Below are 72,089 nucleotides of genomic sequence, written 5' to 3'. Positions count from 1 at the left end.
GCGTAGTATGCTAATTTGGTTGGTGTGGAAAGACATCCAGGCGTACAATGGAGGACCCCAAACGCCCATTTATGCAGGGTGGTTTCAGATGAATACATGGGCACAGTATATTTTCTTTGGTACACATTTTTGTGAAGACACCGCTCGTGTTGAATTCAGAAAAAAAGTGTTTGGTATTGAATTAAAAAGATATATAGTAATTAATCAGACCATATGACAAAATCAGGTATACTATTGTTTTTGTTTTTCAAAGGGAGATAAAGATCAATCTTACAAATATAAAATGAAATATAAACTTTTATTCACTGAAGTTTTTACAGTGTTGTGCTATTACTATCGTATTCACTGAGGGAGAAATTAAGAGTTTATTTTTTGTTAGAGTCCATTTGCGAGTATCTATTGTACCAGTTAGAGTTTTATTTGTAGTTGAAATATGGGTGTTTTCCATATGTCCCACCGCTCTAAGTAGCGGCCAGACACTTTCACCCTAGGGCTTTTTCAAGACTTTTGATGACCATTGGAATCTACTTTGAAAAAAGACATCCTAGATGTAAGGAACGGTCAGGGAAATTCGTGAAATAACCACGCAGTATTGGGCACTGTCATTGCATTCAAAGAAGAATGGTTAAAGGAAGATAGCGTGTCAGTTATTTGTGTTGAAAGAAACCTCTTTTTTATATTTAATATTTTTATATTATGTGCTAAATGAGTTATTTTCAAGAAGAAAAACGGAAAGAGTAAGCAATTATTATTTTGAAAATGTTTTGTATATATCTTTCAATAGACCTACGATTGAAGATACTTTTTAGCTCTGTAAAGTAAACTGCTTTACTTTTGTTATTCATATTCTGCATTACCCACTATAGCATAATACAATAAAAATGTGTGAAAAAGGTCTGTGTCTCCATCTACATTTACCAATTGTTTTAAATCAAAAAACCCCACCTACTTAATTTTATTACATGGTGCCAACTATTAGCATAAACGTTTTTAAATCAGCGCCCAATACCTAACCCGCTTTTTAGGTTCACCTGCACAGTTTTGTGCTGTGCTTGTGAAATCTATTGTTAATATAATCTTAATAGGGGCTTAGATCCCTTCCCCTTGCTTTTCATTGGTTCCTGTGCGTGCCACTTACTTTTCTGTTGGCTGTAGCACACTATTTCTTGTTGTTCCTTGTGTGTTTCTCTAATTAGTCTCCCGGGGTCCAAGTACTTTTTTCATCCTCTTTCGCTTTGCTGGAACTTTTTGTCAGCACCTAAGTGCGCTTTGAGCATCGCACTCACCAGTCCCCCGGGGCCAAAGCAGGAGCCCACTCTCGTGATCTCTTCTGAGCAACTCCTGAAGCCCAATGGTGCCAGCGGGAGTGCCGCTTCAGAGGCCGATGCTTGCATTAAGAGCACTACTAGGTACTCAATAAATAGTTTTTCTTTGCTTGCAATTCTTTCATTTAGCTTGGAGTGGCGCTGCTCTTGCTCACTGCATCCTTTTTAGGTCTCGGCATCGAGACCTATTGCCGCCGAGTTGCTCCTCAAGGGAGATAGAGCGGTGCACGAGCGGACCAGACTCTGTGGACGCGCTTAAGCAGGCAGGCCGAAGGCACGCGCAGACACACACACACGCGCAGACACACACACACGCGCAGACACACACACACACACGCAGACACACACACAAACACACTCACACACACGCGCACACACACACGTACCAAGCCCCACTTACCGCATCAGCGGCCTCAGCCGCCACTCCCGACTTCTGCTGCCACCTGCCGCGACTTCTGCTGCCACCTGCCGCCACTCCTGCTGCCACTGCTCCCGCCTCACGAGAAGCCGTGAGCGTGCACATCCCGAAACCGGAAGTACGGAGGCGTGCACGCTCACGGCTTGTTTAGGTCTCCGCCTGCTAGAAGCGTCCCTCTGAGGGCGGCGGGGAGCGCACCAGTTACTCAGTCTGCCTCCCTCCCTCCCCCTTGGACCCTCACGCCAGGCACGTTAATGCACATCTGCTTAATGTTTTCTGCAGGCTGAGGAGGCCGCCGCGCAGTGCCTTCGCTTCTCTGGGAAGGTAGGTGGCTTACATGGTGGACTGAGAGGGGGGGATCTGAACACGCCGGGGTAATGTGGAGGCAATGCAGCCGGGGGGGGCTGGGGGGGGGAGAAATGTCACAGACTCGCAGAGGAAGGAATGCAGCCCGGGGCTTGTCCGGAGCTGCCCGAGAGGAGCGTTTATTTGTAAAATAGGAAGGTAATCCGCCGCCTGAGATAGAGCCATGGTGCCCACGGTAGGTGTTTTGGCTTGATTTGAACGTAACTTTTTTTTCGCCTGGTAGTTGTGCAGACCGGCCTTGGTTCCCTGGCTTGTTTACCTAGCTGGTTTTGGTTTGCCTCAGTTTTTTCACGAGTGGTGAATGGTCTGGAAAAGAGATAGCTGTGGGACGAGGAGTGCGGCTAAAAGAAAGAAATGCATTTTTTTCCCCTCTTGGACTCTGTACTCAGGTATTTGAATTTCAAGGCAGAAAATGCTGTGGGGGTTGGGGGATTGGAATGCGCACATTCTGCAGCGACATCTCTTTGGGGTAGATTATCCTTTGCCTGGTTTTGTTATTTGCATGTAAATTAACCCAGGTCCCCTCACCTCTGTAGTGAGGTAGCTGAAGGGCGTTTTTGACATGAACCTGTCCCGTTGCTTCTAGACTCTCTCTCCTTTAATAGCTCTTTTAATTATGGTTTGCTGTACTTATACCGAGTTGCGTATACATGAATCTGCTCTTCTCAGCAGCATCCTTCTGCAGGAGTCCCATGCTTTATACTTTATTTTCAGCATTTAATGCAGCGTTCAATCCCCATTAACGCTCCTGAGGTGTATTATTTGTTTGTTAATGATGTCTGTATGATCTTAAAGAAGTTCAAATAACATGTTGAGGAAAAGCCATAAGTATGAACAGATATAACACAAGTCTCGCTCACTGGGGCCAGTTTCATACCTTACAATAGTTGTATCGCTTTTATGCCGCCGCCATGGCCCTGAGGACTTTGAAGGAGTTTTGCAGTGTTCTGTTAAAATTTGACGTTTGGACTAACAGCCTGTAACCTCCCTCCTGTGTATCTCTGAGCCTTGAGATCACATTACAGTTCTTGGAGCATGCTGCTTTCAAAAGTCAGCCGGTGGAAGTGAGGATGATGACATTGAAATGTTGTTCCAACTTGAAATGTCCTCTGAAGTACATTCTACCTTATGATTATTATTTAGATTCATAGCTGTATTCAATCAATTTTAAGTCCTTTTTCTATTAAAAACGAGGACGGGATCCTTTATAATGTCTCACTGTAGTAATACACCTATTCTCAGGATCTAGGTTCCAATTTGTGGTCACAGATTCAGTTCTTAGTTGGTCTGCTCATCCTGTCATCTTTCCAATGTTGATAATCTGACCATGAAAGTGGGGGAGGGGCTTAGAGAGGCAAAGCCTCGAGGAGGTCATGATGTCCCTCCCTTCCCTGAACTGTGGTAGTGAATAACGCTCTACACCTAGGGCCACTGCAAATATAGTTTTTGCCATGACAGTTTTAGGTCTCAGCTAGCGTAGGCTGGCTCTGTGTGTGTGTGTGTGTGTGTGTGTGTGTGTGTGTGGCTGTGTGTGTGTGTGTGTGTGTGGCTGTGTGTGTGTGTGCGTGGCTCTGTGTGTGTGTGTCTGTGTATGTGTGTGTGTGTGTGTCTCTCTGTGTGTGTATGTGGCTCTGAGTGTGTGGCTCTGAGTGTGTGTGGCTCTGAGTGTGTGTGTGGCTCTGTGTGTGTGGCTGTGTGTGTTGGGCTCTGTGTGTGTGTGTGTTGGGCTCTGTGTGTGTGTCTGTCTGTCTCTCTGTGTGTGTGGCTGTCTGTGTGTGTGTGGCTCTGTCTGTGTGTGTGTGGCTCTGTGTGTGTGGGTGGGTGCGTGTGGCTCTGTGTGGGTGTGGGTGCAAATGCAATAGGTCTCGCATTTGCGAGAGATTAATCTATTGGCATTGTAAATGACAATGCCATTTATTTATATGGTTTAAAAATAAAAATAATGTCATGAGCAATGCCAATAGCTCTAACTTTAACAAAGACAAGACCATTGCATTGTAAATGCTTGTTCCCTTAGGAATCAGTGATTGCATAGGCATGCTCGTTTAGTTCCAAGGGTGCAGATTGGCTGCTGTGTGTCCTGTTCAACTTCATGTGGCCCATTAGATGCTCAGTTTGTCCATGTTTCCTCAGGTACCAGCTGTTGCACAAACACTGTTTGATCAGTTTGAAGGGTGTGGTGCGGCTGCATATGGCATCATGTTTGTAGGAATGCTGTTTTGTATTTTAAGGATGCGTTGGATTTTAGGGCGCTCCAGGTGCCAAGTGTGTTTAGGCTTAGGGCTCATGCTTTTAATGTTGGACCCTACCTGTACACTGTTATTCCTTCTTGAGTCAAGGTTCCTTCAGCTGCTTGGGCACTGGTAACTGCTCACCAAGCTGTGAACAGGAAGCTGACTTAAAGCTACTTAACGTACTCACTTAAATAACAGCTTTTTCTTTGCTTGCAAATCTTTGAGCTGTAACTTTGAGACATGCAATTATTTCAACGTAGTTTACATTTAATCAGATACTTGTGTTTACATTTTAACTTTTTTCTTGAAATATTGGGTTATGAAAAACATGTTATTGATCAAAATAATAGACAAGCTTCATTACTACCAAAGCCTCCCTCCCCCACCAGGCAGTTTTGTACCCGCCACCCTGTAAACTGCCACCGTCCACAATTTCTCTCCTCCGTTCAAAAACACATGACAGCAGCGGGCCTACACCCAGTGCCCTGAGACATAGGCAGCACCTTAGTTAACACAAGTTTAAAAACAAGTTTATGAGTCAAATTGAATACCCTTAATTTCTACTCAAACCCGTGCAGAATAAATAAAATACTCCCCTATTTAAATGAAAGGCGCGGACATGCAGAGCCATAGTTATGACGCACAGGCAGGTATTTTCTTTTTTGATAATTTATTGCTTCAGTGAGTTTTTCTCTGGATGTAATTTTCACAGGAAATTAGTGATTTGCCAATCCCTCGCACTATCCCATTCTTCCTGTGCCATTCAGTACAGAGCTTACAGTTGCTTTCGAATCATACATTGGCGCATTCACATGAATATCTGCGAATAACGCACTGTGCTACAACGTGTTCTGTTAGAGAAACTGTGCCAGTTACCTGTATTGGTCAAACTTTGCACACTGCCTCCGGTCCAGCGAGTTGCTCTTGTGAGATTCCGTTATCGTGTGCACCGCTTCAATGTTGATTTTGTTACTGGTAAAAATCTTGTGCAGGATCTGAATCAGATCTTGTTGGGTTTGCAGCTTTAGCACTTCTCTATGGTCCATCGTGCACTCTTTTTGAGCAGTGGCAGGTTGCTTTGCTCTAGAACCATGGCTTACACCCATTGAGCAGCAATTCCACACACTCCTCAGTAGCATGCATCGCACAACCAATGATATCATTGGGTGTGGAGTTATTGCTTTTAGAGAATGCAGCACCATGACAGCACTAGGCTATTCATACCGTGGAGCGTTCAAGTAAGTGTGATTCTGTTTATAATCTTGCTGTACAAAATTTGCTTTCTAATGTTCTTCATGCAGTCATTTTAGCTTCCTAAATGTGAAGGATGTGGGCACAAAATAATATAATTATTAACAATCACATAGGCGAAACCTAATGCATTTACCTGTGCTTTTTCTATCAGTCTATACTAGGATTTAAGTCATGCCCAGTTTAGGATTAGTAGCTACACCCACAAATGTTATTCCTATAAGTTAGGGCAACAGCGAGGGATGTATCTGGACGCACTTTCCTTACCATTCTTTTTGTTGAAGTTGACAGAGGTACAATATTGCTCAGAGCTGTCTGTGCTAAAGGTGTTAATGTAACCGGGTATTACCCCATAATTTGTAATCCCACTCTTCATGAATGTAAAAGTCTGTGTTTTAGAATGCAAAACGACATCCAACAGTAATAAGTGAGAACTTTTACTGCAGGATTTAAGCCATAGGCAAGAAAGAATAACTTGAAGTAACAAGATTCTATGGCAGGACCCGGTGGCGAGGATTAGGCTGTAATTCGCAGCAGCCTTTTTTTCAAACAGTAAAGCATTGAAACAAACTAAATTTCATTTAGGGAAATGGGAAACCAAAGAGAAAACAGTCTATCCAATCAGGACGCCCCTGCGTGCATAACGGTCCCCACAGACACCCCTTCCTCCTCTTTCTTTGCTGCTCCAGCAGTACTCCGATAAGTTCCTCTCTATCTCTTTGATTATGCAAGGTTTTGTTAATTGTGTATGGCTTTAGTATTAAATATTTTTATTGAGCATGTCAACACAATGTGAATACAATACATTTGTAAGAGGTTGCCAAGCAGACTGACGATTGCCATGAATCCAGTGTAACGAAAGGGCGTTCAGTATGGTGCAGTGCATACAAGTTCATGGTTATACACAGCAAGCCGCCTACAACCCAACGTGGGCCGGCCGCGTTTAAAACAGAGCGACGCCAGGTCATGACCAACCTTCGCTACTGGCTCCGGCGTGGAAGTGGGCCTAAAATTCGAAACCATGTCCTGCGACCTGCCGGTTTCCCATCTGCTAACCCGCACAGTCATCGCCAGTGTGATTCATAGTCTGCTAAAGTTGCAACTAACCTCTGTCTTATGACAAGCTCCGTAAACAGAAAACCCATCCCCCTTCCAACAGTCCCACCCCTCCCAATGCCCAACACCCCCTCCCCAACCCCTCCTTCCCAACCCCCCCTTCTTCCCCCTTCCCTCCCCGTATGGTCCATGGTCTCACACTCCTATGTATCCCAGCGGCTCCCACCAACCTAACGGGCGGGCCTGTCGTCTTTCCCCTCCAGATCAGTTTCCGTCAGCCTCAGCAATCTAAGCTACCTAGGGCAGGTCACCTCCACAAACTCAGAGGACAGGAGGGCTAGAAATGGCCTCCATAGCTCAGCATACCTGGCCCCTTCTGCTTTGTACAGGGAGAGCCTTTCCATGCCCAGGACCATCCACAGGCGGTGGAGCTAACCCTGATGCGTAGGGATTTGCGCAGAACGCCAATGTGCCAGAATGTTCTGAATCACCGACCCCAGTGCGATGGCTATCAAGCGTCCCCTCCGCGATCTTAATGGATAGGTCAATGCGTTGGGGAGCCCTAAAATGACATATGCGGGGAAGCGTGGTATTTCCGTATCAAAATGGGCATCTATGTCGTCTAAAACCTGGCGCCTATAGTCCTGCAAAAATCTGCACTCCCAAAGTATGTGTGTTAGTGTGCCCATTTGTCCACAACCCCGCCAGCATAAGGCCTCCTTGCTACTGTCCATTTCATACAGGCGCTCCGGGGTATAGTACCAATAGGTCGCCACCTTCGTAAGAGTGTCCGTACGCCCCATATGGTAAGCTGAGTGCCGCGCTCTATAGTATATTCCCTCCCGTTAAGAGCCCAGTGTCTTACCTGGAAGTATCGGAGTCTCTCGGCTTCCGAGAGGCCGAACTCCTGACGGAACAGTGGGAAGGGGACCACTCCCTCTGGTCCATACATATGGCAAAGGGAACGGCAGCCAGCTGGCTTCCAGCGTTCGAAAGCTTTCCCCGTCCATCCCCGGTTGGAAATCCGGGTTATCAAGGATGGGGGTGAGCGGCGACTGCATGGTGGTAAGGCCAAGCGGAACACCCACCTGATCCCAAGTCTCTAGCGGGACTCGCGTAATAAAAGACGCATAGAAGTTGGGGGGCCTATGTGCCCGGCGCATAAAGGGAATCTCCTGTAGAGTCCTCCCAGCGACTGCCTGGTCTTGGAACAACCAATGTTTCCCCGACTCCCATCGGACCCACTCCGCCAGAAAGCGCAACTGCGTCGCCTGGAAATACGTAGCTAGGTTCGGGATCCCGATTCCTCCGTGTTCCGGGGCAAGCATCGCTATCTGCGACTTCAGGCTGGGCTTCCTCCCGTTCCATATGAATTGTGAGAGCTCTGACTACATCAGTTTAATCCAGCCTTTGGGTGGAGTAAGAGGTATAGTGCGAAAGATATAAAGTATCTGGGGAGAATCGTCATCTTGACCGCTGCCACTCTGCCGAGCCACGACAGCGGGTAATATTTCCACTGTCCCAGCTCGTGTCTGATTTTCTGTCTCAGTTGGGAGTAGTTAACATCCACTGTGGCCTGTAGCGAGGGGGCAAGTCGTATGCCCAGGTATGGGACCGCGTCCGTCGCCCACTGCAGAGGGAACGTGTCCTGCAATTCAGTGCGCGTGCCCTGTTCCAGGGACAAGTCCAAGGCCACCGACTTCGTCATGTTAACTTTAAAGCCCGATACACGGCCAAACCTGGTCAGATCGTCCAGGCAAGCAGGAAGAGAGCTCCGGGGGTCTGCAAGGGATAATAGGACATCATCGGCGTATAGGCTTATGGTGTGAACATCCCCTCCAAACTTGATCCCCTTTACCTCCGGGTCCATTCGGATTAACTGCGCCAAAGGCTCCATATAGAGGGCAAATAGTAGGGGAGATAGCAGGCATCCCTGCCTGGTGCCCCTTTCGATCTTGAACCGCGGTGATGAAAAACCATTAACCCGGACCGTGGCAGAAGGAAATTTATAGCTGTTCATTACTCTAGTTCGGAACGTGGGTCCCATGCCCGCCTTCACTAACACCTTCTCCAGGTAGGGCCAGTGCACTCTATCAAATGCCTTCCCAGCGTCGATGGCCAGCATCATATATTCACCTTGTGTGCTGGAGGCTTTCTCTAAGAGATGGAGGGCCCTTTTAGTGTTATCGGAGGTTTGTCGCTCCGGAATGAATCCAGACTGGTCTGGGTCGATCAATCCACCCATACACAGGCCCAGTCTAGATGCTAGGATCCCAGGAGTTTGAGGTCCACGTTTAAAAGGGAGATGGGCCTATATGCACCACAGTCTGTGTGATCTTTGCCCGGCTTGGGTATGACCGCGATGGAGGCCTCGAGTAGGTCCTCAGTGATCGCCCCCTCCTCCACGAACGGGGTAAAGAGTCTGGCAAGCAACGGAGCCAGCTGAGCACAGAAGGTTTTATAGAAGCACGCTGGAAATCCATCTGGGCCAGGTGCTTTACCCAGTTTGAGTCGGGAAATGGCAGAGATGACCTCTTCTGGGGGAATGTCCTTCTCTAGGCAGTCAGTTTGCTCTTGAGTCAGGACCGGCAGCGGGATCGACGCCAAAAAGTCTGTTTCCGCCTCCGGGTCGGGTGGGGCAGCCTCATATAGTTCGGCGCAAAAATCACTGAAGGCCCCAGCTATTGCCCAATCCCCGGAAACATGTATCCCATCCTTCCCCTTCAGTTCCTTAACCTCCCGTTTCTGAGTGATTGCGCGCAGCTTATGTGCCAGAAGGCGCCCGCATCTGTCCCCCCTGGTGTAATATGCGTGTTTGAGTCTTAACGCTGCATATTCTGCTCTGTCCAGATCTAGTGCCGCCAACTGCTGACAAGCCGTTTTCAGTTGACGCCATATTCTTGGGGCTCCCGTCCTCCTGTGAATGTGCTCTAATTCCATGGTCTTCTGGGTGAGCTCATCCCTCTTAACTTGCCGCTCTGCATTCTCCGCTGCCGAGACCGAAATAAATTCACCCCTTAAGACCGCTTTTAGCGCCGCCCACTGCGTAGCAAGCGTGGTATCGTCGTTACTGTTGTGGGACAGGTAGTCCTTTATCGCCCCCTGAATTCTGGTGACTGCCTCTCTCTTATATAGCAATGACTCCCGAAGCCGCCATACCCTACCAGAGCGCGGCGCCACTGGCCCGGCTAGAGTGACAGTGACGGGTGCGTGGTCAGAGAGGGACGCCGTACCGATTTCGGCACTGGCGACAAGTGACTGCGCAGCCGTAGAGACAAGCAGGTAATCTAGGCGCGCATATGATTTATGTGCAGCTGAAAAGTGTGTGTAGTCTTTCTCCCCTGGGGGTAGCTTGTGCCATGAATCTACTAACCCCTGTTCCCGCAGTCGGGCCAGGCCCGCTACCGACAGGGCTCCCACCTGGCTAGTGTGCTGACAGGACCGATCTAGTGAGTTGTCAAGGACTAAGTTCAGGTCCCCCCCCCCCCCAACAAGAGGTGGCGGTCTATTGTGTCTGTAGCGTCAGTGAGCGCTTTATGCAAACACTTTTCTTGACCCTCGTTAGGCCCATAGATCGAGCCGATCGTGTAGTTCAAGTCCCCTATTGTAAACCTGTAGACAAGCAATCGACCCTTGATTTCAGCAATTTTACCTAGTACTTTGCCCCTAAACTTGCGCGCCACTAGAATTGCCACTCCCGCTCTTTTATCCGGGCTTGAAGAAAAGAATTGAAGGGGGAACTTACTAGACTGGAGACGGTGGCAGTCCCTAGCTAACAGGTGTGTTTCCTGTAAGAGGCAGATGTCTGCCCGGGACTGCTCTAGGAGTAGTAGGACCGCTTTGCGCTTCACAGGGTTGTTCAGTCCTCTCACGTTCAAAGTGAGAATAACCACGTCACTCTGAACCATCTAAGGGAGGGAAACCGCTAAGTTGCCATGGAATCGTGCCTGAGCTGTCCCACCCGGGGGTCCCCGAGCCTCCTCTCTCCTCCACTGGCCCGTCTTTCAGGTAGACGACCACCCCCAACCTCTCCTGACCATGGACCTCATTCCCACCCCAGCATCCTTCACCCACCCATCCCCAACCCCTGGAACTGGAATCACCCCCCCCCCCCCCCCCATCTCAACTACCCAACCCCACATTCCCCCCCTTCCCCGCCTTTGAACAGGTGAACATCCCCCCCAAACAGTAAGGATATAGTCAACAGTATCGTCCATCATCCTGGGATGTATGGTAGAAAAGACAGTCTTGTCCATCATGCACTAGTGTCGATGCACCGGAACGATCGGGATCTAGGGGAATGGGTGGAGTCTGTCCTCACTCCTCCCGCCGCCGACCATCTCAACCCTTCCTAGCCCCCTCCCAGGGACTCCACAGAGCTACCGGGTTGGTGTTCAGCTGCTGTCAGGGTTCGCCAATTCCATCGCCGCGGTCTCTACCGCCGACCGTTGACCCTCCTTGATCTCCGTCTCCGGAGGACGTTTCGGCCTGCGCCTTCGTCGTTGCTGTCGCCACTGCCCAGCATTATCTGTCCCAGTCGCTCCTCGGACAGCGGTCTCCTCCTCCTCCTTCGGCTCTTCAATGCCCAGGAGACGGCATGCATCCCGGAAGGACCGCAGCTGGCAGACCTTATTGTCCAACTTGAACACCAGGCGAAAGGGATGGCCCCAGCTATATGAAATGTTGCGTTGTCGCAGCTCCGCAGTGACCGGTCTGAAGGACCTGCGTTTTTCAATGGTAATGGCCGCCAGGTCTTGGTACAAAGACGGCGAGTGGGTTCCATAGGAGATAGTTCCCATCTGCCGGGCCTTAGTAAGGATCTCCTCTTTAGTACGGAAGTCCTGTACGCAAACTAAAATGTCGGCCGGCAGGGCCGATGCTGCCCTGGGAGGGCCCGCCCGGTGCGCCCTATCGAGGCGGAGGGCCGAGTCTGCCGGCCTTCCCAGGACGTGATTGAAGAGTCCTTGCGTGAAGTGGAAGAGATTCTCTGTGTCTGGCGTCTGTTTCACCCCTCGGATCCTAATGTTGTGCCGCCGAGAGCGGTTCTCTAGGTCCTCCACATGGGACTGAAGGTCCACTTGTTGGTCATGTATACGGATGATTTCCTGCTGTAGAGCTTCTATTTCACTATCGCGCCCATCGCCTTTAGTCTCCAGGTCCGCCACCCTATCTCCTATGGCGTCTGTGTGGCGACGGACCTCTCTAATCTCCTCCTGCAATTCCCTCTTCAGAGCATGGATGTCCTCTCTCAGGCCGCTGAAGAGGAATTCCAGAAATGCCTTGGTAATGGGCTCCTCGGCGTTACCCACTCCAGAGGTAGGCGTGCCGGCGACTGTCTTGTCCGCGCCAGCCCGTTGACCCGACACCGTAGGGTCCGTCCGCTTCCCCATCGTGGTATGAGTGAAAAGGTCTTTGATGGTCCTGTCCTTCCGGACCATTGCTGTGGACATGACCCGGGGGGACCCCCACTAGGCCGCCGCTGGCGCTATGTGGCGGGACGGATCCGGACACAGACACGTGGGAAGGCCCAGCGCTCCCTCCACTCGCGCCGGGTCCACCGATTGCTCCGAGGGCCTCCTCGTATGACCCACGGGCCCACTCGTGAGGCAGGAATGCGTCTACTCTGCCCCACTTAGTCCGCTGTGTTCCCGCCTCTTTAATCTGCCACACGCCGCATCCACTGGACCAGAGCTCCGGCCACCAGTCCTGATGCAGGCAGTATCGTCTCGGGGGGCGCACACCAGGCAGTCTCCGCACTCTGTGTTGGTGTCCACACACTGACCCCCAGGGAGCCCCACCGAGGAAGACCTGTTGGCTGACCGTGAGTTCGGCCTACTGTCTAAGATGGCGGCCACCCACACGCAGTCACTCCGGGCGTCTCCGATTCACCTTCCTGGCGTCTGCACACTTGGGGTGGTCTCCCTTCTGCCTCCGGCGGCCCCTCCGCCCGAATTACTGCTTCAGGGATCACGCGGGGGAGGCCGGCGTCTCACAGCAGGGTCCCGCCGGCCCGCAGCCCCGCGGACTCTCGCCTGGTGCTCCCCGTGCCCTTGCTCCGCTCCTCACCTCAGGGCCTGCCTCCTCCTCAGCTGGCCAGCTCCAATAACGGCTGTGATCTCCCCGGCTGGTCTCAGATGCCGGTGGTCGGTCCGCAGTAGCCTCCGGGCAAAGCCGCCCCGGGGGCCTCACGCGCAGATCGCTTGGGCCGGACCAACCACCTGTGCCCCGGCTCTTACGTAGCGCAGCCCCCGCCGAGGCGCTCACAAGCCAGACGCTCTCCGCTGGCAGCGTCGGTCACGCCCCTCCGCTGGCAGCGTCGGTCACGCCCCTCCGCTCTCACACTCCGCCAGGCCCCACCGGGCCGCTTCTCTCTTCGGCCACCGGAGCCCAGAGCGGCCCACAAATCGCCTCGCCGGCACCAGGGCCCCTCCGGGGGGGACCCAGATACAGGGGAGAAAGTGCTAAATAATGTGCTGTAGTAGCGGTCGGCGGCGGGAGCTCCGCGAGGCACGTCTGCTCACACCGCCATCTTAGCCACGCCCCCTGTGTATGGCTTTAACAGATAAATTCACTCACGCTGCTTAATCGTGCCTTTCTACCATGTAGTAGGCTGTATTGTTTGTGTGAAAATTGCTAGCGTTTTTCTTTCAGGGACTGCGGGAGCCTTTGTTGATCCTACGAGGTCGTTCTTTGACTGAGCGCTCTCGTGCAGTGCTGTCATCTGACCGCTAGGGGGCCTGCGCATTCCTGACAATTCCCCCAGCGTGTACCTACCACCCACTCCCCGGCGGGCATCTATTTCACTGTGATCAGTGAAGCACGACCGCCGGAGGTAACAAACACCGGGGTAGCTTGAAAGAGGTCATTGGCCATTGGGTAAAACACTAATTAGCGTTGTTCCCTACTGCTCATAAAGCGAGCACCTGCTGGGCTAAAAATAGCATTCCTGCTGCTTGACAGCGAGCACCTGCCTGAGGACAGACACCCGTAACTGGGTAAGGTATCTGACACACACTAGTGGGACAGTCCCAGGCAGAGTATTGCTTCCCTAAAAATAAAGGGAGGAAGTCCCACATCTGCACCCTTTACGCCATCAAAGGGGAGTAAACCCTAACACAGGGACACAATTTGGGTTACTCCAAGTCAGTTGCCCCACTACCTCATACTATGCTAATGGAGAGCTTTGAGGGGGATGAGTATATAGAAGAAGAGGAGGTTACTTACCTCCCAATCAACGACCACTTCTGCAAGGTAATGGATACCTCCATTATCAAGGCAGTTTCACAGTTGGTGGCTCCCCTGTAGAAGAAAATATGGCATTGATGCCTGTTACCACTCAACCAGAGGGAAGAATTGGCGGGGTCTTGAGCCCCAGTGCCTCCAGGGAACCCTACCAAACCCAACCCTGACAAGCATAAGCGCACAGAGTGCTCAGGGATAGATCTTGACGTGTTTGAGCGTCTGACAAAGGCGTTTATGGACGCCCATCCTGTCAAAGAACCTTCAGACCAGGGCACTTCGGAGGAACCCCCTCTAACACCCCGCTCAAAGGTAATTCAAAGGACGGTGATGATTCCCTGAATACATCTGATGGGTTGGGGAGCAGTACAGACCCTGGCGCCTCAGGCCCGCCCTTGATGGCGCGGAACCTACCGACCCAAATCTGGTTGCGGCAGCGGATCTATTAGATCCGAATGAGCTACTGCATCCGCGCTCTGCAAAATGGCTCCCTGCCCCCAAAGTCTTGTCTTACATGGCTAGCAGAATTAAGAAGCCCCTAGATAAGGAGGTGTGTAACTGCCTCAAGGCGGAATGCCAGCACCTGTATTGGGAGGGGAAGGTGGCCCTTAACCCGGAGATAGATGCAAAGATGGGAAGGTGGCCCTTAACCCGGAGATAGATGCAAAGATGGACACCTTCCCCTCCAAATTCTTCTGTGAGCCCAAAAAAGTCATTGACAGGTCCTGGCGGTCCTGTCAGGATAAGCTATTGGACATAGCAGGACCCTTGGCCAAAATAATGGACATGACGGAGGACGCAAAGGCATCTGGTACGCTTATCTGCCCTAACGTCTTGTCTAGTTGGGTCAAGCGAGCAATAATCTTTTTGAGGAACGCCAACTGTGAGATTTCTACCAAGCAGCGCAAATCCCTACTCATCAAGATCAACCCCAAACTGGGAGATCTTTCCACCTCAGAGGCAGGCACACTCGCACAGGGCAACCATTAAGGGAGGGCGTTTATTTGGGAACTGGGAACATTTGTTAATACATTCAATTCCCTTGATAAGGCTATTTAAATAATATTTAACCCCTGTGTTTTTACCAGTGCCGGCCAAGGAAAGGGGCGCTTGTCCAGCCACTACCCACAGCAGCCTGCAGAGGTGTAGAATCCTGCCGGGGCCAATATCAAGACTCCAGTAAATTCAGAACCTTCTACCAAACCAAAACCTACACCCGTCGCAGAGATGGCAGAGGCGGCCACAGGGGCCACTACAACTACAACAATTCACAAGGTGAGAACTCAAGAGTTGGAGGGCCTCAGGCTTCGGGGTCGATTGGCATTATTCTTGCAGAATTGGGAATCCCTGTCCTCGGACTCCTGGGTCCTTCAAACGGTACAATGGTTTCACATAGAGGTGTACAGGACACCCACCCAAACCCACGACCCCAGACATTTGGCCTTCCCAAAGGATCAACAAGCCCTGATCGACTTATAGACAGTAGATCGCTTGAAGAAGGGAGCTATCGTCCTCACGTCCAGACATCCCAATGTGTGCCTCAGTAATATCTTCCTCTTAGAGAAGAGGGACGGAGGCCATCGTCCAGTGATCAATCTAAGGGAATTCAACGGCTCCTTTACGGTGACTTCAAAATGGAGGGCATTCACCTTCTCAGGGTTCTTCTGCAGGGGTCAGACTGGGTGGTCCAGTTAGACTTGAAGGATGCCTACCTGGCTGTACCGATATTTCCACCTCTTCGGTCTATCAGCCGCCCCTTGGTGTTTCTCCAAACTAATGAGACCTGTGGCAGAATTTCTGCGGGCACGAGGCGTGCATCTGGTCGTCTATCTCGACGATATTCTCCTCATGAATCTGCCCTCGAGTTTTGTCCCTCAATTTGCAGGTGGCCAAAGACCTATTGGAATCTCTGGGCTTCCTGATCAACACACACAAGTCCACTCTGACCCCAACACAATCTATCCAATTTCTGGGATTCCTAGTCAACTCGATAGAGGCGACCCTCAGTCTCCCTCCTCAAAAGTTGTCCAGGATCAGACACGAACTAAGGAGAACTCTGACCAGACCTCAGATCTCTCTACGGCAACTGGCCCGCATAGTGGGACTGCTCTCGTCTTCCATCCAAGCGATATTTCCGGGACCGTCCATTACCAGGCTCTACAGCGATTTAAGAAAATGCTTCTCCGGAAAGGCCTCTCCTATTCCCAACTGGTTCCGCTCTCAACTGAGGCGATAGAAGAGATCAGGTGGTGGATCTACCATATGGAGGCACAGAATGGCAGGGCAATTCTCAGTTCCCAACCAGACTTGGTGATCAAATCCGACGCCAGCGGCTCGGGGTGGGGTTGGGCGCTCGCTGCGACGAGTTCTCTACCGGAGGAAAATGGTCTTCCGACAAACAATCCCTTCATATCAACTGCCTGGAATCAATGGCAGGCTTGTTCGCATTCAAGTGCTGGACGAAGGACAAAGTCCGATGCACAGTCCTATTGAAGATGGACAGTGTAGCGGCGGTCCGTTATGTCAATCACCTCAGGAGGACTCGCTCAAAGGCCCTGTCGGACCTAGCCCGGACTCTGTGGGAATGTTGCCTATCCAATCACATATCTCTGACGGCGGAACACCTCCCAGGCCAAGACAACCATATAGCGGATTGGCACTCCCGTCACTGGAGAGATGTCAGCCTGTAGAAAATGAATCTGGTGGTCTTCAATAGGTATTCAAAAAACAAATGAGGAAGTACAGAGGCAGTAGTGATAGAATCACCCTCCTGAACGCTGCATATAAACAATGAGATTCTATCAATGTAATGGAAGTGATTATTTTATTGGTATTTTCTATTTTGGTGAAGACGGTGAGAAAGGCCCTCTCTGCCCTTGGCAAAAAGAGAACACTATGTGCTTTTAAAATACCCCTCACACACTATGAATCCCATAGTGTCATGCTTCATCATAGGGGTCTTCCCGTCCCTCTACGGGGCGGGGCGTGCTACGACCTACAAACTACGCGGGAGCACTTTACGTTCTTGACGATAGGCTATGTGTGGTGCAAGGACAGTGATAGTGATAGGGGTGTAGGGACCTAAAAAAGTGATGTAGAAAAAATTAAAATTTCCCTGGCTAGTCGAAAAAATTGATTTAATGACTTAGCTAGCTGGAAAAGTTAAAAGGGGGTGGATAAGCAGATCAAAGCGTATTGTCTACTTGGTCGACATGACATGTTTCATAGGCAGACCCCTCCTGCCTAATCCTCAGGACCTCTGTTAGTCCCTACTAAAAATACTCAATTTGTAAGTATATGTTGTATGGCTATAGTCCTAAAACCTGGTAGCAAAAATCGGCTGCCTGTTTTTTTCCTCGGGGCTTGAGTGGGCCCAGTGGAGGAGTTAAAAAGCAACAATGTGACCTCTTGTGGTCAAGTTTATTCAATGGTTGCGTGCCCCATGAGCTTGCGTCTTAGGGATTAAGTCTGCAGGGTAGTGACCACTAGATCTGTTTTGAGTTAATCCATTCCCTGCAGCAGCTCCGTGGGTTCCCGGTAGTATGCCGAGCCCTTAGTGAAAAAACCAGGCAGCCGATTTTTGCTACCAGGTTTTAGGACTATAGGCATACAACATATACCTACAAATTTAGTATTATTAGTAGGGACTAACAGAGGTTCTGAGGAATAGGCAGGAGGGGTCTGCCTATGAAACATGTCATGTCGACCAAGTAGACAATACGCTTTGATCTGCTTATCCACCCCCTTTTAACTTTTCCAGCCAGAGAAGTCATTAAAAAAAATTTTTTTTTTACTAGCCAGGGAAATTTAAATTTTTTCTACATCACTTTTTTAGGTCCCTACACCCCTATCACTATCACTGTCCTTGCACCACACATTGCCTATCGTCAAGGACGTAAAGTGCTCCAGCGTAGGTCGTAGCACGCCCTGCCCCGTAGAGGGACGGGAAGACCCCTATGATGAAGTATGACACTATGGGATTCATGGTGTGTGAGGGGTATTTTAAAAGCACATAGTGCTCTCTTTTTGCCAACTGCAGAGAGGGCCTTTCTCACCTATACGACAGTAGGTCCAGGTCTTCAATAGGTTTCAGGAACTTTGGGGCCCGTTCTCAATGGATCTTTTTGCCTCCTGCCTAGACTTTCAGGTGGAGAGGTTCTGCAGCTGGAGACCAGACCCCTTGGCAGTGGCGACCGACCCCTTCCTCCGAGACTGGAGCCTGGAGCAAGCCTATGCATTCCCTCCATTTGCGATGATAATGCAACTGTCGGCCCAAGTGCGCAGACAAGTGGCGGATCCGGTCGTGATCACTCCAGTCTGGAGGTCGCAAGCCTGGTATCCATTGATGATGGACCTTTCCTGGGATTTTCCAATCCCTCTACCCCTAGATTAGGATCCTGTGACAGATCCCCAAGGGCAATCCTCACCCCTTGATACTGGCAGGTTCCCTCTGTCTAATGGCATGGAGGATTATCGGGAACAATGGAAAATCCTGAGGATTTCAACGAAGGCTGCTGCACTCCTCGCCAAGGCTTGGGCGGATAGTGCCACCAGAAGATACAAATCAGTGTGGTCTAGATGGGTATGCTGGTGTCTCCAACGCCAAATGAATCCCTTGGGGACGTAGGTTGTACACATCCTGAATTTTTTGGCAAGCATGGTGTAGTATCCCTTTTAGATGATCTCACTTAGAATTGTTATGTTTCCTATGTGTGTTCCACATTCTCTGTGTGGGAGTTGCTCAGATCTCCTGGGCATTTCTAACTTAGTGGTTGTATAAGCTGTTCCCTCTACAGAATAAACTACTTCAACTTCAACTGGTGTTTCCAATTACTTCACAAACTGGCGACGATCGGGATACCATGAAGAAGGACCCACTCTTTTGTTGAAGGAAGTATTTTTTTTTTTTTAACAGCTGAGGAACAGCGTTCACGCATCTTTTAAGGTATTTCTTTTAACCATTTTTTTTATGTGTAAAACGATCGCACCAGCGGCAGTAATTAATTCTGTGCTTTGATCGCACCTGCGGCAGTGTACAGTCATGTGTTTCCATGAACTTTGATTAACATTTTCATCGTTGACAAAATTTTCTATGTCACTGCGTATTTTATCTTGGCATATTTTGTTTTATCAGACTAGTCTCAGTCTTGTGCGCTATTTTCTTCTTAGCTTACGGAGCTATTCCAGTGGAAGTATCAAAGAAACTTGAAAGCGCTGTACAATCTGTATATTTGTAAACCTAACCTGGAGTTCTGCCGCGTGTGGGTGTGCGAGCCTCAGTGTTCGCGTTGACGGCTGTGCTTCAGTGTTCTGCTGCGTGTTGATGTGCGAGCCTCAGTCTTCGCGTTGACGATTTCAGTGTTCTTCTTCACTGCTGAGAGTGTTCCCTACGTCAACGTTCTACTCGACGCTGGGGAATACGTCTAAACGTCACACAGAGGTCAAAGTACCACGTAGCTGCCATTTTGCCGATTCTTTTTCCTTTGGCTCCGTTTTCAACTAAGACTGTATTACGCCATGAATGATTTTTGTTTACTTTTTCATTTTGTATAACAGCACACAACGAACGTCTGCTTTTAACGTACTGCTGCATCATTATTTATGTACTTCAGACTGTCTACATGAAATCTCTGCATGAAACCTCATTCAAGAAACGAAGTTGACCACGGTGACTACGTTCTTTTTGTTAATTTATTATTTTTAATACTGTTTGCTGTACTTTTGGTATTTAACTGGTGACTGTTGTTATTTCATCATTTTTTATTTTTCAGCAGTTTTATTCTACCTTTGTGTTCAAGTTTCCTGTTATTTATTAGACATGTCGAATAATACTGCTTCTCCACCCCATTTTTTGCCTACTGCTGGGAATCACAAGGTAGAATGGGACTTGTGGTATCCCACATTCCTAGCTTATGTGGATGTAGTGGAGGAAGATGGATGCTCTCCTAAAAGAAAATTAGCTTTATTAAAAAATTGTTTGGGTGGTGCAGGTTTGAAAGAGTTGGAAAATTTACCTCCCATTGATGGCGCAGGCGATTAATATTTTTGAGATTGTGGTAAAACAATTAGCCACTAGGTTTGGTAGGAAAATAAATATAGTAATGGAGAGGTTTAAATTTTATTCTAGAGCGCAGAAAGACGACGAGTCAATTGAAAACTATGTAGCTGCATTACGAACTTTAGCTGGTTCTTGCGCTTTTGAAACGATAAATTTTGAGCAGGTGTTAAGAGATCAAATTATGATGAAGACTAAAAGTAAGAAAATACAGGAACGTTTATGGATGGGAACTGAGTCTTCCCTAAATGCTGTATTGAATATAGCCAAAGGGATTGAACAATCTGAACTTTTTGTTAGTGAGATCAGAGGCCAAGATGTTAAGAATAAAGTAATAATTCCAGAAGTTGCTTTAGTAAAAGAGGTCCATAATCAAAAGAAATTTCCTTTCACTCAAACTAGAAAAGAGTATTTTTCAAGAGACAACAAATTCACTAGCAAGAAAAACCCAGTCATTTGTTATAGATGTGGTGGGAATGATCATGTTGGTAATTATAAAGGCTGTCCAGCATGGAATAAAATGTGTGTCAAATGCAGAAAAACAGGGCATTTTAGTAAGATGTGCAGATCTCCACAGAAAGAAAATATATTGACTGAGTCTGAGTACGAAAATTCTGAAGAAATTCAGGAAATCAACACTTTGTTGTGTGTTGGTGATACCAAATGCAAAGGTTTTCCCAAGGACAAAATATTGATCAATGGTATAGAAATCACTATGCTCATAGACTCCTGTGCTTGGTATAGTATAATTGGTAGTGACATCTTTAACAGACATTGGAATTCTTCAAGTTTACTTCCATCGGATGTTCGTCCTGGTGGATATACCGGTCGGAAAATAGATTTAGTGGGATATATGTGGGCAGATATAAAATTTAAACACAAGAACATCAAAGGGAAAGTTTATGTGGCCTCCAAAGGTGCCTCCATTTTGAGTTGGCCACTAAGCATGGGCGGAAAATCCGTTTCGCTCGCGGATTTTGCGGATTTTCGGTAAATTCGCAATCCGCGAGATTTGCGAATCTCCCGCAAAATCCGCAAATCCGCGAGCAGCGGATTTTGTTCGCACTGTTCGCGTGAGTTCGCGCCCCGCGAATAAGTGCAAAATTGCAGAAATACGATCTTAGCAAAACTGAAACTACTTACCAGGTTCAAAAGTTCAGGCTCATCATTAGTAGCCATTTCCTGTAGTGCTTTCTGAGGGGCCCCTCCAGAGTTCAGTTGCCAGTTGAAACTATGATGTGACCCTGCTCTGAACCTCAGAATAGTTACACATATGCCACAAAGGTCCTGAATTACAGCTAAGGGAGACAAGCAGGAGCCAGGCTGGAAGTTCAAATCCATTAATCAGCCCCTAATTCATTATTGTCAGTTGGGGCAGGGCAGGTGTTGTAACTAATTTTGCAACAATGAAAGCACTTAGCAAGTGCAAAAGATCACTAATCAGGAAGCACTAAGGAAGCAGGTGCCAGCTAAAAAAATATTCTGTGACACATTAATCAGCCCCAAATTAATTCAGGTCACTTGAGGCAGGGAAGGTGTGCTTGCGTTGCCACAATAATGTACACTGACTGGACAACCAGAGGGTGCTGTGATGAAACAGAGGGTGGCATGGGTGGGCCAGAGGGTGGCATGAGTAGTCAGAGAGTGGCAGTGGTGACAGAGAGTGGCAGTGATGAAGAAGAGTGTCCCAAACAGGCTGGACACGTAGAAACAACAAGTTCGCGAAACTTGCGACCCGACAGGTAAGTTCGCAATTTGCGACATTGTACAAAACCCTCGCGAACTGGCAGAAACCCGCGCAAACACACAAAAAAAAAAATCGTGAGAATTCGCGGATTTTGCGGATTGCGAGTTCGCAAATCCGCAAAATTCGCGAACGCGAGATTCGCAAAATTCGCCCATGCTTATTGGCCACACCAACACGAGTTGGGAATTAAATTAGATCCCAATGCCTCTCCACCTGTTTACCTAGTACCTCCTGCCGAGGATGAGTTTACCGTTCAGGTCAAGAACAAGTTCCCAGACATCTTTTCTGACACTTTGGGTGAATTTGTAAATTTCAAACATAAAATCTTTTTAAAGGAAAATGCAACACCACTCCGTCATAGAGTCAGGAATGTTCCTCTAGCCTATCGGGACAAGTTAAAAACTATTTTATTGGATTTAGTAACTCGAGGTATTATTGAACCAATTGAGTCTTCCCCCTGGGTCTCTCCAGTAGTTTTGTCAATTAAAAGTAACGGCGAGCTTCGTCTGTGTGTTGATCTTCGCAGTCTGAACAGTGAAATTTGGGTGGATAGACACCCGTTACCTAACATTCATGAACTAATTTCTACTCTTTCTGGTGCTTGCATTTTTTCAACTTTAGATTTAACTAGCGCTTATCACCAGGTTTTACTCCATGAAGATTCTAAGTTCCTCACCACTTTCATAACACCTGAGGGCATGTTCCAGTTTCGTCGCATGCCTTTTGGTCTAGCTAGCGCAGCATCTGTATTCCAAAGACTTATGAAAGAGGTATTGGAGGGTTGTGACAATGCCATAGCTTTCCAAGATGATATTTTAATATATGGGAAAGATTTTGAAGACCATGATAGGAACCTGGATAAAGTACTAAGATCAGTTAAGCCAAAAGGTTTGACTTTGAAGTTCTCGAAGTGCAAATTTAGACAGAGCACTGTGGAATATTTGGGACATGAAATTTCAGCTCAAGGCATTAAACCCAAACTCAATCACGTCCAGAGCATAACTAAGGCTCCAGCCCCTAATAATAAAGAGCAATTGGTGTCTTTTCTAGGCCTTACCGAGTTCTATAGCAAATTTGTGTCAGACTATTCCTCTAAAGTTCATGTTTTAAGAATGCTATTAAAAAAGGATGCAAAATTCATTTGGAAAGATGAACAACAGAATGCCTTTGAATTGCTTAAAAATGAGATCATCAATGCTCCCTTTCTGAGGCCCTTTGATTTGGGTAGAGAATGCATTGTGTGTGTGGATGCGAGTAATGTTGGCCTTGGTTCTGTACTGATGCAAAAGAAATTCGGTGAGGAATATCTAGTTTCATATGCTTCTTGTACCCTTCGTGGTGCAGAATTTAACTATTCCACCATAGAGAAAGAACTTTTGGCTTGTACGTGGGCGGTCGAACATTTCAGGCAATTTCTTTGGGGAACAAGATTCCGTTTGCGAACTGACCATAAACCTCTGATAAACATGTTGGCTGCTGGTGGTGGTCGTACTTTGACAGTACGTTTAGCACGTTTGGCTGCCAAGCTACAAGAGTTTCAATGTGTAGTGGAATATGTGCCTGGTCGTTTAAATGTCCATGCTGATTGCATGTCTAGATTGCCTTGTGTTGCTTCGGAGGTAACCACCTCTCCTCAAGATGTTGACGTTGTTTTAACTATTGACGATGTTAATGATGCGAGGTGCAATGCCACATCTAGTGTCATTTCTGAGACTGATTGGAGGGATGCTATGTCTCAAGACGTTTCCTTGTCCAATGTGGTGGATTTTCTGATGCAGGGGTGGCCTGAAGAAAGGAAACTTTCTGGTGATGTCTTGTCGTTTAGTAAAATAAAAGAGGAACTCATGTTTGATCAGGGTTTTGTAACAAGGAGCGATAAGATAGTTCCCCCCTGTAGTTTACATGAAAAAATAATTTCTATGGCGCATGAGGGTCACATGGGGATGTCTAACACTAAAAGACATATCCGTGAGTTTTACTGGTGGCCTGGCATTGATAGTATGGTTGACAAATGGGTCAGCTCATGTTCTCCTTGTGCCAGAAGCGATAAAACTGTTAAACCTTTGGCTGTTAAATCGGATGTTTCTCCCATTGAGTACACCATGTGTCCTTGGAAAAAACTTGGGATTGATATTGTTGGCCCTTTGGATTTATCGGACAACAGATCTGTCTTTATTCTAGTTTTGATTGATTATTTCTCCAAGTGGCCGGAGATAAAGGTTGTGGACAAAGTTGGTTCTCCTCAAGTCGTTGAATTCCTTGATGAAATTTTCTGCAGGGAGGGGATTCCAGCCGAGCTGGTATCGGACAATGGTCCGCAATTTGTTAGCAGTGAGTTTGCATCGTTCCTTGACAGGTGTGGAGTGGTACATAAAAGAGTATCCAATTACAATCCTCAGGCCAATGGTCAAACAGAGCGCTTTAATAGAGTCATCAAGGAGTCCATACAATTAGCTGTCAAAAGCAAATTAGATTGGAGAAAAACTCTTCGCACATCTCTTCTTTCGTATCGCACTTCCCCTAACTCGGTTACGGGTTTTTCACCTTTTGAGCTGTTAAAAGGTCGCAAACCTGGGTCAAAATTGTTACCCTGGTGGATGAAATTAAAAATTCCTCCTGTTTCTGGTGTTGATCCCTTTTTGGTTAAAGATAAGGTGTTGAAATATCAAGAAAAAATGAGACGTTCTTCTAATTGTCCTGTTGCCTTTAGACCTGGAATTAAAGTTGGTGATTTGGTGCGAGTCAAGTTCGGCAAATCTTTTGGTTCTAGGTGGAACAAATGGTCGGAACCTTGTAGGGTTACTGAAGTCTTCAGTAAGGCTGTCAGAGTGGATGGTGGTAAGGTGTGGAATTTTCGGAGAGTTTCTCTGTGTAGAGCACCTACTTCACATTTGACTTCTCTACCCTCTTCAATCGTTTTGCCAGCTTGAGCTCTCTCGCCAGACCAGGCCAGTAGGACCTAAAAATGGCTTGCAATGATAAAATCTGACTCGCCATATAGAGCGGGTGTGTAGAATTCTTGAGGTTTGCTAGTTTCCTACGTTTTCACCATACAATACCCCTTGCATATTTAGTTATCGCCAACACATGCACTGTTCTGCAAGATGTAATGTTTACAATTCCGTGGGTTTACAACTCACCCACAGCATATCATTATTTGTTTTTGGTGTCACTCTTGTTTTTAGTTTTTCGATTGCCTAGCTCCAGTAAGCTTCCCTTCCTTTCTTGTGTTAACTCCTCCCTGGAGCATGGAGCAAGTACGTGTTCTTCCTCGTCTTTTTGCAATGCACTATTTTTATTTTATAGGCATTTGAGTATTATTCCTATACGTGCAATGTGTTTCCTATTTTTAACAGAGGCATATGACTTCTTGATTATGTTGTTTTCACCCTATCTGCCTTCTCTCTATTGACGCTTTATTTACAACCACAACTGTACTACTCTACCCCACTCTAACCCAGCTGGCAGGCCTGGTGGCCCATCGACATGTTCCCTCCGTCCGGCTCTTCTCCCATGGCTAAAAACCTGGGGGTCAAGATGGACAAGGGGCTGACGATGAAAGCCCAGATTCTGGGGGTAACTGGCACTTGTTTTGGCTTGCTAAAAATGTTGCGGAAGTTTCTGCCTCTCTTGTCCGAGGATCACAAGAGGCTGACGGTGCAGGCCCTGATAGGCTCCAGGCTGGATTATGCCAACAGTCTGTACCTGGGCCTACCAGAGTATTTGCTGCAGAGGCTTCAAGTGGCACAGAACGCGGCGGCCAGGGCCATTTTTGGCCTAAGTAGACGTACCAGCGCCTCTGGGTTGTTGGTGAAACTACACTGGCTACCCATCCGCAAACGGATTGCCTTTAAGGCGCTGACCCTGGCCTATAAAGCTCTCCATGCGGTGGGAGCCAAACATCTTCGAAAGAGACTCACTTTCTACCACCCTACTCGCGCGTTGAGATCGGAATCTTTACTTCTCGCGGCTGTTCCGCGTGTGAAGAGGGCTCGCCTAGGTGGCCGCTCCTTCAGTCTTCTGGCCCCACAGATGTGGAATTCTTTACCGCTCCCCTTGCGGGGGTCGACCAGTCTTCTTGAATTTAGGAAAGGCCTCAAAACCTGGCTGTTCTCTCAATAGGTTTGCCAGTAGCCCTGTTTCTTTTGTGGACTTTTAAACTGTTTTTATCTGTGTTGTGTTATTCTGAAACCAGCTTCACCTTACCTAAAGCGCCGGGATTCTCTTTTTGAGTAACCGTTGCGCTATACTAAATAATAAATAACATAACATAACATATTCTATGCTGCTTCACTCTATGCCACTGTACACGCTCCACTGTATTGCCACTCAACTCTAAGCCACTCCACTCAAAAAAACTCCATGCCACTCCACTCTATGCCACTCCATTCTATGCCACTCCTGTTCTTACCACTTTACACTAATCTGCACCACTTTGCTCTACTCTACGCCACCCTATTCTACACCATTCCACTCTAATATATACCACTCCACCCCACTGTACACCACTCCAATCTACACCACTCCACGCCACTCTACTCTACGTCACTCCACTCCAGTCTACGCCACTCCACACAATGTCACTTTACTCCACTCAACTCTCTACCACTCCACCCTACACCACTTTACTCTATATCACTTTACGCCTCTCCACTCTTCTCCACCCTATGCCACTCCAGTCTGTTACTCTACCCTACCTTACACTACTCCATGTCACTTTAGTCCACTCCACCAATTCTATGCCACTCTACTCTATGCCACTTTACTCTACTCCACTCTATGGCTCTCCACTCTACATTACTCTACGCCACTCCATTCCTTTCTGAACCACTCTACTCCTCTCTCCGCCACTGTACTGTATGCCACTCTACTCCAATCCATACAATAGCAATCTACAGCACTCTTCACCACTCCACTCGAACCCACTCTAATCTTCACCATACCACTCTACACCTCTCGATGCCACGTCACTGTACTCTACACCACTCTAAGCTTATCTACTCTACACCGCTCCACCCACACCACTCTGCTCCTCGTCACTCCCTGCTCTCTATGCTACTCTACTCTAGTCCACACCACCCTACACCACGCATTCCACTCTATGCCACTCCACTTTATGCCACTCCACTGTACGCCACCCAACTGTAGGCCGCTCTACTCCATGCCACTCTAGTATATACCACTTTACTCAACTTCACACCACTCTCTGTCATCCCACTCTATGGCACTCTGCTCAGTACCCCTCTACTCTGCACCAGTCTACACAATGACAATATCAGCCACTCCATGCCACACTACGCCACTGTACTCTACTCTGCTCCACTCTACACCACTCTACATCACTCCACTCCACTCTACGCCCCACCACTCCACTCTATGTCACTCCACTCCACTCTACTCCATGACACACTATTGCATGCTACTCTACGCCACTCTATTTAACACCACTCTACTCTACATTACTCTACTCTATACCACTCCTACTACACTCTATTGCAAACTACTCTCTGCCACACTACTTTGTGCCCCTCTAGTCTACGCCATTCCACACCACTCTATGCCACTCTGCTCCATTCCATTCTATTACACTCCGCTCCACTCCACACAATGGCACTCTATGCCACTCCGCTCTACGTCACTCTGCTTTTTGCCATTCTACGCCACTCCATTCTTCTCTGTCACTCTGAGCTACACTACTTTATGCCACTCTACTTTATGCTACTCTATTCCACTCCACTTTATGCCACTCCACTCTGACATTGTACTCTGTCACTCTCCTCTATTTTACACCTCTCTACTCTGTACCACTCTACCGAACACCACTGTACGCCACTCTACTTTACCGTACCCCACTCCATGCCACTTCACTCCACTTTTCTACGCCACTCCACTCCATTCTACACCACTCTATTCTACTCTCCTCCATGCCACTCTACTCTACAAAACGCCTCTAACTTTTAGCCATACTGAACAGCAGCCACGCTGCTGTACATCATGGCTAAAAAGCATTAGCAAAGCCACTAGCTCTCCATAGGCGAGAACTAAAGGCGTTGCCATACTTATTCTGATTAGCTGAACTAACACAGTGACTGTTTAGGTGTGAGGTAGAATTAAAAATATTCGATTACATCTAAATTTGGCCTCAAATTCATAGTACATGTAAAGTTAGTTTATACAGACCTTCCTGTATTCTTTCGGATAGTGGGCAGCGCATTCCGCCAATTCCCAATTGACAGTGGCACCAGGCAAGAATGCCCCCCTTACCCCCTCATTTTTGCCCTCGACATTGAACCCTTTACGGCATGGGTCTGACGTAATGCCTTGGTGCAGGGATTTGAGTGGATGCAGAAATATCAGACCGCATAGCACTATAAGCAGATGATACCCTCTTTTTCTTTTCAAACCTCCATAGATCTGGGCTCAGAATCCTTCAAATCTTGCACATTTTTGGTGAGACATCCGGCCTACATATCAATAAACAGAAATCATGAGTGTGGGCACTTAGGGGGACCCTAGGGATGGGGAACAGATGATGGACTGAGGAACTAACAGTAGTAACCAATGGCTTAAAATACCTTGGAGTATATTTGTCAGATGCCCAATCAGTCTCATGGGACGGAAACAGAGGCGCTCTAACAGAATGCATGAAAGCTGAAGTGAAAGTGTGGTCCGATCTTCCCTTATCACTCTACGGAAGATCTGCTATCTTCAAGATGGTATCCTGCGCCTTTTGTACCAACTTCAATCCCATCCATATCCAATTCCACAGCATTCGTTCTGAGAAATTAATACAATCCTTGGCAAAATTTTTTTTAGGAAGTACTGCTCGAGCGGCAATACGTACCTGCTTCCAATCTAAATATTGCGGAGGCATTGCAGCTGCAGTTATTACCATATCATGCAGCAGCACACCTACAGATCCTGAATGAATGGTGGTATGGCTCCACGCATGATCCAGCATGTAGCATAGAACAATGGATCATTGGAGACCCCTCCTTGTATACGTACCTTTACAATAGAGCAGACCCAAGAGATCTCCCCTCAGAGACAAGGGTTGTAATTTTAGTCTGGCGACAATCTCTACGCTGGATTGGATGGTGGGGACGCATCATTAAAGAAACCCCTTTATGGTCAAACTGACTGCTCCCACAAGTGATGGACCTTCAAGGTTTCAACCACTGGGACAAAATCGGGATCTCTTCCGTAGGTGATGTAATGAAAGGCTATGTTCTCAAGTCTTTTCAAGACCTTCAAACAGAATTCTCTATACACCACCATCAATTCTATAAGTACCTACAACTAAGGCATGCCCGATACCCATATATTTGCGACCTCACCACCATTTCAGAATTCAGCTCCCTAGATGGTAAACTCCTGATGGGTGACCTAGGTGAACACAAAACCATAAAAATGTATCAATCCCTTATTACGAACAACCCTAGCACCCTGGATACCCTGAGGGCAAAATGGGCAACCGACCTAGGTTCCATCGTTGACGACGACTGTACAGAGTCACCAATAGGGACTGCGATTTTTACCCGCCTAAGGCTTATACAATCCTAGTATCTCCATAGGGCATACTATACTAGATACAAATTATGGAGGATGGGGCTAATTGCATCCCCACAATGCCAACGCTGCAAACAAGACGAAGGTACATTCCTACACACGATTTGGTCATGCACTTTATTAGACCGCTTCTGGCGTGGCGTGATGAATTGCCTAACAGAGGTATTGGCATGGGATCTTCCCAGATCCCCAAAACTTCGACTACTACACTGCACAGAGGGAATAAGGGGGATTAGATATGAACAGCATTCGCTATTTCTGGGTCTCTGTGAGGGATGACGTAAAATAAATCTGAGAGGCCGTATGCTTTTCTTAATCTTGGCGCTTTTATTTTGAGAAGTCAATGTAAAGAGGAATTTGAGTACAATACAAAGAAAAATATGTTTTGGTTCTTTCTGATAATTGTTCTTGGTTTGTCAGGACTTCTTCATTCCTTAGTGAAACTCTTTTCTTCTTGCCCTTTTCTTAGGTCGCAGGTCCGGTCTCCAGTGATGCTTCGTCCCCGGGTACCAGGAAAGAACACAAGGAGGTCGAGGTAAGTAAAATGGTCTGTCTATTCGGTTCAATAATGACAGAGACCATCACCACACCCAGATGTACATGAAAAAAACGCTTTTCTTGAGTTATTACCCCTTTAATTCTTTAAAGCATCTAACGATCTAATAAAGGGGTGGGGAAAGATGGGAAGATATTGTGCAAAAAGAAAGAGAAAATAAACATATGCTTATAACTAAATCTGTGTCGCTATATTCTCTTGTTATTCCACCTAATTACATGGACTTTTCTTTCAGTCTTCTTGAATCCTTTCTATGACTTCCCTTAAGTTACTGCCTTAATCCTCTCTTCTTATACTCTATACGTTTGTCTTTTGCTTTTATTCCTTTAATTCTGCCTGTTTCTTTCGAGTTGAATCATTAACATTGGTATTAAATCAGGGACTCTCTTTTTGATCCCTACAGACCACTTGTCATGAGTCTCTCTAAGCTTCTCTTCCTTCGTTTCCCTTGTCCACCCCATACAACCCCAAGGCAACTGTCAACCCCCATTTTCATGCACCGGGTAGAGCCGCAACTCTCCTGTGAGTTGCAGCAGGAACTTCATATTTCCCAGGGAGACCACCACTCTTCGCTCCACCCTTCTGGAGCCTCGCCGTCTTCTTGGGCTGTTCTCCAGTTTTCGGCAGCTGAACCTGGACATCCGTCTTCTTCCTCTCCACCAGCGTCTTTGTCCTCCTCCCCTTTAAACTCTTGAGTCCAGACTTAACCTTCCTTTCTGGAGTCTTCCGGATTCCAACTTCTGCCCCAGATCCGAGCGTCCGTCCCTCCAGGTCTGTGCTTGTTGCTGATTGGTCTTCCATGTTCCTGGCTCCGCCTTCCTTCTTTGTCCACGTATATTGTTTGTATGCCTTGACCTTTTTTTTTTTTCTTCATAGACACCGGGTCCACGGTACAGGTCGTCGTTCTAGAGATAGAAAGGTACGTCTGAATGGGTGACGGGTGCTGGGTTGGGGCCCGGGGGATTCTTTAAAGAGGGGAAGGGGTGGCTCATCTTTACACCCTCCCCTCCCCTCCCCTCCCTAACTTTCTTGTTTGCAAAAGAGACCTCTCTGCGGTATCGGGATAGAAAATCAGCATTAGGCTGATTCTTCCCTTTCCTGTGATGTGTACTGAACCTGAAATGCTGTAATGCTAAGAACCATCTTAACACTGGTGGTCGCCGGGATGATGTCACTGCAGCTACTTAGACGCCTACCTCAAGCGCTGACGTTAGTTCATTCATCTTTGCGCCAGCGCAGTTCCGGAGAAAGCGGTGCCTCCAGTCACTTTTTGACTGACTTTTTTGCGACTTTTGGCGACACCGTTTTTGAGTCTATTGACTCCTGGTGCACGTTAGGGATGCCCAGTTTCAAGGCTTGCGGTTCCTGCCTAAAAGTGATGTCGGTGACGGATCCGTACCACGTGTACCTGTGGTGCCTGGAACGAGACCACAATCCCAAGTTGTGTTCCAACTGCCGGACCATGAATACGAAGTCTTTGCAGGAGCGGTCCCGAAAGCTTCTCTAGGCCCGGATGTCCACTTCATGCCGTTCAAATTCCTAGTAGCGCGGGAGGTAGAGGAAGCGGTCACAGAGCCACCACCACCACTCGTCTTCAAAGTCTTCGTACTCCTCAGGTAAGTCGAAGCACAAAAAGAAGTCGAAGAAGCATCGTTGCTCATCGACTCCTCCCCGTCCACTGGTGACCGGGCAAGGAATGCGGGTGGTTCCCGTTCCGAGGCTCCGCATGCGGAGCCCGAAGGGTCGGCTCAGAGCATCCCTCCTTTTCCGGGACCCGGAGTGACCCCTGCCCAGCTATGAAGCTTTTACGAAGTGATCAATGCCATCTTTGGGCAGCCTGCCTCCGCTAGCGCTCCTTCAGGCCCTGCGGACTCTCCTGGGGGCCCTGGGCCTTCGACACTGGCGGCTCCGGCACCGCCGGTTCCCCTTGGATCCAGGCCTAGATCCGGATCGGCGCCGGTCGACCTGATAGCACCTCCCCTGGAGCCGATTCCACTGGCACCACGTCCGCAGTCGGTTGAGTCTACAGCCGGCGTTGACCCTGGCCTTCACCCCGACGTGGACATGGAGCCGGACCAACGTCAGCCAACGCCGTATCCGGCGCCGACGAATACTTATGTTTCCCTCTTTGACCCTGGTTCTTTCAGGCAAGATTTGCAACCAGAGGAGGGTGAAGAGGTCTGGGAGGGTTCTGGGAACCCTTTAACTGACCAGTTGGAGTATGATCCGGATTGGAGAGAAGAGTTGGGGGAAGCCAGTGGTCTGTATACCTCCCAAGACCTTGGCATGTTGTCTCCGACCGTGGCTACGGAGGAGGGAGCTTCTTACACATTGGTGTTGTGTAGGGCACCTGAGGCTCTCAACCTTGAGCTACCTACTGTGGCAGTCAGGACTAACCTCCTGACAGAGGTGCTTCAACTGGCAGCGAGCTCTTTGAAGCACCTTCTGCCATTTTATTGAAACCCTAACTGACATCCTTTTGGGCACCTAGTCCAGGCCCAACACAGAGGCTCCTGTGGATAGGATGATTGCCCAGCGCCACCACCCAGCTCTGGGCGACCCCACTTTCCTCTCCCAACACCCCACCCCTGAGAGCTTGGTGGTCCAAGCCTCAACGTCCAGAGGCGCATTCCCTACCGCACCACCTGATGGGGAATCCAAAAAGCTGGACTATCTGGGATGAAGTTGTTTTCTTCCTCCAGCTCGGAACTGCGGTCGGTACACACTCTGTGTGGGATACGGTAGCGCAGGTGCTGCCACAGTGCCCGGAGGAGGCCCGGGTCGGGCTCTCCCGCCGAACCGCGAGGCTGGACGATTTCAACGTCGGTAGCCCTTCAATGCTACGCCTTGCTGAGGTAGACTGTTTTTTCCGGGGATGTCCAAGCTACCCTAATGTACATGCCCTTTGATGGACATCGCCTGTTCGGCGACAAAGCAGGCAGTGCTCTAGAGCACTTCGAGGACTCTTGGGCTATGGCCAAGTCCTTGGGCCTCTCTTCCCCCGCCCTGCGCAGTCTGCTTTTTAACGCTTTCTTGGCTATAGAAGAGGTGCCCCGCCACATTCCACCCAGAGCCACGGGCCGGCGCAAGCTGTTTGGCCCCTGCATGGCCGAGGACGTGGGACCCACCGCCGTGGGTTTAGGGCCAGCGAGCACGCCAGTCCACCACTGCCCCCTTTGCAGCAGCCTCCAAACCCTCCTAGTCCGACCTTTCAGGGCCACCAATCGCCAGTGGGCGGCAGGATTCGCCATCACCTGCCCCAGTGGCGCACCATTACGTCAGACAGGCGGGTTTTGCAGATAGTCCGTAGGGGCTACTCCCTCCCATTCAAGGCTATCCCCCCAGCCATGCTACCTCAGTACCATCAAATGTTGGAGGATCATCTGGCCCTTCCCCAACTGGAAGTTACGGCTCCCTTGGCTAAGGGAGCCATCGAGCGAGTTCCTACCGCAGAAGTAGGTCGTGGTTGGTATTCCCTTTACTTTATGGTGCCCAAGAAGGACAAAGGCCTGCGTTCTATCTTGGATCTCAGGAGCGTCAACCACTTTCTCCGGAAGGAGAAGTTCAAAATGTTGACGCTAGCTCAGGTTCTGTCTGTCCTTGACCCTGGAGACTGGATGGTAGCGTTGGACTTGCAGGACACTTGCTTTCACATCCCCGTCCTGCCGGCCCACCGGCGTTACCTGCGGTTCACGGTGGGCCACAAGCACTTTCAGGTTTCTGTGCTTCCCTTTGGCCCTACCATTGTTCAGGAAGGTGATAGCAGTGGTCACAGCTCACCTGCGCAGATCAGGGGTTCCAGTCTTCCCCTATCTTGACGTTTCGCTGTGGAAGGCGGACTCGCCCCAGGCAGTCGTCTTCCACCTCCAGACTACGGCGGACCTCCTGCACGCGCTGGGGTTCACTCTGAACGTGCCGAAGTCACACCTGAGTCCCTCTCAGAAGCTCCTTTTCATTGGAGCGATTCTGGACACACCGCAGTTTCGGGTTTATCCTCCCGAGCTGCGTGTCCGGGATATTCGGGCTATGATTGTGATCTTTCAGCCTCTATCCCGGGTTTCGGTCATACCTGTGCATACTACCAATAAGGGCACCAGGCTAAGTGCATTTAAAACTATCACCTCAGATGCAGCACTGAACAAACTTCAGCTTTGTAAATCGAGTTCTCCTTTAGATCCTATGCCCGCCCAAATCTTCTCTACAGTTGCCCCGGCGGTGGTACAACCCCTTGTAATGATATGGAATTCCTCTCTCCTATCTGGTCAGTTCCCGGAGATTTGGAAACAGGCCATTCTCATTCCTCTTCTGAAAAAAACAGAAGCTGACCCCACAGTACTCAGTAATTATCGCCCGATATCACTGCTTCCAAAACCTGCTAAAATCTTAGAAAAAATAGTCCAAGAACAACTCTCTGACTATCTAGAAAGCAATGATCTTCTTCATGATTCACAATCAGGATTCAGGAAAGGGTATAGTACAGAGACAGCACTTTTAGAGGTCTCAGAGACCGTGCGGGAGAGTGTGGACAGGGGGAGGTAGCCATGCTTGTGCTCCTCGACCTGTCCGCAGCTTTCGACACGGTCTCCCATGCCATCCTCCTAAACAGACTCCTCGAGATGGGGATCTGCGACACCCCTTTAGCCTGGATCACTTCTTTTCTAACGGACCGTACACAACAAGTATGGTGCCAACCTTTCTGGTCTAAAGACAAGAAACCACTTGGCTGCGGGGTGCCCCAGGGATCTGCTCTCAGTCCCCTCTTTTTCAACGTATATATTGCACCCCTAGGAAAGATGATTGAGACAACTAGGGTTAAGAGTGATCTCATACGCTGATGATTCTCAGCTCATCTATTCCATCAGAGACCACTCACCCCTTGGTTTTAAAAACCTTAAAACCTGCCTCTCGAACATTGTAGCGTGGATGACCTTGAACACGCTAAAACTTAATACGGATAAAACAGAGGTACTGTTTTTCAATCAAGCAAACCCCATGCCACCCACCACCTGGTGGCCAGCCGAACTCAATCCCCCTCCCTCTCCGGTAAAAACGGCTCGCAACCTTGGCGTTCAATTCGACAATGAATTATCTTTTAAAACCCAAATCCAGAAAGCCACTTCATCATGCTTTGGTAAACTACACATGCTAAGAAAGATCTCCCCCTTTCTCCCCACTGAGCATATAAAGACAGTGACCCACGCCTTGATCACTTCGCATCTGGACTATGCGAATAGTCTATATCTAGGACTCCCTGCCTACCTACTACACAGGCTGCAGATCGTGCAGAACGCCGCAGCTAGGCTGATCTGTAAAGTCCCCTACCGCCACTCCATTTCACCCCATCTAAGGAAGTTGCATTGGCTCCCAATCACTGCTCGTGTCAGATTCAAGGCCCTCATACTAGTCTTTAGGGCTCTGAATGGTATAGGCCCCAGATACCTTAGACAGCGATTGAAATTAGTCCATTCGTCCCTCAACCTCAGATCTAACCACCTCCTGCTTTTACTCCCCCCCCCAGATTCCGCCTTGCAAGGAAGGGTGGCAGAGCATTTGCAGTAGTTGTATCAAAACTGTGGAACTCCCTACCCATCAGTCTCTGTCTCATTGACACTGAATCTCAATTCAGGGGCAAACTAAAGACCTTTCTATTTTCTGGCTGCTAACTCCTCCCTCCAGCCGCTTGCAATTGTCAGCGCCGGGACACCCCCGTTGGGGGTAGCCGCGCGCTCAATAAATGTCTATAATAAATAAGTCAATAATAAATGACCCTGAGGCTGCTGGGCCTCATGGCCTCCAGCATCCTGATGGTAGATCTTGCCAAGTGGTATATGCGGGCTCTGTAGTGGGACCTGAAGTCCACAGTGCCATCTGGTGAATCTGTCCCATTGCATTCAGATCTCAGAGGGCACTGCACCACAATTGCAGTGGTGGCAAACAAACCAGGATTGGGTCAACAACAGATCCCTCTACCTTCTCCAACCAGAGTACACATTGGTGACGAACACATCACTTCTGGGGTGGGGCTGCCACATCGGAGAGGCAGAGATCAGAGGCCTCTGGTCTCCGGCGGAGTCTGGGCTCCACGTCAACCTTTTGGAGCTCCGGGCGTTACGTCTTGCACTGAAGGCATTCCTTCCCTCTATCCGGGGAAGAGTAGTGCAGGTGTTCACAGACAACACCACCGCCATGTCAAGAGGCTCTCCGTCTCTGGACATGGCTGGAACATCAGGGCATATCCCTTGTGGTTCAACACCTGGAAGGTTCTCTGAACGCCAGGGCGGACAAACTCAGCCGCAGGTGCATGATGGCTCACGAATGGCGTCTTCACCAGGAGGTGGCGCAAGGTCTCTTTCAGTAGTGGGGAGAGCCTTGGTTATATCTATTCGCCACTGAAGAGAACACGCAATGTCAGCAATTCTGTGCGTTGGAACTTTCAAGTCGTCACTCGCTAGGCGATGCTTTTCGTTGCGAGTGGAGTTGCGGACTTCTATACGCCTTTCCACCTATACCACTTCTGCCCAGAGTACTGAAGAAGATCAAACGCGACCTGACCCAAGTCCTTCTTGTGGCTCCGGATTGGGCACGAAGAGTCTGGTATCCCGAGCTGTTACACATGGCCATCGATCCTCCGATCCGACTGCCTCTACGGGAGGACGTTCTGCCGCAGCAGCGGGGGACGGTCCTCCACCCGAACCTGTCCAGTCCCCACCTCCTTGGGTGGAGATTGAGCGGCGACAGTTGATAGCCTTCGACCTTCCTCACGAAGTCTGTGATGTTATTTTGGCAGCCAGGCGTCCCGCCACTAAGACGGTATACGCCTGCAGATGGAACACATTTGCGGCATGGTGCACAGCAAAGGCTGTGGATCCCCTTTCTGCCCCTCTTTCTGAGGTTCTCTAGTTCCTCCTGTCTTTGGCCCAACAGAGCTCTGCTCTGGGCACTCTAAAGGGCTACCTGTCAGCCACTTCAGCCTTTCTTAGGCTTCCTGATCAGCCTTCTCCTTTCAAGTCCCCTGTTGTAAATTGCTTCCTTAAGGACATTACTCATCTTTTTCCTCCTGTTCCCTTCGTAACGCCTCAGTTGGACTTGAACTTGGTTCTTACTTACTTTATGTGCGCTCCCTTTGAGCCGCTTCATAACTGTCCTCTCAGACTTCTTACTTTAAAGACTGCCTTTCTGGTTGCCATCACCTCTGCTCGCAGGGTGAGTGAGCTTGAAGCTCTTTCTTCAAAACCTCCTTTTCTGGCTGTTAATCAAGACAAGATCATCCTAAGAACCAGACCTTCCTTTCTTCCCAAGGTGGTTACTTCTTTTCACATCGGTTAAACCATCACTTTGTCCAACTTTTTTCTGCCTCCACATCATTCTAAGGAGGAAGAGACGCTCATCCTCTGGATCCACAACGTGCGCTTTCATTTTTATTTGGATCGCACCAAGCAATTGCAGCTGGATGACCAGCTCTTTGTTGGCTACGTGGGCACCAAAAAAGGTCGGGCCGTGCACAAATGGACCATCTCTAGGTGGGTTGTTTTGTGCATAAAACCTTGCTATTCTTTGGCAAAGAAGGAGCCTACAGTGAGACTGCGCGCCCATTCCACCAGGGCGACGGTAGCTACCACTGCTTTGGGACGGGGAGTCCCCCTCAATGACATCTGTCAGGCAGCTACGTGAGCATCTCGCATTCACAAAACACTACTGCCTGGACAGCCAAATCCGGAGAGACGGCTTCTTTGACCGTTCTGTTCTCCAGGACTTTCTGGTGTGAACTTGGTTTTCATACCCACCTCCGGGGTTGATATTCCTGGAGTATCTATTCAAAAGGTGAGGCATCTATAACTAATTGTCTCTTTCAGATGAACAAGCTACTTACCTTTGGTAACAATATATCTGTAAGAGACATAGATTAATTATAGATTCCTTACTGCCCCACCCATCCTCCCCGTTCTGCTAACTGACTTCTTGGTTTAAGGGCTTCCTTTCAGGGCCCTAGGTTTGTGCACCAGTGGTCAATGTCTTGCTTGGCTTTGCGCGTCTGGCGTGGAATGTCGTGTAAAAGAAGTTAAGCGAGTGAAATGAAATGAAATTGGGTTTTGTAACGCGCGTTACTACCCGGAGGCCTCGTAGCGCTTGTGGATAAGTGGGGTCGTGGAGTCTGCTGACTTGCTTTTAGTGGAAAAGAAATGTTTTCAGTTCTTTCCGAAATTTGTGTAGATTGGGCTCGCTACGCAGTGTGGGAGGCAGGGAGTTCCATACAGAAGCCGCGTTCCATGAGAAGGAGCATCCGCCCTACCTAGCGCGTTTGATTTTTTTCTTTGATGCAAGAAAGGCTGTGCTAGAGCGCAGTGATCTCTGAGGATGGTAGGGAGTAGCTAGGGTGGAGATCATTGCAGGTGCTTTATTCCACATAGCCTTGTGCATATTATGCACATCGCCTTGAATTTTATCCTGGCCTGAATGGGGAGCCAGTGTAGTTTCTTCAAGGCGGCAGCGCCTGAGTCTCTTCTGGAGAGTCCAAGAAGAAGGCGTGCAGCCGCATTCTGGGTCACTTGGAGCTTCTTGGTTGTGCTGATTGGTGCACCTAAGTAAAGGGCGTTCCCTTAATCAAGACGGGACAGGACGATGGCCTGGACCATTATCCTGCTGGCTTGAAAAGGGAGGAGAGGCAGTACTTTCCTCAACACTCTCTTTAATATCTTTATGACCCCTTTGGCGACATTGGTGGAGTCTTTCGGGGCCCAGATCGTATCTTACGCCAACGATACCCAGCTCCTTTTTTCATGTCAGAAAGGAGAAGATTTCGACGGAGAGAGTATCAGTGAGTGCCTTGGGGCTGTTTTTAAATGGTTCCAGCTAAACAGCCTCAAGTGCAACTCAGATAAATCCGAGATACTCTTCTTCGGTTGTTTATCTGACCCAGAATGGCATGAATGGTGGCCTGCTGACATGTTCCCTCCAGCACACTCGTCTCAGATAGCTAAGAATCTGGGAGTTAAGATCAATAATGGGTTGATATTAAAATCCCAGGTTCTGGCTCTCTCGGAACCTGCTTTGGTCTCCTCAAAATGCTCCGGATGTTCTTCCCTTTGCTCTCGGAAGAGCACAGGAGGACTACGGTCCAGGCATTAATTGGCTCAAGATTGGATTATTCCAACATCCTTTATCTTGGCCTGCCTGAGTATCTCCTGCAACGTTTGCAGGTGGTGCAGAACGCGGCCGCACGGGCTATCTTTGGCCTCCATAGACGTGCCAGAGTATCTAGCCTATTGCAGTCGCTCCACTGGTTACCCATCCGGAAGCGGATAGAGTTTAAGGCCTTGACACTGGCCCATAAGGCCCTGCATGCCACGGGAGCTCAGTGACTTGCCTTTAGCCTTTTACCATCCGGCTCGTTCTCTGAGGTCTGAGTCTCTGTTTTTAGCTGAGGTTCCCCGAGTAAAAAAGGCGCGCATTGGAGGCCACTCTTTCAGGCTGCGAGCTCCGCAGCTCTGGAATTCTCTTCCACTGTCACTGCGCAGCACATCCAATCTACTGGCCTTCAGGAAGGGCCTTAAAACATGGCTCTTTGCCCGATAGTGCTCTTTCTCTCCAGTGCTGGAGCTCCCCACTCATTGTTGTAGTTCTGTCTTATGCTGTTGATGTCTGTCTTTTCTGGTCACTAATCAAAGCGCCGGGACACTCCTTTGGAGTAGCCGTGCGCTATAAAAGACCAACCTAACATCTAACATCAGCCCGAAACATGTGGCGGAAAGTATTGTGGCTTGATGGTTAAAACTGATGGTGTTCAAGGAGGGCATCTAAGTAGGTGCCGTGATGTCATCCCGGCAAGCACCACACCAACGACTGACGCGGAGCCGACCGACGCCACCTTTCGACACACAGAGGTACTGCTGACAAAAAAATTCTCCGGATCCAGTCTGACGCCTGGGGGTAATTCAAAAGGTAAGGAATCTATAACTAATCTATGTCTCTTACAGTGATATTGTTACCGAAGGTAAGTAAACTTGTTCTTATGGTTCATTAATGCAAAGTCTTACTTAGGGTGAGCACTGTAAGAAAATGTTGTAAGCTCAGACTTCACTATTGACTGTGATTCTAGTATAAAAATGTGTACATGCAATTGCAAAGTTTAACAATATGAGGCTACATACAATGCTCCCAGAATGCTCTCTAATTAGATGCAAATATATAGCATATAAGAAGCTAGAAAGCAATATTGATGATTGTTTCCTTTCAAAATAAAATGTTTACAAAAAATGTAACCAGGGAAAAAAAAATTTAAACTGCTATGAAATAGTAGGTAACATTTATTTGAAGCATCATTTAGTAAAATGTGTTTATGCATGCTAGTATTTCCCCAAAAAATATTCATAATGGAAAATCAGTGCAACTAGTTTCAACAACATAATGGGAGCTGCCAAGCCCTTACCATTATAACGAACATTGGCACAAAGCAATAATATGTTTTGGTCTCAAAAAGCACACATTGCCAGAGTAGTCCCTGTCACTAAACAAATTTTCTGTGTGCTGATATGCTCGCTGTGAAACAGCAGAAGACAGTCGATGGGTAGATAGATTAATTGAGTGAAAGATAGCTTTTTTTATAAAAGCTAAAGGTCTTGGTTAACTCCAGACCTGATTAAGGGCCCAATTCTTAAAGAAAGTCAAAACATTGCACCCATAGTATAAGTCCTTGCATTAGTGCTGATTTGTGCTTTTCATGACTTCACAAGAATTTACAGAAGTAGGCCAGGAAATTGTACTCCTAGAAAATATTTGTGAACTGCTTTCTAGCATGAGCAAATATGCAGGTGTAAATTTGCTCAAGCAAAAATCTGTTGAGGTTTACAAGTTTGCTTATTCGCCAGCCACTTTTTTCCAAGCCCTGGAAGAAGTTCTACTTCTGCCATTATCAGGAGTACATTTACAACCTTTTTCAGCATGGGAAAGGTGTAATAACTCGAAGGCACGATTGAATTAAACAGGAATAATCTTTATTCACATTTCCCACCAGCACGTCATAACACTGGCCAGGTACACATAAAATGGCCGTGTCCCACGCCACCAACTGTCACCACCTCTTACGTGCCAACGGGCAGCACGAGACCTATGCCTCAGGCGTCCGCGCGCGAGGCAGACAAGCCCACTACATATCTCCTTTCCCTAAAACAAAGAGAAAAGAAAGAAGGGACAGAAAGAGGAAAAGAAGAGAACCGGAAGAGTACACAGAAGAAGGAAAAAGAACTAACGTCAGTATCTAACCGGAATTCTGATTGCTCTAGTGCTCCTCCTCACCGTAGAGGGTTGGGGAGAGGAATCCTGAACACTGAGATCACTTGGAGGATTAACATGTGAAGCATTTTTTACATCATTAGAACCCTGCATATAATTTGTAAAAATTTTCACTTTTACCACCTTGTTAACATTCCACCAGTTTTGTCCTTTAACCCGAACAGCACTTCCACACACTTTGTCAACCACTAAAGTTTCACTGAACTTAGATTCACCTTTTTTCACAAACCCTTGTTTCTTTATTCTTACACAGTCTCCCACAGCAAACTCTCTGCTTTTAACCCGTTTCCTCTCATCAGAGTATTCTTTCTGTTTGGACTGGACTTTTTCATTCATGTTTCTTACTCTTTCATCAATTTCTTGGGGAGTGGAATTTGATTTGAACCATTTGGACATCCATGCGGGCCTAAATTCTGTACATGGTTTTCTGCCTCTCAAAAGTTCAAATGGAGATACTCCTGTAAAAGAATGGGGGGGTGGTCCTGTAGAACCATAACATAACCCTTACACTCAGGGGAACAGCTTTGTTGTGTTCTATAGCCCATTTGACACAGTCACCTATTACTCTATTGAGTCTCTCCACCAAACCATTTGTTTGCGGTAGTAAAGAGAGCTTCTGTAGTGAGTGATGGCTGATTCTTTAAGAAACTCTTCCTCAGCAGACACAAACTGCACCCCATTGTCGGAAATGATGGATAGTGGAAGTCAATAATCTCTCTAGAGTCTACCTTAGACACAAACTTGGCTTCTGGCCACTTGGTATAATAATCCACCATCACTATGGCAAATTTGCATTGATGGGGTAGACTATGGAAGGGCCCTAACACATCAATGCCAAGTTTTTCCCACGGAGCACCATGAAGAGGTATGGGCGTGAGAGGGGAACAGGCTGTGCGAAGACATTTGTCACTAGAAGAACAAACTGTGCACTCCTGCACCATAGCATCGATGTCTTTGTCCATCTGTGGCCACCAAAAGTACTCTCTTACTCTACGTTTGGTGAGTGTGGCTCCAAGGTGCCCCTCATGGGCTTTGACTAGAAGAGTGGATCTAATGTTTTCAGGAGGTACAAGTTTTTCTAGCCTGAAAACCAGACCATCCTCAATAGAAAGCTCTTCGCACACCTTCACATAGGGTTGTAATGCCACCCTCACATTCCTTTCTCTAGGCCACCCTTGTGTAATATACGTCATCACCTCTTTCAAAACCTCATCACTTTCTAGAGCCTCCCTCCAACCTTCTTGTCCCACTGAACATACATTCATCAATTCAACACTGGCTATGATACAGTCTTCTTTTTCGTCATAACTACAGGCGTCATTGCATTGCATAGCCTGACTTGTGGTGGCAGGCAAGCGTGACAGTGCGTCTGCCCTCACATAATTTCCCCCAGCAATGTGAACCACTTCAAACTTGAATTGTAGTAGCTTTGATGCTAGGCGGGCTATACGGGGTGTAGCATTGCGGCTGTTTGTATTACCTAGAATTGCCACCAAAGGTTTGTGATCCATTTGAAGTGTGAACTTACGCCCCCCAAAGATAATTTTTTAATTTCTCAATGCCCCACCAACATGCTAGAAGTTCTTTTTCAATCACAGAGTAATGCGTTTCAGCCTCTCTAAGTACCCTGGACGCAAATCCCACCGTGTGTTCATTAGAGCCAACCACCTGTGTCAAGACGGCCCCTAAACCGTAGCTACTAGCATCCACAGTCAGAGTGCACGGGACATCCTGCACAAAAGGCTTCAAGGCTTTGACCGTACTCAGTTGTTCTTTGATCCATTTAAACGCTAGCTTGCACTCTTCATCCCACACAAATTCACTTTTGTCCTGTAACAACCTTGAAATGGGGCGTATATTAGTAGCATAGTCTTGGATAAAGCTGGCATAAAATTCAGTGAGACCCAATAGAGATTTGACTCCAGCTTTGTCTTTCCGTGCAGATGCATCAACAATGGCTTGAACCAAACTCGGCTTTGGTGTGACTCCTTCACTTGAGATGGTGTGACCAAGATATTCTACGCTGTCTTTAGAAAACACACACTTGTCCCTTTTTAGTACCACACCATGTTCTTGAAAAAATGACAAAATCTTATTCAGCACAAGGTCATGTTCATGTTGATCCTTAGCAAATAAAAGGACATCATCTTGGAATATAGCCACGTTTTTGATGTCCTTGAGCAGATTGGACATTACTCTTTGAAAGACAGAAGCTGCCGAAGCCAGGCCAAAAGGGTACGGGCTCTCGATCTGGAGGTTGCAGGGGTCTATTTCCCCATTTTTCCCTGAATAGTGACTCAGTGATCATTGTGATCCTAGCTCCAGAGTCAACCAAAAGTCTCAACTTCTTCTCACCTACTTCAATGATCGCATAGGGATCTACACAATCATTAGAATCACCACTTTTTATGTTTCCATCATTGACCACCATAATCATGTCTTTTAGTTCACTGAGAGTGTCTTCGCTGTCACTTCCACTTGAGTCCTTTACACATGCGACTTGGCTTGTATTTTTTTTATGAGTTTGACATACTTTGTCATAGTGCCCATTTTCCTACACTTACGGCATGTAGCATTACTTGCAGGACATGGTCTTCCGCTTTTTGCGTGGGAAGGATATCCACACCGGTGGCAGATGTCTGTTCATTTGAAAAAGTTGTTCTGCTGATAATCTTTTCTCTTCATGTTGTTTTTTATGCGCACAGGTGTAACCACTTTTGCGTTTTTATTTTCTAGTTCTTTTATAGAAGATTGTGAAGTTTCAATGCTCTTAGCTATACGGATGGATTCATCTAGAGATGGATTTTCCAAGGACAGCAGCTTTTGTCTGATGGTTTTGTCAAGGCATTTACTTATGAATTGGTCACGTACCAATTGTTCACTGAAATTTTCAAATTCGCATTCTGCCACCATCTTCCTCAAAGCGGTAATGTACGTGTCAACATCTTCCTCTATCTTTTGCGCTCTTTGAAGAATTTGTGTCTTAATAGAACAACACTGGGTTGCTTGTCATATCTTATTTTTAACTTTTTCACATTGTTTTGGTATTTATCCGTTTCTTCACCAACTTCATCTGCTACATCAGGTAGCTGTTTGAGTGTTTCTCTTCCTTCAAACCCCAACGAGTGAAGTAGTAAGAACTTTTTCTTTCTGCTCTGAACCAGTGCGCTCCAATTGCCCCCAAATAATTTTCGAATGCATCAAACCATTTTCTCCATGGTACTGGTGGTTCCCCTGGTGTATCTAAGAAAGGAGGCGTAGGATGGATTGACTGCATCATTTACTCACTGGTATAATTAATTTTATATTTGAAACAGAATTTTATATTATTTCCCACAGAGTGTTTTTATTTTTCCTCAACTTCCTATCTGTACATAGGTATATTCGCAAATCACCAATGGTTTTCTCAAAAAACAGGGAGAGAATCCTTCAATTGTTCCCTAGTACATTTGTTCACAAAACATGGCTTGAAAGGTTTATACTCTTCCCCATGTCACTTCAGTTGTAATCACCAAAGTGTTATTGTTAATTTTTATTTTATTTTTTATAAGTTCTGACGTGCTTTATCTCTTTCTGCCAATATTTAATTGGTTTGTGCCCCAGCGATATCGTTCTAGAGCGAGTCCTTCACCTATAGTCTTCGGTTAAGGAAATTTTCATTGGCACAAATGAACGTCGGAGAATTTGTTCCTTCTCCTTTAAGAAACGAGAGATGATCTTTGTTAGCTTGATCGTGGAAGTTTAATGAGGTAGGCGGGTCTATTCACGCTAGTATTACGTTTCCCCCAAGCGCGTCGCAAATCTCCTCACCTCAGCTTCCCTCCTCGTGGCGGCAATGTGGAGCTACAGACCTGACGTTATTCCTCTTCAATGCCTCCCTTCAGCACACACTTCTTCACGATACAAATCAGGACACTCCACTGCTCGCACGCCTGATCGACTCTTCCTCCTGTCCTCTGCTTCGTTCAGATCCTATGCCAGCACAGTCTACGCATCGTCTACGAGGTAATCTTTCCTTGCTAAAATCTCTTCATGTCGTTGGTTCTTTGTGGGAACTGTAGTGCCTTGTCGCCAAAATCGAGTGTAATAACTCGAAGGCACGATTGAATTAAACAGGAAAAATCTTTATTCACAGTTCCCACCAGCACGTCATAACACTGGCCAGGTACACATAAAATGGCTGTGTCCCACGCCACCAACTGTCACCACCTCTTACGTGCCAACGGGCAGCACGAGACCTATGCCTTAAGCGGGGCGCGTGAGGCAGACAAGCCCACTACAAAAAGATTAGAGATTCGCTGGGGAAAACCCCTAAAACGTGCATTTTAGTAGGTTTCCACAAACACAGGAGGACATTCCAATCCTATTGTTTAACAATACCTCCAGCCCCAGAAAGGTAGCAAAATAAGGACATTGCTAGAATTCAAGCCCTACCATATATGAGCCCTGGCATAATCAGAAAGGCCAACATCAGAGCTTTTATATAATAAGAATGCTGACATAATATGTTACTGCACTATGTGGTACTAAAGGGACAAGTGGATTTTTTTACAGGATAAGTAGATTTACATAGAAACCTGTCCCATGGACCAGTAGATATTTTACTAAATTCCACACCCCTGACCATTGAAATGGCGCTGCACCTATCTGTGGGATTGATCTAGGACTTTCTGTTCATGCGTTTACCTCCTGACTTCGTGCTACCTCATTTGTGACCTATCAATTAGTGCCTCTGGCCTAGGTCTCAGAGCCTGCCTGACTACATATTTGAGCCGGACTACATATTTGTGAGTCTCGTTTGATGTGGAGTTCACTACGGGCAAATTTGTTAATAAAGATGCAATATAGTTTTTCATATTAGCATCAACTTTTTCCATATTAACATTCCCTCCTCTAGTTGATTTGTCAACTACACTATCTAACTCATACCTTTTAACAGTTACTTTATTTGGGATATGTTGCTTCTTATGATTGCTCTCCACAATCACTCCCTTCCTAGATTCTTGCATTCTATCCTCTGACTCGGGGAAGCTCTGCGTGGTACACAGTACTAAGTGAGCCTGATAGTCTGCCAATATCGACTCTGCACCAAAGGTAATGCAATAGATACGCAAAAAAGAACTTGAGAACTGCAGGTCCCTCTTGGCCGCATGCAAACTACACCTAGTTTCCTAGTTTCAAATCTTTTTCCCTAAATGTCCACAGCGCACCCTGTATCACACCCAGGGGCCAAGCGTATCATCTGTGTCACACACTGCGGTCCAAGTGACCAACACCTTACACGATGTTAAGAAACCAGTAGCACTGCAAAGCCGTTTTAGACTAAAGAATATGAAATTGAGGTGCCAACTCCGCCCAATCGGTATAGTTCTATCACAGAAATAGTTGCCTGGGAGACATAAGGGCTATACAATAAATATTCACCTTTCCTAGGTTGCTGACGATCGAATAAAATGACTTCCCAGGATAGCCTTGGAGGCCACCTTATGACTACTCGGCTAAGACGTATTATATAGGTAATATGCCAGAATCTGTCCATGGCAGGGCACTGAGGTTATCTTTATATGCTTTTCACTTGTTTACCATACACCAAATGCTTTAGAGTAGGTTCTGATGTAGTCTCTTACCCTCTGTGAGGCAGCTTCAGGACGGACTACTGCCCTGCAGAATCAGCAGAACTTTTAATCAATGGCAGTGTCTACTCACCTTCTTTGATGCGCAAATTTGAATCTGTCCAGGTGGGGTCTCCTTCCTTTGGCTGCAGTCAGATTCAAGGTACCAAACAGCTTCTATCTGGCTTGCCAAAATGTTGCTTGAACATAAAATACCTTGAAAAACAAGAGACAAGAGGCATTTGGCAAAACAGGAACAGTCTGTTTAATTAAACAGAGTGGCTTGGAGAAGAGTTACAGGTGCAAGGTCTGAGTCAGGGGCGGTAGAGAGCCCGACGCAAGATGGCTGTACATTAGTGCTGCTTTGTGGGTCGGGGCTTCCATCCAGCAAAAATCCTGTTCTACTCCCTGCCATCCAGCGGCAAAAAGATAAGACTATACCTCCAACTATACCTCCCCTGCATGTAAGGGCTCGAATCCTGCCAAGAACTCTGCCATTACCGCGCTCCCTTAACAATATTTTATGTAAGACAGCGCGGGCCTAAGATGGAGGCTCCCGTGAACTGTAACTGAGCGCTTACAACATATACCGACGAGCGCTCTAGCTGTGAAGATCGGTAAGGGGATTCTGTGCCATGTGTGCTGCGAGGCTACGACGGCACCCCCAACGGCATCGGGCACCTGAATGTGTGTTGTCCACGGCCTGAAAATGCGGCGGGGTCGGTGGTGGGCTGCGGGAGACCTCCATGTGCTTCGGAGCGGCGGCGGTGATGTCCCAACCTATGCGATCTCCTGCCTGAGTCACCAGCGTGAAGACGGCACTCATGGAACATAATAGTGAAGACTGCTTGGCCGTGCCACCGGCAGGTATAGTGCCCAGCGCTGTTTGATTTGACTGGCAGAGACTGTGGCTGTGGCCGAGACCTCCGCACGCTTCCACCCTCCCTGTACTGCCTGGACCCATGGGCTCCCACCCCTATTATATTAACGGCGGAGCATCGGGACTGCAACGTGCTTGTGTGGGGACACCGGAGCAACATATGACATATGGCACTATCCTCGCTGTGCTGTTAACAACCTGCTGCGGTGCGCGCTGGTGCAAGTGTGCCACTGACGCCCAACAGGCCTGGGTGCGGTACACGCGACCGCCATTTTGGATTCTTGGTGGCCGGTTGTGCGCACACAGACGTGAGCTGTTGCATTAGAAGACGGAGGCGACCCAGCTGGGTGAGTCTGACATTACAGTGCGGCAAAATCTGGTCTCTGCTTGGGCATAGCTGAACTCTTACACAGATTGTAGGCTGCTTCAGACTGCATGGTGATCTCATACCCCACAACTGATGAGACAGCCTTCTTAGCACCCATGTGCCATTGATATTGAGGTGGGTCACAAAATTGGCGCTGGCACTCCACCTGCTGTGGGTGATACTCCTGCGGATTTGAAGATAGACATGGGGATTGCTCGCTCAGAGCTGCTGTACTAGCCATTGAGCTTGGATGCTATACTCCCGGACCAATATTGCGATATCCAAGCAAGGTGCGCATGGTAGATGCTACTAGAACCTGCAACCCCTGACCGTTATTGCAGCAGCCGGACGAGGTGCCCACGGTGGGGTGACCTAGTTTGGAGACAACAGAGGTTGGCGTGCTGTTGAATGGCTATGTTCTACCACTCTGGCGGCATTGTGCGATCTATAGTGCTGCGCACTCACTAAAGGACACTGCTCTCGCTATTGCTTCAAGCGCAGCTGACCAGACCTGGAGATGCCATGTCCATGCTGCTGGATGACTGGTCAATGATGTGCCTTGCTACATTAAGAGAGAGGTGTGTTGATACAAGCTGTGGTGATAACGCATCGGTGCCCCTGCACCTCACGTGTCTACAATCAGCAGCTTGGATCCTGGCGACAATGAGTAAACCAGACAAGCAACAACCCAAACTCTCATTAGAATCTAAACGCCTCACTAAGTCTTGCACACTGGCTGCATCGGACACTGAGCCGGAACTGGAGCCCGGCACTGGCGCTAAGCCGCAGCACATGATGCTTGCAATGCAGCACAGCCTGCAGGCAATCGATAGCAAAATTGACAGCCTCAATTTACGAATGGACAAATGGCGGCAAAACTTGACAAACATGGCTCACGCATTACGGAGGTTGAACAACGCATTTCTTCTGCGGAGGGCCAGGTTGAGGTCGTCAGTGAGTCATGCATGCAAATGGAGAAGCTTCTAGTGATAATTCAGGCAAAGAATGAAGATCTTGAGGCCAGGTCCCGGCACAACAATTTCTGTATTACTGGAGTGCCTGAATCCACCAATACGGGAAAAATTGAACTCTATGTTGAGGCCATGTTAAAAGAAATGGTGGGTGCAGAAAATGTCTCTAGTATGTTGATTGTTGAGAGAGCGCATAGGTCCTTAGCACCAAGGCCTGTGGCTGGCTCTCCGTCATGCCCTATCATAGCCGCCTTCTCAATTATCGCGGTTGCGACACTGCACGACGCCTGGCGAGAGAGAAAGGTACTACCACATACCAAGGAGAACAGGTCGCGCTGTTCCCCGACTTCACGACTGCGGTGCAACAGGCGAGACGAGACGCGAGTTTCATCCGGCGAAGAAAAAACTGCAAGCACTGAAAATCCAGTATGCTATGCTGTACCCGGCATATCTGAGCATCCGGCCATTGTGCTGCTGAGACGGGATCCCATTGCGGCCCCTCTACGAGTAAATTAAGGCTCGCACGGAAAAGGCCCTTATTATCGAGCGCCTTGCGTGGAACAGACCCCCGGTTACGGCTACAACTTTTAAACTGAAGTCCCACATCGAGCCCACGCTCAATACTAGGCTCCATCGGTCACAATCAACTCGACCTTTTTTGGCCGGCTTTTATCCTCATTTCGATTCCTCCGAATCGTCACCCGGCATCAACTGTAACTGGAACTGTTTGGCATTTGAAACTGTGTTCATCCACGACTGGCCCACCCAGCCCGGCTCGTGGCTCACTTGACAAATCTGGCAAAGTCAAATTCTAGTCCTGAAGATGATCCCACTATATTATTGGAGATAGGGATCGAAACGTTCGTCGACTGTTTTGCAGTACTGCTTGTTGTATGATTTTTAACTTTCTCGGCAGTTACTGTGGGTTTGTGCTTATTCAAGAACTTCTTGCATTGTATTATAAGCCACCCTGTTCTCCCTGTTTGCCTGTGAATTCTTTGTCTTCTTCTTTTGTATTGTCTCCCCCTGACTTGGTACAGGCTTGTGCCCAGTTATTAATGTGCGAATTGTTTTCGCTTTATTCTGTTTATCCTTACCATTTTGAAAATAAATACTTCTAGGTCCGGCTGGACACTGAAGAAAAAAACACAGTCTTTATCTTTAGCCTGTGAAAATCAATCCTCTAGATATCATAAAAAAGCTAGGACCTTTGTAACATAAAAATAAATATCTGAGGATACAGCACAAAGGTAAAGCAAAGATTTTTACATCACCTAAAGACGCCTCCAGTTTGCGCGCCAAGTGGAGCGCCAAGAATACTCCAAAGTAGCAAGTGATGATGCAGACACTGAAGACTGATGCATTCTGCAGCACGAAGCACTGGTTTCTGGTATCATCCTTATAATTTTTGCTTTTTGCAGCTGAAGTACTTGTTGTTGATCTTTAATGTCCTTCTATGCACTCTACTATTTCTCTTAGGCCCGACCTGTGTTGTAGTATGTCCTGCTAGTGCTTGATCTCCTAAGTAGCTATGTCTAGCCTGATACCTCTGATGGAGCATGACGTGACGTTGAGTTTCCCGATACGCGCCCAATGGATATTCATGGCAAACGTCATGAATGTTATGGATATGTGGGATACTCACAGACTTGGAGGGGGGAGGCGAGGAGACCTCCACAGCAGCCGCCACCGCCAGGAGTCAATCTGTGCTGCCCACAGCGCCGCCGCCCCGGGACTACATCTCCCGGCAGCCTTAGCGGCGGCACTGCTTCCTGACAGCACAGGAGCGCCAGGAGGCGCCTAAAAGCAGAGCTCTGCTCGGCGGAGCGCGGGGGATACTCACAGACTTGGAGGGGGGAGGCGAGGAGGCCCCCACAGCATCCGCCACCGCCAGGAGTCAGTCTGTGCTGCCCACAGCGCCGGCACCCCTGTACATCTCCCGGCAGCCTTAGCGGCGGCGCTGCTTCCTGACAGCACGGGAGCGCCAGGAGGCACCTAAAAGCAGCGCTCTGCTCCGCTCCGTGGGACGCCGGGCGAAGCCCGGGCAAAGGGCGGGCCCTCTACGGCCAGAGGAGGACGGGACGGGCCACCCCACTTGGCTCTATCCAAGGAGGAGGTACAGAGACGTTTTTAATTTCTTATTAATCTCGCATTGTACTGCCTATTGTCGCTTTTGGAGTTCTGCTTGCCTTTAATCATGTCCATCTGGGAGGAGCTGAATGCCCTGTGTGGCACAAAGTATGTCCCGGACGTATCAACCCCCCCCTATAGTGGGTAGAGACGCTGACCAACAAAATTGCACTCCACAGGATGTATCTTTATCCCCCAATAAAACCCTTTCTCAAGTCAACACACCGTCCCGGGGTTTAAACTGTAAAAGGAAGCATGATGAGGAAAATGATAATGTCAATGAGAATCTATCCAATGCTGACAAACTGTGCACTAGTCCCTCATCATCCCCCTCCAACCCAACTATATTAACGTCGGACAAGGCTGGGAATAGAATACATGACTCTGTATCCCCCTCCAATTGACCTTACTGGCTCAGATTGAGCAATTGCTAATATCTGCACTATCACCTCTGGTCACAAAAATCAACGATCTAGGGGACAGGTTGACCAGTATTGAAAAAACAATAAAAAGGAAACATCTACCATCTGAAAAAACTGCTATACCCAATTGCCCTATTCCCTCTATCAACAACGAAAAGCCTAAGTCCACTGCACGCAGGAAAGCTCAAACTCTTGAATCCCCTCTTACTACACCCATTCCAAGTGGCCCGAACGTTACTCTTAAGCCTGCATTCGTACCTCATAGAGCTCCCAGGACCGCTCTAGATAGAAGGCTTCGCATTAATCTACCTCCCGAAGCCGCTCCATACGTGACTGTTCTCTCTGGGGTCCCTGTACTTAGCCAGGGCAAACTTGAAACACACCAGGACCTGCTAAACAAAGCCATTTTCTGGCTAAAACACAACAGACCGTTGCCACCTGCCCTAGATGGTGGAATCCTGAGCGTCAGGAGGGTGGGGTGGCTAGGTACGCTGCCCAAAGACATCCCGGGGAATTTGATTTTAATTAAATTCAAGAATAGGAACATTGTCCCCTACCTACGATCTTGCCACCCCAAAGAAGGAGATGGCCCCATTTGTATCTGGGACTTGTATGATTTTTATCCCGGCCCCCGACACAATCCGTTACCAAGACTGATGTCACTGAATCATAATCCTTGGTGAAAGGGGATTCCGTGTACCCTGTGCTATTAACCCTCTACCCTCTAATTAGTCTTGTTTATGCACGTACATGGTTTAGTTGATTTGTCAAATTGATTTAATCTTGTTTTAATAGTCGGTTTCTTTTTACCTTGTAATGAAATGATGAGTTATCTATGCATGTATGTATTTTTTCTTGTTGCTTTTATGGTTTTAAACTAAAAACCGAATAAAGCTTATTTGATTTGATTTGATTTGGATTGGAAACCATGTCGTTCACTGAACTCTGAGTCTCATGTGCTTGGCGTGCGCTTGGGTAGAACCCCCTAAAGACACAATTGGCGTGCCACTTAGATGCTGCGATTGATGGACAATGCTCATGCTCCTTTTATAGTATGATAGACATGCCTCATAATGTAGTAAATATGCTCTGAGGTGAGCATTTGGGCAGTGTTTTCGAATGTTACAGTCTCCAATATAGGTGCAACGATGTAAGACATCTGTAACTCACTGCACATGGTTATATTGGCACTCTGTCGAGTGGAGGTGTTTTTTCTTCTGCCTGGAGCCCCCCACCCCCTCCCCGCCCCACCACCGCCCCCATGATTGCAACAAGATGTTTCCATGCCTATGTTTTTTGTTCTTTATTGGGAATCCTTAGCATAATTGGGATGCTGAAGTGGGTGGGGGGTGACGTTGGGGTACTTGTTGTTGGCACATGCTTGGAATGTAGGTTACATTGGTGGTAAATGGTACATGAACAATTCAACGGCACAGGTTGATATGCTTATACATTAGATAATGAAACATGGCATCATGACAGATAACGGTGGTAACCTTATCACATGGATAACATGGAATGTGCGCGGCCTAAATAACCAAAAAAAGACACAGCAGATATTGGCCTACTTAGATCGACAGGGTAAACAGTTAGCTCTACTTCAAGAGATTCAACTCACTAAACATAACAGCTGCGACAGTTGCTACCAGGTGGTCTGATGTGCACTTAACATCTTCATACTCCTCCTATGCTCGGGGGGTTATGATTTTAATTAAGAAAAACATACCTTTTTATCTTGTACATGTAGATGCAATCAATCGTGGTCCAGGATTGACTTCTGGCTGGCCACCCATGATGTGAACATGTGGGTCACTTCAGTCCGACACCTGCCTAAGACATTGTTGGACCACTCCCGGTAGTACTGTGCATGGCCATACCTACCCACACACTGTTCCAGTTTCAGTGGCGCTTGCAGGCATCTTCGTTGTTTGAACAAGTGTTTCGCAAAGAATTAAATGAGGCAATACTTTAAAATTTTAGTACTAATGTGGACTCCATACAGAGCATGGAGACGATTTGGGAAGCGCTCAAAGTCACAGTACGTGGTGTCTGTACAGGGGTTCAGACAGGGGTCCTCAAATCCTTGAGAAGTACCATGCGACGACTTGAACGAGAGTTGGGCGACCTTGAACGAATATATGAGCTCACAGCGGATGTGGTAGCATTGGCGACTATTAAATCCACATTTACAGAATACATTGAGAAGGCAGAGCAGGAGGTGAAACATAAGTCACGCAGGTGGGCAGCTAGGTACTATGGGGAAGGTGGCAGACATGGGAGAACTCAGGCAAACAAAATTGCAGAACCCTTGGCCAAATCGCACAGTGTAAAGGCTATCACAGATGATGAGGCCATTCAATATGACACATCGGATATACTAGACTCCTTTGTGCAGTATTATCAAACACTGTACGCCAGGAGACAATCAGCAAGTACAGGAGAATTAGAGCAATTTCTGGAGGATATAGCATTTGTCTGTCTCTCGCGCAGGCAACAGGATTTTTTAATGCATCAACTAACACTTGATGAAATTCGAGAGGCCATCCTGGCATTACCCAAAGGGAAGACCACGGGCAAAGATGGCTTGCCTGCCGAATGATTTGTGAAGCATTGATGATAGCGCTGCTCAAACCCGGTAAAGAACCTGACCAATGTGGGTCGTATAGACCACTATCCCTTATTAAAACAGATGTCAAAATCTTGGCATAGGTGTTGGCCAATAGGCTGCAACTCCTTCTTCCCGACATGGTCCTTCCTGATCAGTCGGGATTCATACCAACTCGCTCTATATCGCATAATTAGCGTACACTGTTTACGGTACTGCATCTCCAGGAACCAACGCTGCCTGCGGAGGTAGGTTCTACTAGACGCCGCTAAGGCGTTTGACTCCATTGCATGGACCTATATGTTTGCAGTCCTACATCGAATGGGATTACCCTTTATATTTACTAATTGGATCAAACTATTATACACTGACCCAGTGGCAAGGGTGCGCATCAATGGCCAGACCTCTGCCTCTTTCCAGATACAACGTAGCACCCAGCATGTCTGCCCATTATCGCCCCTGCTTTTTGCTATTGTACTGGACCCATTGGCGTGTATATTGCGCCAAAGATATGCAGCAGCAGTATTGCGTTTCTACCATCGTCCCCTTGCGGTGTCAATGTATGCCGACGATATGGTCCTATATTTTCGGGAACCTGACACATATCTTAAACGGCTTATCCGTGAGTATATCCGCTTTTAATGGCACACAGGCCTTGGTATTAATTGGGACAAGTCAATTATACTCCCACTCACTGACAGTACGCCCCGTACGGAGATTGGATACCCACTGGAATGGTCAAATACCTTGGTGTTTGGGTCCACAAGTGGTCATACAAAATAATTATGGTAGGGCGGTCAAGAAGCTTGAAGATCAAGTGAATAGGTGGCTAAAGTACCACTGTCCATTGCAGACAGAATAGCACTGATCAAGATGATTGTTTTACCGAAATTTTTGTATTTGTTCCTGAATGTCCCCATTCGCCTGATGTAACACTTCTTCACCACACTTCGCTCATCACGTTAACATGGGGAGGGAAGCAACCATGAGTGAAATGGGAACAACTAACGTTGCCATTTGATATGGGCGGGTTCATAGCGCCAGATCTCAGACTATGCTCCAAGCGCAGAGATACCCCTTCGGGGGTCGATTCTAGCAGCTATACAAACAAATAAATAAATACATAAATACTACATATGTGCTCAAGCACATTATGCCTATTATTGGCAACAGACACCTGACTTCACCCCCCATGTGGCTGTAGAGCAAGGTGCAGTCCACCCCACGCCACTTAAAGCAATGAGTGGCAACAATAGTATGATTTTTTAAAAAGGGGAGATAGACTCAGTGCATTGAACGGTAAATGCATGGAAAGAACTTGGAAGGCGAGCACAAAGCTTCCGTTATACTCACCAGCTATGCCCCTGCTGTATCATGATGCCATATCTGTAACTACTGAGACTGGCTCCATCAAGGTCCTCCACAACGTGGGCTTACGCACGATGGCGGTATTATTATCTGGGGGGAAATTCATAGATCAGTAAATTATACTCCAATTTTCCCATGGAACCGCAGGCTATAGGAGCCCTGCAGTTGATTTACACTACTCAAACCAAAATCAGACTGATTACACGAGTATACCATACCTCACAACTTGAGAAAGTCACGGAGGTGGACAGGCCACTTGAAAAATGGAATGCTATTCTCTCAGAGCCATTAACAACAGACAACTGGAAGGCATGTTGCAAGCTGACAGGACAGTTAACTGCAAATGGGAACCTTAGAATTATTCATTTTAAATATCTGCACTAAATGTATTACACCCCGGTTCAGTTGCATAAATATGGCTTGCGTGACTCAGACTGCTATATTCGGTGTGGTGTACCGGGTGCGGGCTTCCAACATTTATCAGGGTCTTGTCCAAAGATTGCTGAATACTGGGAACAAGTTTCAAGCACCCTCTCCAAAATAGTAGAGGAAAAAATAGAAAGTACTATGCATACATGCCTGCTGGGGAAAGTTACACAGTTCTCCAGTATTAGGGGTGTCTTTCATAGATTCACATGCTTGAATATTCCCCGTCGTCGAAGTGGGAGTCCCACGGTAAATAAAATAGCAATAATGCTAAATATATATATATATAAATATATATATAATATAATGTAGACATAATACATGATAAAGAAAGGAAACATAATAGAAACCTCAAAAAACTATTCCTACATAGGAATGCATGTAAAGAGAAAAACCACTTGTAACATATCAGTGTCATTATGTTAGTCCACATCACAACCAATCAGGCGTCAGCACCCTCTAGAACCTTCTCCTCAGAATCTCAAGCCCTCAGATTTTCTACCGCACGTCGTGTGAAGGGAGTCTCCCTGAGCTCTGCTCAGTTTTCACCTCTACTCATCTAGTTCCAGTGTTTTTTCACAACATGTCAAGTAAGAAGTCTTTATTTAGACCTTGCTCTTCTTGTGGGAAGCTACGCCTTTTTGAAAAGACCCCCACCCGAAGTATATTTACTGTTTATATCCTGATCATGAGGCTAGCAGCTGCAAGTTCTGTAGAACCTTTTCTACAAAGACTCTGAAGGACAGAGAAGGCCACCTTCTCCTTTGACTTCAACGTCTAAAAGACAAGGATTCTGCCCTGTCAGACGCAGAAAGTTTTCATTCTGGACTTTCTTCAGCAGCATCCAAGCGTGGTAGTTTACAGGATGTTCCTTCACCTTTCCTCAAAAAGATGACGTTTGCCTTGCCTCTAGCTCCTGGGGCATCTTCAGCCACCCCTACCACCTGTACCCCCACGAGACCTGGCTCTCGGGCATCCTCTGCTGCCTTTCGAGGTGTTTCTACGCCTCTCAAAGTTCCGCCGTCGACAGGAGTGTCGACGAGCGCTCCGACGACGAGAACTGCATTTGCTGCATCCTCGACGACGACGCTGACTACTACCTCAGCTTTTTCTTCGTCGACGACGGTCTCGTCGACAGCATCCACGTCGACGAGGGGTGCCTTGCCTTCTAAGCCAGTTCCGTCGACGATTCCCATTTCTTCGTCGACGAAGAACAAAGAATCCACGTCGACGAAAGTCTCCAAGAAATCGTCGTCGCCGACGACGACTCCGTCGACCAAGATTCCGTCGACCAAGACATCGTCACACCAGGATTTCGACAATCCTGAGGGGGAAGCTGGGAGACTCTCTTGTGATTTTAAAACTGTAAATTTATATGCTGTTTTTACCTTGATCTGTACGCTGGGCACTTGCACTTTGAATCCCATCTGGTCAACCCAGCGCAGCGGATGCTAGCGCTGCCGCGGGTGGGGATATTGACTCTTCGGCACCATTACTCGACCTACCCACAGGCCACGCCCACTAATACGAGGCCACGCCCCCTCATCGCCCTATAAAAATGTGCATATTTCGGGCACGCCGTCGGCGCGCCTGTCCGTGGCCGGCCGGGGCATGGGGCATGCCCCTCTGCCGGTTTTATTCAATACACTCCCACAGATCTGATCCGATTGCCCCCCCCGCGACTCTGTCGAGCTTTGAGTCACTGGGGTTTCTCTGTGCTGGAGACACATTTCCTGAGATAGTTACCCCCCCGCCCTCAGCCCCTCCTTCAGCTATCAACCCTCCATCTAACAAAAGGACTCCATACCCCAATCTCACAGTGACCTATCTTAATTTACGCTCACTGGCAAAACACCAGTTGAAAATCTTTGCTTTGTTAGACTCTGAGAAACCGGATATATTGCTGTTAACGGAGACATGGCTGAATGAGCAATCTGTCCCTGACATACTCGCTACAATCCCCGCTGGTTACTACATCCTCCAGGCGAACAGAGCCTCTGGTAGGCCGGGAGGTGGGGTAGCAGCGATTGTTAAAAAGTCCACCCGATTCTCCGCCCGGACCTCAGTCGGCATCCCCTCGGTCGACTATCTTGTGCTGAGATTGGAATCCTCAGTGACCCCTCTTATCTGTGTCCTAGTCTACCGTCCCCTCCAGTCCATGCCCAATTTTCCTACAATGTTTGGGGGCATGCTTTCCCAACTTATCATCAATAACTCTAAAATTTTAGTCTTAGGCGATTTTAATTATTGGCCCTCTGATGTAAAGGAGAGTGCTTGCTCTGTTACATTTACTGATCTTCTATCTAGTATGAATTGTCTGTCACACATAAAATCAGCAACCCACATCAAAGGCCATATCTTGGACCAGGTTTGGACATCCAACCTGGACATATCTGCCCCTCTCATTTCACCTTGCTTATGGTCGGACCATTTTGTAATTTCCTTTTCTCTCATGGCTACTTCCTGCTTTAGTAGACCTTTGGAAGGTAACCTCTCGGCCCGGAATTGGAATAGGGCCGATCTCAGTAAATTTGTCACCCTACTTAGAACCTGCACCCCCTCCCTCTAATCTTGGCTCCATTGATACCCAAGTTTCTGCCCTCACACATTGTCTGGAGTCAGCCAGTGACATCGTGGCTCCGCTTAGACAGATTAAGCTTAAGCGCCTGCATGACGCCCAAAGGTGGTTCACTGAGGACCTCAAAGTCCTGAAGCTGGGTCTTAGACAGGCCGAGCGCCGGTGGCGACGCGGTTACGCTCCCGACATGAAACTGCGGTTCACAACCCTACTTTAAGAATATAAAACAGCGGTCCTACTAGCTAAGACCACCTATTTTTCAAAAAAGATTGCTGACTCCGCCACCAAAACCAAAGACATTTTTTCTATTGTGGAGGAGCTGTCAAACCCAGATAGGGTTACCGCTAAACCTCTCCCTTCCCGTGCACTTTGTGATTCCTTAAATCTCTTCTTCGTGGTGAAAATTGCCAATATTAAAAACAGCATTCTATCCTCAGCCCCGCTTCACCCCCTTAGGTCCGATTTTTCCTTGCCCTCTTCCAACTCCATGCAGCTGACCCAGATCCCTCCAATCTTGGAGACGGAGCTTCCCGCGCTCTTAAAGAAGGTTGCCTCTGGATCCCCTACGGACTGTTGCCCTCCCTTGATTCTTTGTGAGGCTTTTACAGCCTGCCCTGCCCTCCTCTGGCACAGTCCCCGAGTCATTTAAAAGTGCGGAGGTTGTACCCATCCTTAAAAAACCTACAGCAGACCCTACGGTCATGAGTAACTTTCGCCCCATTTCCCTCCTCCCCTACCTCAGCAAAGCTTTAGAATCCCACGTTACTAACATCCTGAGCACTTTTATTGAAGACTCATTTTCTCGACTCCCAACAGGCCGGTTTCAGACCCAATCATTCTACGGAATCTGTTATACTCTCAGTTATGGAGGAACTGCGGAGAGGGGCGGACTCCAACATCAGTCAGGTTCTGGTGCTCCTGGATTTGTCAGCCGGCTTTGACACGGTCGACCATGATATCCTGGTCGGCCGTGTCAGGGAGGCTGGCATCCGGGGATCCGCCCTTGACTGGGTCCGCTCCTTTTTGAGCAACCGCCGCCAGGCGGTTCGACTGTCTCAGTTCTCTGCTGACGAGGTCGAGCTAACCTGCGGCGTCCCGCAGGGCTCCTCCTTATCCCCCCTTCTTTTTAATTTATCTCTGACCCCCCCCTTATCCGGTCCCTACGAGGTAGCTGTGTCACCGCGTTCAATTACGCGGATGACATCCAGCTGGTTTTCGATATTAACTCTACGGACCAGTCCATTGATAACTTTCAATCCACTCTCTGTCACATTAGCGACTGGATGGGGGCGAATCACCTGAAACTCAACCCCGACAAGACAGAGCTGGTGCTTGTCGGGGGGGCTGCCTTTACGTTGGTATATCGGCATACCAACTAAAGAAACTACAACTTGTTCAGGACCAGGCCGCTCGGCTCATTTACCTTCAGCCCAAACACCAACACGTCCGCCCTTTGCTAAAATCCCTCCACTGGCTCCCTGTTTCTGAGCGCTGCAAGTTCAAATTGGGTTGCATTATTTTCAAGTCCCTTGCTGGTATAGGTCCTTCGTTTATCTCTTCACTACTGCACTCATATGTCCCCCTCCCGCAATCTCCGTTCCTCCCATTTGGCCTTACTTCAGGTCCTGACCTTTAAACGCAAAAAACAGGGAGGACTGAGGTTTTCATTTCTTGCTCCGTCTTTCTGGAACGCCCTCCCTCTAGGTCTAAGACTGGCCTTCCCCTACACCCATTTTAGGTCCCTTCTTAAAACCCACCTGTTTTGTAACACCTATAATAAACGCTTCTTGCCTCTCGGACTGTTTGTCTTCCTTATGCTTTAGCGCCAAGAAACCGCTAGGTGTTAGTTGCGCTCTATAAGTTCCTTTTACATTACATCAATTTTGGAAAAGGTGATGGACAGAGTTTCTGAATGATGCAGAATACTCCTACCCGGTCAAGAGATCAGGGCTTGATCCATCACCGTTTTTTAGCTCACTGCACCATCCCAGCTTCAGAACCTGGCTATATGCAAATTAGTCTGTTCGTGTCCTAGTGCATGATGGGAACAGGGCAAACCAAACTACCAAGCCAATTCTTATACTGGGAAGGAGACAAGCTACCGGGGACCGGTTTCTGGCATTTCAGCCGTCGTCGGCCCGGCTTGCTTGAATCCTGATGGTGCAATGAGCTAGGGACTCACATCTGAGTATACCCTCCCACACATAGTGTGGATAAAATCAATTTTGGAAAAGGTGATGGACAGAGTTTCTGAATGATGCAGAATACTCCTACCCAGTCAAGAGATCAGGGCTTGATCCATCACCGTTTTTTAGCTCACTGCACCATCCCAGCTTCAGAACCTGGCTATCTGCAAATTAGTCTGTTCCTGTCCCAGTGCATGATGGGAACAGGGCAAACCAAACTACCAAGCCAATTCTTATACTGGGAAGGAGACAAGCTACCGGGGACCGGTTTCTGGCATTTCAGCCGTCGTCAGCCCGGCTTGCTTAAATCCTGATGGTGCATTGAGCTAGGGACTCACGTCTGAGTATACCCTCCCACACATAGTGTGGATAAAATCAATTTTGGAAAAGGTGATGGACAGAGTTTCTGAATGATGCAGAATACTCCTACCCAGTCAAGAGATCAGGGCTTGATCCATCACCGTTTTTTAGCTCACTGCACCATCCCAGCTTCAGAACCTGGCTATATGCAAATTAGTCTGTTCCTGTCCCAGTGCATGATGGGAACAGGGCAAACCAAACTACCAAGCCAATTCTTATACTGGGAAGGAGACAAGCTACCGGGGACCGGTTTCTGGCATTTCAGCCGACGTCGGCCCGGCTTGCTTGAATCCTGATGGTGCAATGAGCTAGGGACTCACGTCTGAGTATACCCTCCCACACATAGTGTGGATAAAATCAATTTTGGAAAAGGTGATGGACAGAGTTTCTGAATGATGCAGAATACTCCTACCCAGTCAAGAGATCAGGGCTTGATCCATCACCGTTTTTTAGCTCACTGCACCATCCCAGCTTCAGAACCTGGCTATATGCAAATTAGTCTGTTTCTGTCCCAGTGCATGATGGGAACAGGGCAAACCAAACTACCAAGCCAATTCTTATACTGGGAAGGAGACAAGCTACCGGGGACCGGTTTCTGGCATTTCAGCCGTCGTCGGCCCGGCTTGCTTGAATCCTGATGGTGCAATGAGCTAGGGACTCACGTCTGAGTATACCCTCCCACACATAGGGGCTCATTAGGATGGCGGACGGAAGTGCCTCCGCAGACCCAGAGTATGCGGAACAAGCCTATTTTCCGTGCGCCCGTCGCGGACACTCCGTCCGCCAAATCAGGATACGAAATACGTTCCAAAATCCGTCCGCGGCGGTAGAACACGGTCCGCCGCACCACCACACCCAACCACGCGGCGGACGTAACCTTTCCAGAGACTCCGCCGTACGGACTGACGACTAGGACCGTCCTCCAAATCAAGATGGCGGAAAACACACATAAAAGCGCGGCGGAAAAACAACCTGCCTGAACACGGCGGATGCTCCACAGCGACCATACCCACCACGAGCCGCTCGCCGACATGGACCCTGCACTACAGGCTTACCCGATACTCTACGCGATCCAGTACGTCCTCGTCTTGGCCCACCATCGACGACGACGCAGGTAGGCTACAAACCATTCGCTGTCTGGAGAGGAGTACCGGCAAGGGCGGTGACGTAGGGAGGGGGGAGTGACATGTCCCGAAATGCACATATGCCTGTGTACGGCAACGCCTCCTAGGGTCGTGACCCAGGTAGGGGAGAGTGACATGTACCTGAACCCACTGCTCTCAAGAAAATACTAATCCACACCAGCATCACACACGCAAGAATGACTCTGACAAACCACGACACATTAATCTCAATTTTATTTACGCAGATTCGGAGCAACATCACAGTCTAGGATGGAGCATGGCCATTGTGGACACCAGAGCAGGTACATCAGAGGCAGTACATCAGTATGAGGATAGCAACAGGGCAGCAACAGGGCAGTGTGGACACCAGAGCAGGTACATCAGAGGCAGTACATGAGAGGGCACAATGCAGTATCAGAACAGCAACAGGGCAGTGTGGACACCGGAGCAGGTACATCAGAGGCAGTATATCAGTATGAGGATAGCAACAGGGCAGCAACAGGGCAGTGTGGACACCAGAGCAGGTACATCAGAGGCAGTACATGAGAGGGGCCAAGTGCTCCAACAGTCCATTGCACTGAAAACGTCCATCAGAGGCAGTACATGAGAGGGCACAATGCAGTATCAGAACAGCAACAGGTCAGTGTGGACACCAGAGCAGGTACATCAGAGGCAGTACGTGAGAGGGGCCAAGTGCTCCAACAGTCCATTGCACTGAAAACGTCCATCAGAGGCAGCACATGAGAGGGCACAATGCAGTATCAGAACAGCAACAGGGCAGTGTGGACACCAGAGCAGGTACATCAGAGGCAGTACATCAGTATGAGGATAGCAACAGGGCAGCAACAGGGCAGTGTGGACACCAGAGCAGGTACATCAGAGGCAGTACATGAGAGGGGCCAAGTGCTCCAACAGTCCATTGCACTGAAAACGTCCATCAGAGGCAGCACATGAGAGGGCACAATGCAGTATCAGAACAGCAACAGGGCAGTGTGGACACCAGAGCAGGTACATCAGAGGCAGTACATCAGTATGAGGATAGCAACAGGGCAGCAACAGGGCAGTGTGGACACCAGAGCAGGTACATCAGAGGCAGTACATCAGTATGAGGATAGCAACAGGGCAGCAACAGGGCAGTGTGGACACCAGAGCAGGTACATCAGAGGCAGTACGTGAGAGGGGCCAAGTGCTCCAACAGTCCATTGCACTGAAAACGTCCATCAGAGGCAGCACATGAGAGGGCACAATGCAGTATCAAAACAGCAACAGGGCAGTGTGGACACCAGAGCAGGTACATCAGAGGCAGTACATGAGAGGGCACAATGCAGTATCAGAACAGCAACAGGGCAGTGTGGACACCAGAGCAGGTACATCAGAGGCAGTACATCAGTATGAGGATAGCAACAGGGCAGTGTGGACACCAGAGCAGGTACATCAGAGGCAGTACATGAGAGGGGCCAAGTGCTCCAACAGTCCATTGCACTGAAAACGTCCATCAGAGGCAGCACATGAGAGGGCACAATGCAGTATCAGAACAGCAACAGGGCAGTGTGGACACCAGAGCAGGTACATCAGAGGCAGTACATCAGTATGAGGATAGCAACAGGGCAGTGTGGACACCAGAGCAGGTACATCAGAGGCAGTACGTGAGAGGGGCCAAGTGCTCCAACAGTCCATTGCACTGAAAACGTCCATCAGAGGCAGCACATAAGAGGGCACAATGCAGTATCAGAACAGCAACAGGGCAGTGTGGACACCAGAGCAGGTACATCAGAGGCAGTACATGAGAGGGCACAATGCAGTATCAGAACAGCAACAGGGCAGTGTGGACACCAGAGCAGGTACATCAGAGGCAGTACATCAGTATGAGGATAGCAACAGGGCAGCAACAGGGCAGTGTGGACTCCAGAGCAGGTACATCAGAGGCAGTACATGAGAGGGGCCAAGTGCTCCAACAGTCCATTGCACTGAAAACGTCCATCAGAGGCAGCACATGAGAGGGCACAATGCAGTATCAGAACAGCAACAGGGCAGTGTGGACACCAGAGCAGGTACATCAGAGGCAGTACATCAGTATGAGGATAGCAACAGGGCAGTGTGGACACCAGAGCAGGTACATCAGAGGCAGTACGTGAGAGGGGCCAAGTGCTCCAACAGTCCATTGCACTGAAAACGTCCATCAGAGGCAGCACATGAGAGGGCACAATGCAGTATCAGAACAGCAACAGGGCAGTGTGGACACCAGAGCAGGTACATCAGAGGCAGTACATGAGAGGGCACAATGCAGTATCAGAACAGCAACAGGGCAGTGTGGACACCAGAGCAGGTACATCAGAGGCAGTACATCAGTATGAGGATAGCAACAGGGCAGCAACAGGGCAGTGTGGACACCAGAGCAGGTACATCACAGGCAGTACATGAGAGGGGCCAAGTGCTCCAACAGTCCATTGCACTGAAAACGTCCATCAGAGGCAGCACATGAGAGGGCACAATGCAGTATCAGAACAGCAACAGGGCAGTGTGGACACCAGAGCAGGTACATCAGAGGCAGTACATCAGTATGAGGATAGCAACAGGGCAGCAACAGGGCAGTGTGGACACCAGAGCAGGTACATCAGAGGCAGTACATGAGAGGGCACAATGCAGTATCAGAACAGCAACAGGGAAGTGTGGACACCAGAGCAGGTACATCAGAGGCAGTACATCAGTATGAGGATAGCAACAGGGCAGCAACAGGGCAGTGTGGACACCAGAGCAGGTACATCAGAGGCAGTACGTGAGAGGGGCCAAGTGCTCCAACAGTCCATTGCACTGAAAACGTCCATCAGAGGCAGCACATGAGAGGGCACACTACAGCAACTTACAGCACACTATCAGGTGGATTGCGTGAAGTACCCGCATCGGACACACTGCCAGCACCAGAAACCGGAGTGTGACACACAGCCACAGATGTAGTGACTGACACGTGAGCCACAGACCCAGATACACTGCCAGCACCTGATACATGAGTGTGAGACACAGCCACAGCCCGAGTGACTGACACATGGCCCATAGACCCAGATACACTGCCAGCACCTGATACAGGAGTGTGAGACACAGCCACAGACCGAGTGACTGACACATGGCCCATAGACCCAGATACACTGCCAGCACCTGCTACAGGAGTGTGAGACACAGCCACAGACCGAGTGACTGACACATGGCCCATAGACCCAGATACACTGCCAGCACCTGATACAGGAGTGTGAGACACAGCCACAGACCGAGTGACTGACACATGGCCCATAGACCCAGATACACTGCCAGCACCTGATACAGGATATGTCTCGACTGATACCCTGCCACTAACAGACACATGCGAGTCAACTGCACCTGCGCCACTGTGACCACTGAAATGATGAGCCACAGGGCTGTATGGTCCAGGAGGCAGGGTGGCTCTGGGAGCGGGGGATAGTTGCAATTGGCCGACATCGGATTGGGCATGTGTCAATGCTGTGTGTCTACGCTTCTTTTGGACATGTGCCTGCACCCTGGACAGGACAGGACTCACAAGTGGACCGGACTGAGAAGCAATTTCACCCACCATGGGCGGTGCATGTGCTGGGGGTGGAATGCACTCTGGGGACGTGCTGGAGCCTGCTTGTCGTTTGCTGTGTGGCTGCCTTGTGGCCTCAGCAACATGTGTCATGGGGGATGCCACTACAGGGTCCACCTGCATCCGTCCCTGACGGGCCCTGATGGGAGTGGAGGTAAGGGGTGACTCCACTGCGGAGACATCTGAATTCCGTTTCCCAGAAAACAGCTGCCTCAGTGCAACAATGGGTGATGTATGCCTGTCCCTGACAGCGCCACTGTTCATGGGAGAGTCCTTGGGCCTTGGATGTTCCATTTCCGTAGGAGTACTGTAGTCTGCGGACTTTCCCTGTTCCCTGGATGGTGCCCTCTTCCAGGCAGCAGACTTGTCGTCTGTGGTGTACATATCCCCAGGACACCCCTTCTGCCCGTGTGTGTCCCTGCCCCTGGGAGTGTCCGTGCTCCTCTTAGGTGCGTTTGTCTTGTGACTGTCCTTGTCCCTGCCCTTGGGAGTGGCTCCTTCCTTCCTGGTTTCCCTGCCCTTGGGAGTGCCTACATCCTTCCTGCTTTCCCTGCCCTTGGGAGTGGCTCCTTCCTGCCTAGTCTCCCTGCCCTTGGGAGTGCCTACTTCCTTCCTGCTTTCCCTGCCCTTGGGAGTGGCTCCTTCCTGCCTAGTCTCCCTGCCCTTGGGAGTGCCTACTTCCTTCCTGGTTTCCCTGCCCTTGGGAGTGCCTACATCCTTCCTGGTTTCCCTGCCCTTGGGAGTGCCTACATCCTTCCTGGTTTCCCTGCCCTTGGGAGTGCCTACTTCCTTCCTCGTTTCCCTGCCCTTGGAAGTGGCTCCTTCCTTCCTAGTGTCCCTGGCACTGGGAGTATGCGAGCCCTCAAGAGATGTATTCGTCTTCTCACTGTCCTCGTACAAGGTAGTGTCAATGGAAGCGGGAGTGAGTCTTGGCCTGGTAGTACCTTGTGTGTGGGATGGCTGTGCAGCATGTGTAGCCATTACACCCAACCCCTCTTTTGCTTCACGTGTGTGTACTCCACTATATCTGACGTTGTCCTTGTGAACAGATTTACCTGACCCAGGGGATGGGGTCTGAGGCCTCCGTGCCTTGACGTGCTGGCTGACACTGCTTCTAGTGCAATAACCTGTATTAGAGTCCTGGTCAGAAAATTCACTCCCCCCGACACATCCAGAGTTGTAGATGGCGGAACAGAAGTACCACCCAGTCCATGCGACTGTACAATGGCAGACGACACACTGTTAGACAATGACTGCAGTGTCCTGTGTACACCAGCCAGATCACCATGCATACCTTCCATGAATGCCACCACCTGCCCCAACTTCCTATCGTGGTCTTGGAAAGCATTAATCATATTGGTCTGGCCCACACACAGCTGTCGCAGCAAATCAACAGCCTCTGCACAAAGTGCATTTTGGCTCACCGAGGCTGGGGCAGCGGTGCCGACACCGAACGCCACTCTACTCCCCCTACTCCTGCGTGCACGAACAGTACATGGTGCAGTTGGCGGCAGGGTGGGCCCTGTGTGCTGTGTCCCGACCGAAGGTGTTGGTTGCCCACTCCCAGTCTGTGACAACAGTGCTGACTCACCAACACTGTCGGAAGATGATGACGATGTTGTCTCCACATGCGAGTCCTCCGGGACGGTCCTGTCCCCCTCTCCGGCGCTGGCCCCTTCGGTGTCAGTCTGCGTGTGCGCGACGTCTGATCCGGATGCATTGCCTTCTGTCATCTCCGCCGTCTGTGGCTGAGTGCCCTCTGCCAAAGCTGAAATGCACAGGAAATGGGTGTAAGTAATGGGCACACACACGTACAGTACTGCTGCGGAATCCCTAAAGCCACTGATGACAATGTCCATCAATCCCCCAACCTGCACACGGCCCACCCCAACCAGTCATCCTCACAGGAATTCAGTGGCGTTGGCCGTAATACATGTACAGCATGCACACTGGGCATGAGGAACTACATCAGCACACAAGTGTTGCCAAGGGGTGACGGAGCACTACAGCATGTGCATGACAACTGAACCGCTTAGCAGGTGGCGTCTCAACATGCCGCATCTGGAAGTGAAATTTTACTGTGGCAATGTCACCAACATGCCATTGGAAAGAGCCTCACGATCGACGGAAGACCCTAATGTGTGTGGGCAACCATACATGCATTGCACTCACAAGCAACATACACTGACAGTATGCTTACCGCCACGTTGCTGTTCATCCACACGCAACCGCCCGGACAGGTCAGGATGCGTCACAGCTATGATACGGTGCATGAGAGGGGTCATTGAGCGTCGGGCCAGACGTGCCGTCCTTGGAATCATCCCTAGTGTCACTTCCGCTACATTCTTGCTCAGTCTGGAAATGTCGTCCCAGCGTTTGTGGCAGTGTGTATGTCGTCTATTGGACACCCCCGCTGCTCGTACTTCACGTGCAATGCTCCTCCACACGTCCTTGCGAAGGTGCAGCTTCACCTACCATGATGGGAGACAAAAGGGTGGAAGTCAGTGGACAGTTGGCCAGTCACACAGATAGGAGCAACACATTTCTCTCAGCAGCCATGCACATATCGATTCTTCAGTTGGTCACACATCACACCGCCAAGTTTCCAGAGCCCAGGTGCCATATGACACCTCATGCACTACAACTTATCCCCCACTGCACTTACCGCCTGTCTGGGTGCGCCGTACAGGCGTCCGTAGTTGCGGAGCACAGCGTCCACGAGGACATCCAGCTCCGCGGCGGTGAAGGGACGAGACCGGACCTCTTTGACTCTCGACATGGCAAGGTCACGAAGTATGGCACTAGAGCGGCAGTCGGTGGTCAGCTCCGCAGCAGCAGGTGATGGTGATGGTGATGGTCACAGGCAGCAGTCGGTGGTCAGCTCCGCAGCAGCGGGTGAAGGTGATGGTCACAGGCAGCAGTCGGTGGTCAGCTCCGCAGCAGCAGGTGAAGGTGATGGTCACAGGCAGCAGTCGGTGGTCAGCTCCGCAGCAGCAGGTGAAGGTGATGGTCACAGGCAGCAGTCGGTGGTCATCGTAGAAAGTATGCTTTTGCACATCACACATATATAGGGCCCTGTGGCCATGTCAGTGGCATACGGCGCCAGCCATTGGTCCGCCGTGAGAGCGTGTTTGGAATTGGGCCAATGATTGGCCCTGGTGTTGCGGTGAACAGCATACGGTACTTGCTATTGGCCAACCGTGGCCCATGTCCACACCTCCCATTGGCTGCACGTGCACAGACCGTCACGCTCACACACCGGCAAGTGCACGTGCTAGACACCGGGACGGATGCATCATTTGCAACAAAGTTGTAACAGTGGCGCCACCATGGCGGGGCACGTATTCGGCGGGGGAGGTGGAGGCCAAAACATCCATAAGCTGATGTCCATGCACATGGCAGTTCATGACCCCCCTTACAGTGACATTGCATCAGCCAGCCTACACCGGCCGGCCCAGCCCTACCCACTACCGCCGTGCCAGGCCCAGCCCATGACCGCCGTTCCGGCCATGCCAACTACCGCCGCTTCAGGCCCCCTCCACTTCCGCCGTGCCAGGCCCAGCCCATGACCGCCGTTCCGGCCATGCCAACTACCGCCGCTTCAGGCCCCCTCCACTACCGCCGTGCCAGGCCCAGCCCATGACTGCCGTTCCGCCCATGCCAACTACCGCCGCTTCAGGCCCCCTCCACTACCGCTGTGCCAGGCCCAGCCCATGACCACCGTTCCGGCCATGCCAACTACCGCCGCTTCAGGCCCCCTCCACTACCGCCGTGCCAGGCCCAGTCCATGACCGCCGTTCCGCCCATGCCAACTACCGCCGCTTCAGGCCCCCTCCACTACCGCCGTGCCCTGGCGGCCCTGGCACGGCGGTCATGGGCTGCGCCTGGCACGGCGGTAGTGGAGGGGGCCTGAAGCGGCGGTAGTTGGCATGGCCGGACGGCGGTCATGGGCTGGGCCCGGCACGACGGTAGTGGAGGGGGCCTGAAGCGGCGGTAGTTGGCATGGCCGGAACGGCGGTCATGGGCTGGGCCTTGCACGGCGGTAGTGGGTAGGGCTGGGCCGGCCGGTGTAGGCTGGCTGATGCAATGTCACTGTAAGGGGGGTCATGAACTGCCATGTGCATGGACATCAGCTCATGGATGTTTTGGCCTCCACCTCCCCCGCCGAATACGTGCCCCGCCATGGTGGCGCCACTGTTACAACTTTGTTGCAAATGATGCATCCGTCCCGGTGTCTAGCACATGCACTTGCCGGTGTGTGAGCGTGACGGTCTGTGCACGTGCAGACAATGGGAATGTTGAACGCGGGCCGCGTATGGCCAGACGTAAACAGCGGAAGCAGTGCACCGCCATGGCGGCGTCAATGAGTGCATGTCAGCTGACGATGCACCTTGTTTAATTGTCTGCAGCTGCATGATGATGGTTGTGTGCGTGATTGCGTGACTCCACACTTCATGCTCTATCCCATGTTTTTCCATACCATGGCCATCGGTGTGCCACTAATGACCGTCACTTTTGGGTCATGTCACATGTCTTGTTGGCAGTGATGTTGAGGTGAGACAGAGTGCATTGCACATGTTGCGACACATCATGTAGCTGGTGGGTGCACATTGCTATGTCAATCCATGTTGTTGTGACAATCAGAGATGTCACACATATGCTAATTGAACACTGCCTATTACATGTTGGATAGAGCGCGGTGACATGTGAGTGAGTTGCACAGACATGCGTTGTATGTGATTTGACTTCCATTCCATTTACTCCCACACAGGAGGGCTCAAAATGTCCATCGCCCATACACTGTGCTGGAGGATATGGTGGACGAGGAGGTGATCAGGAAATTCAGGCTTGATCGACGTCGATTGCTGGAGCTTGTGAACCAGTTGTCTCCTCACCTGCAGCCGCGGAGAACTTATCCAGGCTCAATTTCACCCACCCAAAAGGTGATGGCGGCACTCCATTTTTTTGCAACAGGCACATTCCAGTACACTATAGGACATGCCGGGGGAATGTCACAGGCCATGTTCAGCACTTTACTTAGGGATGTACTGACAGCCATGATGCTGTACAAGAATGAGTACATACATTTTCCACAGGCGGCAGAGTTGGCAGCGGTCAAAGCAGACTTTTATGCACTGGGTCGCATACCACACGTTGTGGGTTCAATTGATGGCACGCATATTGCGATCATTCCACCACGGGCACGTGAGCAGGTGTTTCGGAATCGGAAGCACTTCCACTCCCTTAACGTGCAGGTGGTGTACCAGGCCAACAACATTATCTCACATGTGTATGCAAGATTTCCTGGCTCTGCACATGACGCCCACATCATGCGGAGCAGCATTGTCCCCCAACTGATGGCTAATCTGCGTCCGGCACAAGCCTGGCTTGTTGGTGAGTATGCTGTGGTGACAAAAGTGATATCTGGGTGGCTTGGTGTGGCCACATGTTCAGGTAGTAATGTTTCTCTCTCTCTCTCTAATTTCCACATACACAGGCGACTCTGCTTACCCAAACAGGCCTTGGCTTCTAAGTCCAATTCGCAATCCCACCACAGCAGGAGAAATGCGATACAACGATGCCCATGGTAGGACACGTCGAGTGGTGGAACGAACATTTGGCCTGCTTAAGTCAAGGTTTCGGTGCCTGGATAAGACTGGAGGGGCCCTGCCTTACGCACCAGGCAAAGTATGCAAGATTGTGATTGACTGCTGCATGCTCCACAACCTGGCTGTGCGAAATAACATTGAACTGATCTTGGACCCAGATGAACAGCAAGTTCCTCGCCCTCCCGACCCACCCATGTCGACTGATGAGGATAGTGGTGAGGAGGAAGGTGTGGACCAGAGGCGCCAGCTCATTGAACGCTACTTCCCTTGATTGTGAGTGTGCCCCTCTTGTGCTGCTTGTGTATGCCCTGTGTAGGTTTGCTGCTCTTGTGTCATTGTGTTGGGCATCATCTATGTGTTTTGTTATGTGATGTATGCATGTGTGTGTGTGTCTTCATTTATGAGTACATGCACTTCTCCATGATGTGTGTAGTGTCATCCATTCGTGTAGTGATGTGTGTGGTTTGTTGTAAGTTGCATTGCAGTGAGTTGGGATGAGTGTGATGGTGTTTACTAACGTCTGTTTGCGATTTCTATGTTTCCCTAGGTAACTCCCTTGCGACATGATTCTGTACCAGTTGGATCCCTGAACCTGTGAGGTAATATGAATTTTTATGGTCAATTGTGTCCCCTAACGTAGACCCCAACGGCTCCATGTACGTGCTTCAAGTACATGTATGTTCCCTCCACTTCCAGCTATGAAGACGCAAATACATTTGCGTCCAACGTTAACATGTCCTCTTTCAGATCC

Source organism: Lissotriton vulgaris, chromosome 6, assembly GCF_964263255.1.
Source record: "Lissotriton vulgaris chromosome 6, aLisVul1.2, whole genome shotgun sequence".
Lineage (NCBI taxonomy): Eukaryota > Metazoa > Chordata > Amphibia > Caudata > Salamandridae > Lissotriton > Lissotriton vulgaris.
The sequence above is the reverse complement of the archived record's forward strand: the minus strand, read 5'-3'. Positions refer to the sequence as shown.